Consider the following 72,089-nt stretch of genomic DNA (forward strand, 5'->3'; position numbering starts at 1 on the left):
GACTTAACATACCTAGAGTAGTAAAAAATCCATATTATATTATTGAGAAGGATTGCACCGTACTTTCTTAGAATTGCAAAATTCCGTTGTTATTACGTAGTGCAATTTCGTATGAATTTCATTGTAAATCTAAGAATTGTCGTCGGTTTCAAGTAACGCAAAGTCTTATATTAACTTCAAGAATTCCATCACCTTATTCCTTGTCTTTCCTCTCTTTATATTTCCTTGTAATAAATGAATTGGATAGCCTTTAAAGGCAAGTTAGAGATGACTAAAATCATCACTTTCTTACGTGTAAAAATGCTTTAAGATTTGTTGTCCATGCGCCCACTTGTTAGCTTTTCTAAAGATAAGTCATTTAAGTGTTACTCCATCTGCTGCCACGTGGGGGGATTTGTCCCCACCTTCAATTATCCACAAATCCTTAATTACATGGTTAATTTCCCATTAACCCAATAATTAACCAATTACCCACATAATTAAGAATTATCTTAAATTACTTAAAATACTACTCCTTTTTAATACACTTTATACATCATATTATCATGACCATGTGGTACTTTGTATGATACTAGTCCATAAATATTGGGTATTAACACTTGGCCCGTATTTTATCCCAACATGCCAAACTTGGACGAAAATTCATTTTCTTTGACTTGCTTCCCTCTCACCTTCACGAATTTACTCATCACTTGTTTGAAATAGCATAAAACTTATAATCTCCAAATAATATTTTCCTTGTACTGTTGTCAATTACCTTATGACAAATTCAACGTACAATATTACAGGGTGCAACATCGTCGTAATTTAATATTGCGAAGCGTAACATCATCGTAATGTAATACCGCAAGGCATAACATCATCGTAATAAAATACTGCGAGACGTAATATCGACGTAATATTGTGGGGCGTAACATCATTCCCCCCTTTGGAACATTCGTCCTCGAATGCTGATTGATGCTCTTATTATTTTCATAACTTATAGTTCTTGTGAATGCCTTAATAATCTCCTTGCCATTTAGGTAGTTGTTCTGTGAATAAATCCAAAGGCTAGGGCATTCACCCCTTTAGGCCTCTTCCCATGCCATGACTTGTGATCGAATTCCTTCCAATCTCATAACTTTTGCTACCTTCTATCATGCAGCCTCTACGATATTGACCTTGTAAGTATGCCTATGCGACTCTTCTTCTCCTTTTTCCTGCGGCTTTTAGCCAATCTCTAGGCCTTACTTTGTCAACATATACAAGGCTTAATAAGATGCCTCTCTGGGCATCTATAGGTGTACTGAAGTTCTTCACTCGGTACTTTGTAGATCTTGTGAATATGGCCATATCTTATTTCATAGATCTGGTTATCCATTCGTATGACTTTACTACATCTACGTAGGTCATACTATACCATAATTCTTACTTCGATTTATCATTACTGAGGTCTGCAACCAACTCCAGGTTACTCTCGTTGCTTATCCTTAAGACTGATGGTCTAATCTCATCTCATACTGTTGAACTTTTATCCATCTACTGTTGATTCATCATCTACCACTGATAACTTGATCTTTTATGTAACACTGCCGCTAGGGCTTGCGTCTCATCAGGGACATCTGGAGTGATTAGATTGATCCACCTATGGGTGATACTATACTTCCATAACCGTACTTTATTTATTACAGGTACACCCTCATTCTGCTACTTGGGCAGCATACCATCTCTTCTAAATGCTACTAGTCTTAGACTCCTTTGAGTTCATTCAGGCTAAATTTAGCTTTCTGTAACTTAGAGGAACCATCAGCTCCTTTGTTTTCACGGGCTTAGTCCCGAGGACTTATCCATTTTCATCACCTTCTCACTTGCCTTCTTTTTATCCTTACTCTTGTCTTTCTAAAACTTTGTCATTCTATCATACTTTAGCTTGCGATCGATTCCCTTATGCTTTTCTAGAACATCAAGCGAGACATCGCATCGTCTCTGACTCTTCTTTTACTCTCTAATTAGACCTTTCGGTACTTAGAAACCATAGGCTGGAAGGTATGCCACTAACGATGCTGCTATCATTCTTGGATACCGAATCTCAGCGCTTCTAGTCTTTTCCCTAAAGTACGGACCACTCTCATCCTTCTATACTTGAGTATTTCGTACATTGTTCACCTTTACCTTACTTACTTTAAAATATCACCTCACATTCTTCTATCTCTCTTTCATAACCTCCCCTCCACACAGGTATAAATCACATCCACCATTTGAAGCTCTATTATAATACTTGTACCTCTGGTGCCTATACAATCCAATGGGAGCTCCATACTGAATTCTTATGAGGATGGTATTTTTCTAACTGGCTTTATCGTAGAGCCGTTATAAAATATGGATGTTGTGCTATCTCTCTTGCACCTATAATATTAAGAGTGATTATGCTATATTCTCAATCATGATTCCTATAACTTCTGGGTCCAATAATCGGATTCTTGATTTACTTCGTTGATGTAACTCTTTAGTTTCCTCCTTCTTTCGATCGGCCTTTATGTTGGCTTAAGTTATCTCCCGATCTGTGGTTCATGGTATTAGTTATTCTGTTTAGCCTTTTATGGGCGCTGAGGAATATGCATGATATAATCCTTTAACAATTTAATCCTTCATTTATGACCTGTGCTCAATTCTTTCTTTTAACGTATACTTGAATCTTCTACGAATGTATATGCTACATGTATAAAACTTCGAACCCTTAAGTGCATTCATAACGTAACCAACTCTGGATCATTGGTCGAATAATTTCTTTCATTCTATCTTATCTTTCTTTTAACGTAAGCTATTACTTTTCCTAGTCTTTCTGTCCCCTTGTTGTGTTCATACTTAGCTTATCTTAGTGCCCACACATACCAGAGTTTTCATGCAACTCATATGATCTCGAATATTACTTTTAATTTTACTTCCCGTTCATTAGCCACGGTAGGTACCACTTTCCTTTGGAGTGCTTACAATGTCATTGTGAGACTGTTGTTACACGACCATTTCCTCTTTTGGTTGTTATGCTTAGGTTGAAACCTTCTTCCTTATTTTCTGAGCTAATCTTTCGTTGTAGTACTTAGGGAAAACCCTTGACTCTCGTAAATCTGTGAGCTTATTACTGACTTTTTGATGTGCTTCCTTGCCTATAATCATCCGTAGTTGCTTACCTCCGTGCCCTTGTGCTTGTAGGATTGCTTCTGAACTGATATTTTGACTGCCTTCCTAGTGACACTTTCTTTTATCCCTGTAACACTCATACGGTACCTTTAACTTCCCCGACTCCTATTTGAATATATCTCAAGTATTATAATGACATTATTGCGAGGCTAAATTCTCCATTTTGGGGTTTACTACATTTATCTTGCATGATCTGCTGATTTGTCTGTAACTTCTTGTCTAGTCATGACTATGCTCTTTTTGAGTCAACTACTAACTACTAATCGGCCTATTCTCATATCCATATTCTGCGTAATCTTTCTTGGGTTATTTCCTTATATTAACTTACCTCACGTACTGGCTTCTTATCTATCAATAACATCCCGTGTAGGAACCCTTGCTTCTTTTTTTTTGACGTCGTGCTTACATAATGTTCTGGAATCATACCATATCTATAACATTTGGATAAGTGCAATCTCATCCCTCTCTCATTTTTATCGCATTCTTCCTTTATCATTCCATATTTCCCCCTTTATGGGAGTACTAAGACTTGGAGCTATGACGACCTGCCTAAAGATGTTTTTCCTTTTCGTATTTGGCGTCCTTTCACATAATCCATGACCCTTACTCACCTTGCGGTAATCCTTCTGTACCAAGGATAACAAAATTCCTCACTCGCGATGGTGACACTTAGTGTAACAGGCACATACAGTCCCTTAAGCTTAACTTTGCTCATATTACTTGCTTTAGGGAAGCATCTCCCTGAATGACCATTCTCTGAATTAATCATGGATCTTCTTCTGTTGTCCATTCTACTATTGCCAGAATGCAATATGAAATCCTCATGATGTTGACTATTATCAAATCACTCAGTTCCTAATTCATGTTTAATTTATCTTGTTCACCAGTCCATACTAATTTCTATTACTTTGGGGTCTACCTTTTCCTTCTGTTAATCACGTTAGAGTCGCGAACTTATTTCTCGAAATGAGGATGTGACTGTATGGCCTATACCCTTTTGTTGTCTTAAGGCCCATCACATTTCGCCTCTTTCTTCATTTGATTATTGGTTCTGTAACACTCTACCGTTGTCATCCATGTATGACATCTCACTCATAATTCTTCCTTATCTCTCTTCTTCTTACTCTGCTAATATTTGTGCCTATCCCGTTCTTGTGAAAACTTCAACATGACATTCTTTTGCTTTTAGCTCTCCTTGCTTCATTCATCGGCTCTTCAGGTTGCTCAACGTCCTCTCTACTAGGGACGAGAGTCACACTAAGGTAATATTTATCACTTCCAGGCTTTCAGTGCCTATCTTATGAATTTTTTTTATCATGCTAGTATTCACATCTAATTGTAATATTCCAGAGTGCACCATCTGGGTATCTCACAAGGAGATCTATTATTACATTTGCAATATCCTTCGGCAATGTCAACTAACGAAAACAATTCATCCATCATTTTGTGTCACTCTAACCCCAACTAGATCGTGATATTATGTCCTCTTTTAAACCATATTTGTTAGCTCCCACAGAGCATAACTTAGATCGGTGTGGCCAATTATACATACCTCTGTTACTATTGAAGGTAACTCAAAATGCTTATATCTCTCTTCCTAAATGGTAAATAAGGATAATCTTCATTAGCTGGGTACCTCGTACCCTCTTTCACCTTGCTTCCTTTACTTCTTGAAACTTGTATTTATCTTCTGAATCTCTCATTGTATTTCACTATAAAGGTGGATAGATATTCTTGCCTTAAGGCTCATTTTCCAGAAGCTCACTGGGTTCTTCTGACTCAACTTTTTCACAACCACTCAATCCTTTACTAACCATCTTTTTAAATGTAGGCATCGCCGTATTATGAATAAGGTCGAGTTTAGGAAATTGTGTTCTTACAACTGAGCTCTACCACACGATCTAGAGTAAGAAGAAAGAGTCGCAATCCTAAATGCCCTGTAGCCTCCTGCTTATAAATGTGGTGCACGACACACCCATAAACAAGACTCTACTAGACACGGATTGTAGACTCCCTAGGAAAGAACTGCTCTGATAACACTTTTGTCACGACCCAAACCGATGGGCCGCGACGGGCACCCTGTACCTTACTCAACAAAGTACCAACATTACGTATCTTTTCATGTCATACTATCATAGATATCTGAGCTAGAAGGCTGCCGTGAGATAAGTAGAATACAACATATGATACCAACTTATACATAAGGCATACGGGCCTATAAGGCCAAAATAACCACTCGTACACTGAACATAGACCGACAAGACCATACAATATTTTACGTACATGACATTTGTCTACAAGCCTCTAAGAGTACATACTTATCATAAGGTCGGGACAGAGTCCCACCATACCAAATAATACACATCTAAATCATATTAACAAAACAAGCAACTCCAAAGCAAATGGAATGCACCAACATCTTCCGCTTAGCTAATAGACTACTTAGAGTGCTCTCAACTTATCTATCAGGACCTACGGGCATGAAATGCAGCGTCCCCAGGAAAAAAGGGACTTCAGTACAAATAATGTACCTAGTATGTAAGGAATGAAAATCAGTAAATAATAGACATGTGAGAAACATAGAGTAAAAGACTCCACATGTACGTTTGCATAGCTCTGTGATTCATTTCATTTTTATAATGTCATGCATATGCATATAAAATGTCTTTCCATGCATGGGTATATGTGTTCATAATATCATCAAGCCTCTGAGGGCATCCCATCATATCATCTCAGCCACTATGGGCAAACCGTCAACGTATACGAGTTGATCAAGGGGTGGTGCGTATATAACGCTGTAACCTTTTCCCATATACCATAAACATACACACTATGTGTGTGTGTGTATGGTATATTCATGCATATGCGTATAAATATCGTGACATGCATGGGTATATGTGTTCATAACATCATCAAGCCTCTGAGGGCATCCCATCATATCATCTCAGCCGCTGTGGGCAAATCGTTAACGTATACCAGTTGATCAAGTGGTGGTATGTATATAACGCTATAACCTTTTCCCATATCCCATACACATACCATGTTTGTATGTGTATGTGTATGGGATGTGGGAAAAGGTTATGGCGTTATATACACACCACCACTTGATCAACTGGTATACGTTGACGGTTTGCCCACAATAGACGAGATAATATGTTGGGATGCCCTCAGAGGCTTGATGATGTTATGACACATATACCCATGCATGACACGACATTTATACGTATATACATGACATTAAAAAAATGAAATGATTCACAAAGCTATGCAAACGTACATGTCGAGTCTTTTATTCCATGTTTCTCTCATGTCTATTATTTACTGATTTTCATTCCTTACATACTCGGTACATTATTTGTACTGACGTCCCTTTTGCCTGGGGACACTGTATTTCATGCCCGCAGGTCTCGATAGACAGGTCGAGAGCCCTCTAAGTAGGCTATCAACTCAGCGGAAGTTGTTGGTGCGCTCCATTTGCTTCGGAGTTGCTTTTTTGGTTAGTATGATTTAGATGTATATTGTTTAGTATGGCTGGACTCTGTCCCGACCTTATGATAAGTATGTACTCTTAGAGACTTTAGACAGATGTCATGTACGTAAAATATTGTATGGCCTTGTTGGCCTATGTTCAGTGTACGAGTGGTTATTTTGGCCCTATAGGTCCGTATGCCTTATGTATAAGTTGGTATTACATGTTGTATTCTACTTATCTCACGGCAGCCTTCCAGCTCAGTTATCTATAATAGTATGACATGAAAAGATATGTTATATTGGTACTCGGTTGAGTAAGGTACCGGGTGTCCATCGCGGCTCATCGGTTTGGGTCGTGACAAAGATATTGAGCCAGTGGCGGATCACTTGCTCTTCCTGGGGTGCAAATGCTTCTCTTCATCTGGATGCCAGAGATGCAGTAGCTTAGCTTTTTGCTTTCTTTTCTTTTCCATATTTTTGTACTCGTATTGCTTGGCACGTTTGTTGTAAATAGAAGTATTTTTTTTGATTAAACATTGCACAAATTTTACTTTTATACGTCGAGTTATGCGAGGCTTCAGGTGTATTTTCTCCCGACAACATTTGGATTCTGAGTATATGTTATTCCGGAATCAACCCTTTACTGTGAGGGTTTCATAAGAGATGGCCCTTTTATGTTTACGATGCTCTTAAAGAGGACATCTCCTATTCATTACGACACTAGCATTTGAAGTATTTGTTTAACTTTTAAATGATAAAATTAATTCACCGTTCAGACAAGAAACAAGATAAAAAATAAAAGGAATTTATTTTATTCCTTCCATTTTCGAAAATACATAAGCGTTCATTATGCTAAAAAGAAATTATCACTACTTGTGGCTAACTTGCACAACTTATTTCTACAGGAATGGCTGTATAGTCCTCGGTCCCAATGATACAACTTTCGTAGTTCAGGTCGATGTGCCAGTCATTTTTGCCACACTCTCATATCATTCCCCCTAGTGTTTGAATGTGGAGAATGCGAATTTGAACACTGGAAGTCTTGCTCCTTTGAAGATTCCACTAGTGAATGGTTTTATAATCTTTAGTTCGAGAGCAAAATTCACTTCTCCTTAGGAATTTTTCTATCAATCCAAATATTGTCTAACAATCCCCTAGTGGCTTGCATTCGTGAATGATCGGGTAACCTTTGGCTCGATAGAAAACTTTACTTCCAGTAGGAACTTTGCTACCGAAGAAAAGACTATTTAACCACTCCGTAGTGGCTTGTTGCATACATGTCTTGTCATTTAAAGTTTTAACTTTTGCTGACAAAGCTTCCTTCGTAGTATGCTTTCCATTGCTTCCTCGTTAAAAACCTTGCCGAAAAACCCAATTGGGACAAAACTGGATGAAGGGAAAAAGAGTGCAGTACATACTTTTAGTTGCTCGGCAACTTTACTCCATCTTGATTTTTCAATTCATATGACCCTTTCCCCATGACAATTGAAACTCGGTAGGGGCCTTCCCACTTCGGACCTAGCTTTTATGAATTGAGCTCTCGGGTGTTCTGAATTGCTTTCCTTAAAACCAAATCTCCTACTTTGAAATGAAGGAAGTTGACTCTTCGATTGTAACATCTTTCCATTCTATGTTTTTAGACTACCATCCTTATATGTGCAAAGTACCTACATTCATCGAGCATCTCCAATTTGATTAATAATGATTCGCTGGTTTTTTCTTCATCTGCCTGAAAGTATCTCAAAGTAGGTTCTCCTACTTCCAACTGGATCAAATCTTCTGCTCCGTACACGGGAGAAAAATAAGTTTCCCCGTGCTTGATTTAGCCGTTGTTCGATATGCCTATAGTACTCCTTGTAGCTCTTCGAGTCATTTTCCTTTGGCTGCTTCCAATCCTTTTTTGAGATTTTGGATAATCACCTTGTTTGTCGATTCCGGTTGACTGTTTGTGCTCGGGTGATGATGCGATTCGTTTAATTTTCAAGTCTTCAAGGAATTTTGGGACCTTAGCGACTATAAATTGTGGCTCGTTATCGCATGCTATCTCTTTTGGTATTCGAAATCTGCCAATTATATTCTCCCACAGGAAATCTACCACCCCGCACTCGCCGATTTTCTAGTAAGTACCACTTCAACCCACTTAGAGAATAGTCAGTCAAAATTCAAAGAAAGCTTACCTTACCGGGGGCCGGCGATAGTCGATCTACTATATCCATTCTCCATTTAATGAATAGACAAGGCGACAAAATCTAGTGCAGTAGCTCTGCCAGTTGATGTACCAACCGTGCATAGCGTTGACACTTATCACATTGCTGAACATAAGCCTTAGCATCTTGCCCTATCTGAGTCCGATAGTATCGTGCGCATGAGTGATTTTCGCAAATCTTTTTGTGGACTTCTCTCACGACATTATTATTTTTGGAAGCTCCCAAACATCGGGACAACGGACCTTGGAAAGATCTCCTATACAATTGACCTCCCTTGAAGCTGTATCGAGCTACTTTAGTGCGTAACGCCCGAGGTGCCTTGAGATTTTCGAGCAATTTTCCGTGCTCGAGATAGGCAATGATATGATTTCTCCAGTCCTAGAGTAAATTGGTCACGTTTACTTCGTAATAGTTGTCTGCATCCAATACTGAATGTATAAGCTGCACGACCGTACCAGAGTCCGATCCCCACATTTCCATGGACAATCCAAGATTGTCTAATGCATTTACCTCCACACTTTCTTCTCTCGAGATGTGGGTAATTGACCATTCCATGAACTGTACGAGCAGAGCCTGGAGTTTCACTAAATATTATTGCATGTGTTCCTCTTTGGATTCGAAGATCCCATAGACCTGATTTACTATCAATTAGGAGTCACATTTGATTTCTATGACCTTAGAGTCTAGTCCCTAGGCCAGCTCAAGTCCTACAATCGAAGCTTCATACTCTGCTTCATTGTTAGTCAGATTAAGGTTTCCCCCGAGGGCGTGATTAGCACTGCGTCAAGCCCAGACCCTTTCACATTGGAAGCTCCGTCCGTGAACAAAGTCCAAACCTCTAATGTTAATCCTAACACCAACATTTCTTCTTTGGTAGCCAAAGGTAACAGTCCCGGACTGAAATCTGCCACAAAATTGGCCAAACGTGTGACTTGATCGTAGTCCTAGGTTTATATTCTATGTCAAATTCACTCATTTAAATTGCCCATTTGGCTAGCCTACCTGGAAGTTCAAGTGTATGAAGAATATTCTATAAGGTAAAAGTCGTCATCAAGGCTATCAGATGACATTAAAAATACGGCCTAAGCTTTTGAGCGGCGACTACAAGAGCTAAGGCTAATTTTCCAGATGCGGGTAGCAAGTTTCTGCTCCCGTTAAAAGTTTACTAACATAATAGATAGGAGATTGCGTACCTTTATCCTCATGGACTAAAACAACATTTACCACTACCTTCGCGACCGCTAATTAGATCAGCACTTGTTCGCCTTTCTCCGATTTTGATAGTAATGGAGACTCGGTAAATACTTTTTCAAGTCCTTTAAATAAACCTACATAAAGTGGCCAGCCTTCTTGTCAACCTTTGAACCTCTTTTATTCTTGAGAACTGGTCAGGGATGTCTTCGATGACTTTAATTTTATCGGGATTAACTCCAATCCCCCTTTGTGACACCAGGAATCCCAAGAACCTACCAAAACTAACTCCAACTGCATATTTTTCGGAGTTAAGATTCATGTTGTGCTTCCTAGGATGTCAAAGGTTTCTTGTAAGTGTTTAAGATGATCACCCAGATTCAAAGGCTTACCCATCATATCATATATGTAGACTTTCATGGTTTTTCCTATTTGATTTTCAAATATTTGTTTCATTTTTTAGCTTGAAAGGCATCACATTATAGTAATATGTGCCGAAATTCATTATGAAAAAAAGTTTTTTCCTGATCCTCCAGGTTCACCGTGATTTGGTTGTAACCGGAGTATGTATCGAGGAAACTCATTATCTCGTGCCCGACCGTCACATCAAACATTCGACTAATGTTCGGCAATGAAAACGAGTCTTTTGGCATGCCTTATTTAGATCCTTATAGTCTACACACATGCGAAATTTACTATTCTTTAGAACTACTACTACGTTAGCTAGCCAGTCATGCTACTTTACCTCTCAGATTGAACCAATATCTTGCAAACGAGTTACATCATCTTTGATGAATTTGTTTTTGACCTTGGCAATAGGATGTTTTTTCTACCTTACTGGAAGGATGTTAGGATCCAATATTAGTTTGTGCACGGACACTTCTGGTGGGATACCTATCATATCCGCATGAGACCACGCAAAATAGGCAACGTTAAATTTAAGAAATTCGATAAATCTAGACTTGAGCTCAAGGTTTAGTATTGTCCCCCAATAGAACTTCCTTTCCAAGAACTTTTCGAATAATGCGACTTGCTCAAGTTCTTCCATTGTGGACTTTGTTGCATTCGTTTCTTCTAGTACATGAAAATATCGTGGTACTTTATAGGATTCCGGCGACTCCTCCACTAGTTGACTTCACTAGGTTTGGGAGCAGGTGTCAGTTCCTGTAATTGCTATGTTGCATGCTCCTTCCCTTTGCTATTGGAAACTAAGATTGCGTTCATCTACCTTGCTGCCAGTTGGTCACCTTTTATATTTTTTAATTTTTTGGGGAGTTGGGAATTTCAGTAATTGATGATATATTGAGGGCGCAACATTCATCTCTTGTGATCACGGCTTCCCCAAGATAATATTATGGCCCATATCGCCATCTACTAAGTTGAAAAGGTTCGTCTTCAACAACCCCTTAGCATTCATGGGCAACATGATCTCTCCTAGGGTTATAACGCTTGCTAGATTTAACCCGGTGAGGAGTTTTATGGCCGGAATAATACTTCCAATTAACTTGGCTTGCTACTGCACTCTCTACTGGATAATTTTGGTCAAACTTCCTGGGTCCACCAAAACACATTTAATTTTAAACTCTAAGACATTTACAGAAATTACCATGGCATCATTGTGCGGCACTAGTAGTCCATCCGTGTCTTCCTCCTTGAAATTAATGTCATCCTCAGTGACTTCCCGGGGTCTCTTAATGTGGGTTACTGACACCTTCATTTTTTTCGCAAAAGATGTCACACCATTAATCTCGTTCTCCTCGGAAATCATGTTGATAGTTAAATGTGGAGGATCGTCTCCTGCTTTCAAAGGTTCTGCGTTATCACGATTGCGGCCATAGTTGTTTTTAGCTCGGTTGCTTAAGAATTCTCTGAGATGGCTATTTTTCAGAATATCGCCACCTCCTTGCGCAAATACCGATAGTCCCCAGTCCGATGATTGTTGATCCCATGGTATTCTCACCACAAATTAGGATCCTACTAACTTGGATTGGATCTCATTAGTTTTGGGAACCATTCCTCCTTAATATGCCTCATAGCCTACACTAGTTCCACTATACTGATATTGATGTTGTATTCGGAAAGCCTGGGTAGGAGGAGTCCCAGGAACCTGATATCTCCTTGTTTCTGCAATAATCCATTATTCTAGACATGATCAGCTCTCCTATCGGTAGTGAATCTATCCGCCGACCAAAAACCTCTGCCACATCCCTCGACCCTTTCATAAGGCAAAAATCGACCTCTTGAAGACCGTCGATCTCTGTCGAAATCATCCTCTAATTTCTCCTTATTCTTCTCTCGATCCCGACCCATGGTTGATGCCAAAAAACTGAGCTGATCATCCTCAATTCTTATCTTTGACTCAACCCATTGTGAACTACACCCATGTTGTTCTCTGAAATTCTAACAAAACTATCGAAACTTCTCGAATTCAGCCCTTACTACATGCTTCAGCCGCCCATTCGTCCAGTACGACCAGTAACGACATCTTTTCTTTCTGGAATCTGGTTAGGAACTCCCGCAAAATTTCGAACTATCTTTGTGCAATCCTAAATATGTCGACCTTTCAGTTCTGTCGAAGCCAACTTTTCCCCTCGACCTATTGTTGTCGATCCTCTACATTGTTTGGTTTACGGGGACACCGGGAGGAACTTTAATTTGTCCATTTGCATTGATTGAAGAACCTAAAAATGCCTTTCTTAACTCCGTCATGACCTGATCATGTCGTGAGAGATGGCCCATAATAGCCTTTTGTTGCTCCCTCAGGATCTTAACTATTTCAGCGGCTTGCTATTTTTCAGTATTATCAGTAGTTGCCTTTATAACATGTCGTGGATATTTCCCATCGTAGACCAGCATAGCCCCATACCCCTTGTTACGGATATCACTGATGGAATTTTTGTGATGAGGCTGATTTCCTCGGGCCTCAATGTTGTGTGTGATGCTGACATTGTTGTCTGTCATTTTCTATGATTTTTGCTAAGAACAAAGAATCAAACATTTTAGTAATAGATGCAAGGATCAAATCAATTACACAAATGTCTAAGCTCCATGGTGGGGGCCAAACTGTTTACCCGTAAAATGGTACAGTTAAATTTATACGTGGTTTATAGACAAATAAATCAATTTAATCCCAAAATAATAAATAAATTAAACAAGAATGTAGACTTAGCGTTGAAATCGAGATATGATAGCAGAAATCCCAATTCTGGGAGTAGAGCTTTCAGAGGCAGTAGTAACGATATTAATAAGAAAAAAGATAAAATATTATTGAACTTTAAATAGTGTATATTATGATCTTGTTAGAAAGTCTTCCTCTACGATGGCTGTTGAGCTCACTATTTATAGTTGTTCCTAAGGAACAAGATCCAATGATCAAGCTCCTATTAAATGACAATTATTGGGGGCATTGAAGAATTTATAACAGTAGGCAATAAATGACATAATTTGTATAACGGATTATACACTAAATGCTATAAACTATTCTCCATTAAATGCTATCGGCAGACACCCATTTATTTTATCTTTATGAATATCATTCCCTTCGGGAACAAATGGGATTACTTCCTTCGGACCTGATCGCCATTTGCCTTGCTTTCCATCTGCCTTCGGCTCTACGTATCGCATTATTATGCGTGCATTTAATAAGAACATATTTTACCCTATACACAAAAACCACAATGGTCACTTTTAGATATTGTAACAAGCTTGTATCTCCGACCCTTTTTCTTCTTTTGAAATATTTTTCTTTTTCCTTATCCTATGTCAGATTTCTAAAAACTTAAAAGATTGATCGACATTAAGAGAAGAGGAATGAGAATCATTGATCTAAAGAACAAAGGGATGCCATTTTAATAGATATTTGACAATGATAGACAACTCTAAAGAGTATTTGGCAGCCATTTAGCCAATAATTGAAATTCGCATCTGTAGTCCAAAAATATTGGTAATGTTATAAAATAAAACTGTAAAGTAAAGACAAGTATATAGAGAAACTGTTATATTAGTTAAATTCAAACTGATGTACATAATGAATTGAAATTTCCTCTATTTATAAAAGAAAGGAAACTGTTGTGTAAGTTGCTTGTAAGCTACTACTGCAAGCTGCTCTGTAAGCTGTTGCTGTACCAAATATGGATAGTCTTTTTCCGGGGTAATATTTATCCATTAAGGAGTATGAAAATGATAAGCTTCTTTAGGAGGCTTATTTCTAATAGAGTACTAAATAGATAAACATAATACGACGGAATCCCATATGGATAAGCTTCTTCAGGAAGCTTATTTACAATGGAGTGCTAAATGAACATCCATAATATAATATATATATATTTAGAACCTTTCCCTTGGATGTTCATTAAAAGATAATATGCCTTATTAAAACCTTACTAGGAAAAACCCCGTGGGAAAAAATATCCTAGTGAAGGAAAAAGAGTACACATATTTAGTGATACACATTGCTAGGTGCCTCATTAAAAACCTTAGTAAGGAAAAAAAGAGTACATCACGTATTTTACTCCCTCTGATGTTTCAAATAATTGAGTCTCCGCATTCTATTCTTGTATACCATCTTCTCAAAAGTTGAAGTTGGCAAAGATTTAGTGAATAAATCTGTCGGGTTGTCACTTGAACAGATTTGTTGCACATTAACGTCACCATTTTTCTGAGCATCATGTGTGTAGAATAATTTTGGTGAAATGTGCTTCGTTCTATCTCCTTTTATAATCCTTCCTTCAATTGGGCTATACATGCAGCATTGTCTTCGTATAAAATTATGGGTCTTTTCTTACATTCCAAACCACATTTTTCTCGAATAAAATGAATTATTGATCTCAACCATACGCATTCCCTACTTGCTTCATGAATAGCTATTATCTCAGCATGATTTGAAGAAGTACCAACAATAGATTGCTTTGTGGAGCTCCATGACATGACAATACCTCCATATGTAAACACGTATCCGGTTTGGGATCAAGCTTAATGGGGATTAGATAAATAACCTGCATCTGTATAACCATTAACATCTGCACTATCTTTGTTAGCATAAAACAAACCCATATCAAGAGTTCCTTTTAAATACTGCAATATATGCTTAATATCATTCCAATGTCTCCATGTAGGATAAGAACTATATATTGCTAATAAATTAACAGAAAATGCTATATCAGGCCTTGTAGCATTAGCAAGATACATTAGTGCACCAATTGCACTGAGATAGGGTATTTCGGGACCAAAGAGTTCCTCATCCTCTTCTAGAGCTAGGAACAAATCCTTATTCACTTCAAGTGATCGAACAACCATTGGTGTACTCAATGGGTGCGCTTTGTCCATGTAAAAGTATTTTAAGACCCTTTCTGTATAGGCAAATTGATGGATAAAGATCTCGTCTTCTATATGTTCAATTTGCACACCAAGACTGATGTTTTAAACGTCAATACCACACAGGGGGGGGGTTGATTTGTGTGGTACCCAATTTTTGCTTAATTGAACTATAGAATAACCTGGTTCTTCTAAGTGTTCCAACTACTACTATTTGCATAATAATAAATACAAAAAATAAAGAACACAGAGATTTCTACGTGGAAAACACCTAGCTCAAAAGGTGAAAAAACCACGACCGACTACTCAGTAGGATTTTTCCAAACTTTCACTAAAATCACTGAGCCAAAATAGCATTTACAAAACTCTTGGTAAACCTAAGGATAACTCTAATCCCGTTGTGGCACACAACCTCAACTATTGCGACAACTTCAAGTTAACTCTAACTTGAACACTCTAGGTACCTAATACAATTGCTTCTATGAAAGCTGAAAGGTACAATGTAAAATCACCTACTACAATTGAACTAGAATAAAAGATAGACACATGGAACTGGTTCTTCTATCTTGTTCAAGTAACTTCAGGATTGCACACTCAAATCACACATAAATTGCTTGCAAAATCGCCTTGCTCTTTTGCTCTCAATTTAAGTTTAACTTCTTCTTATGTGTGTTGCCTGTAAAAGAGAACAATACTGACATTTAATAGGTTAGTAATCAGAGTTTGACTGGGATTCAATTGCTACTCTTCTATCGTAGAAGAGTTCATGGTGATCTCAAACTCTAACATTATCTTCTTCCTAAACTGTGTTCTCTTAATGTAAGAAGTCTTTCTCTCTTTATCCAATATGCAATCTTTTCGATCAGATCAGGAGATATTGCTTCTTGATCAGTTAGATTTATCTCCTTCACGTGCATCTCACATGTATAGGTTAAGCATGACTGTGCTTCACAAGATGGACCTGGTCCATGTCTGAGTTATTTGTCAGTCTTCAAAACTTCACCGGTTCTTGGGCCAACAAATTCCCTCTTTTTGATGATGGCAAACTCTGTGCTTTTTACTTACTTGGATCCTATAAGAACTCAGCTAAACCATCAATTCAAAGTTTAGAAAATTCACTTACCATCAAGGACCAAGTTAATTAGGTTATAAATATCACTTAATTCAGAATGTGTAAAACACAATATCTCTTTCTCCTTTTGGCATCAAAGTGTGATTCCTAGATTTTAATAAGTACTCATGGCCACTGGGGCAACTGCAAGTGCAATCATGGTTTAATCATCAGTAATCAAGCAAACATATTTAAACTATCAAGGAAAGATTAACATTGAATAAGAGCAAAAATAGTAGATATCAATGATAGAAGTTATGTTGCTACCACAATCCACAACCAGAAAGAAAAAACACTTAAAACATGAGCAAAAGGATAGAAAAATCCCTAATCCGGGTCACTGAAGGTACTAGACAGGTTCAGGAGACAAAAGCTAGAATTTCTAAGGCTTGGGGGAGCTATAGGGTTGGGTTTGGGCTTGGAGAAGATTCAACATATTATGAAGAATTCCATCATTCTTCTCATTTTCCTTGGCAAGCTCAGTTTTGAGAGCATCCCTCTCAGATTCCACCTCTGCTATATGAGCCTTGAGCCTAGCTATCTCAATATCCTTGGCTTCATATTCCTGAACAAGAGCCCTGACTTTACTATTGATAGGAGTCTTCTTGGATGACCAGGTTCATTTGGGATAGCATTGACCAAATAGTCACAAGCAATCAGAGTGTTAATGCCAAAGTGATCCTTACTTGAAGCCATTTCCCATTTATTCAAAGGAACATTGCACCTATCCAGAATCCTAGTCAGAATAAAGTCATAGGGGGTAGCATGAGCCATTGATGACCCTGTCCAACAACTTGATGATGAAGGCAGACCAATTAATTTGCCTTCCACTTTCCAGGCACTCCATAAGAACTAGGTCCATATAATTTGCAATATGCCTTCTCTCCTGTCTGGGCAATACGCACTTATTGACAAATTCAAACAAGACCTTGTGGTGAGGCCTCATTTCACTTTTCTAAACAACCCTAGCCTCATTCACATCTTCAGCATCACAGAACCTCCTGGTAATGTCAAGGGCAGCAGGAAGGGAGTCCAGACAAGGCCACCTTTGCCTTGTATAGTCATCAAACCCTTCAAAGGGTATATCAAGGATCTCTCCCAGTTTTTCTGCATCAAAGGACACTTGAACTCCTTTCACCAGGCTGCTAACCTTGCCATCCTTAACCTCTGCATTGGCCATGAACTCAATGATCTCATTCCGGCTATCCTACCATCCATCTGAAGGACCATGTCCTTCCACACCTGAGCAGCTAAGGCATCCACTAGTCTCATCATTCCTGGTTCCAACAGGTCTTTCAACAGTCTTCCCTTTAAAATATTTCTTTTGCCAAACATGGCAAGCTTGTCTTGTTCACCAAGACTCATCTTCTTCTTCTTCTTCTTCTCCACTCCATACTCATCTTCAGAAATTCTTGTTTACTTTTCACTGCAAACCTTGTCCTCTTGGCTAATGAAGGTTCAGCAGCCTCAGACACAGAGGAAGACTTATTGGAAGAAGTCTTGGACTTTTTGAGCTTGGGGGTCTAAACCTCCACTGTTTGAAATTCCTCCTAATGGACCTGTTCCATCTCCTCAACCTCTACAGTCTCTGAGGACTCTGCAACCTTCCCTTTTCCTTTAGCCATCTTTTTCTTCTTACTCTCAGCTAGAGCCTTTTGGAGATCACTCTCACTCTGCTTCACCCTGCTTCTTGTAGCTCTTCCCTTTGGCAATGACCTTTCAGTAGTTGTTAGGGATGAAGCCTTTCTTTTCTTGGAGGGTTTAGAAGCACTGAGGGCTTTTGGTGTGGGAGTTCTTCATTTCTTTGGATCATAACTTTCCCAACCTTTTTCAACAGGTTTCCTAGGGTCTCTTCAGTAGATGAACCAGGTTCATCTCCTTGTGTGCTTAGATGAACTAACCCTTCAACAGCTTTACCAGAACCACTTCCCCCTGACTTCTTGCCGCTCTCTTCTACCTTTTCTTGTTCAACCCCATAGATAGCAGACACAGAAAAATCAGCAGTGGGTGAATGATCAACCACTCTTTTCCCATTTCCCCTATCTTCACCACATGCACTCTCTCTCTTTTTCTTTTTCAGATTTCTTTTTACCTCAACTCCTTCGTAACTCAGGTAATTCTACATCCTTAATAGGCCAACCAGAACAAACCTAGTTTCTAGATTTTCAGACAAAGAAGAACTTACCTTAAAAAGGGATTCTTGAGTCTTTTCAGAGTCAGAAGACCCACGTCCTCCCTCTCACTAGCGGGTTTGTATGACTCAGAATTAGAGTTGGAGTCAGAGTCTTGGACCTGTCTTGCCTTTAATTTCTCATTTAATTTCTTTTTTAGAGCCCTGGACGCTACTGTTTTCCTAGCAAGCATTTTCACCCTTCTTAGCCTAAGTTTGGGAGATGTACTGGGTGGAGGAAAGGTAGATGAATTAGAGGGAGTGGGTGGTGGAGGAGTTCTAGGATTGTCTTGTGGGTTTGTCATGATTGTTGGTTTCTTGAGAGAATTGGTGAGTTAGAATTTTGGAGAAGAAAGCATATGAAAGTGAAGAGGGATTTTTAACGGTTTAGAATTATAGAGATGGTAGGAGGTAATGATGTGTATTTAAAGAGAAATACACATTTAATGTATAACAAAAACTTTAGCAGTGGTCAATTAGAGGTCTAATCAACCTGAAATTGCAGGTTTGAATGATCGGTTAAGCTTCCTTAGATTTTCGGCAATTTTTGTGGTTTAGAATTCTAAGGCTGACAGAACTGGTTCAAAGCTAACGAATAGAATTTTCTAAGGAATTGAAAAATTGTAGGACTTCTTCTCATGATTTAAATATTTAATTTTCTAATTGTGCAGAGCATAGAAAATATACCTTAGTTTTCAGATGAACCCATACTGATGAACTAGGTTCTTCATTTAGAATTCTCTTGAACATGCCTCAATTTGCCATAATAGAGAAAATTTTGTAAGACATCAGTGAGTCATAGTATCACATGTCACATGAGTATACTAATTACAGTATGAAGCTGAGTAAAACTTAATCTAGATATTTACACAAGTTCAGATTTCCTAGCCAATTGTTTTTTCATTTTTTTCATTTTGCATTCTGAGCTAGTCCTATTAGGTGATCTTAATCATCCCTAATTCCAACCTGTTCCTCTCAAAGTTTTCTCTACTCAGTGCTTTAGTGAAGATGTCAGCAATTTGTTTATCAGTAGCACAGAATTTTCTATGGAGATCAATCCTTTCTCATAGTTATCTCTTAAGAAGTGATATCTAACATCTATGTGCTTAGTCCTCTTATGATGAACATGGTTTTTTGTCATACTTATAGCACTAGTGTTATCACAGAAGATAGGAATGCAGCCAACTTCAATGCCAAAATCTACCAGTTGCTATTTGATCCATAGCAATTGAGCACAACAAGAGGCAACAACAACATTTCCAGCCTCAGCAGTGGATATGGTGACTGAATTTTGCTTTTTAGTGGCCCATGATACAAGACATGCACCAAGAAAATGAGCCATACTTGAGGTGCTTTTCCTATCCACAAGGAAACCTGCATAATCAACATCATCATACCCTACTAGATTGAAATTACTACCTTTAGTGTACCAAAGACACGGATCAGTAGTGCCTTTCAAATATCTCAGTATCCTCTTGACAACAGTCACGTGAGATTCCTTTGGATTATCCTGAAAGTGAGCACAAAGCCCTATACTAAAAATTATGTCAAGTCTGCTGGTAGTAAGATAAAAAAGTAAAGCAATCATACCCCTATACAACTTTTGATCAACAGATAAACCAGGTACATCTATGTTTAATTTAGTGGCAGTTGCAATGGGGGTGTCTATTTCCTTTGATTCATCCATTTTAAACTTTTTAATCAACTCCTTTGCATATTTCTGCTGATGGATCATGGTTCCATTTGGGCTTTGTTTGATATGTAAGCCTAAGAAAAAGTTAAGCTCACCCATCATACTCATTTCAAACTCACTCTCCATTAATTTGGCAAAATCCTTAGTTTGTCAGTGGTTGCCCCAAAAATTATGTCATCAACATCTATTTTTACCACACAAAGATCCTTACCTTTTTCCCTCAAGAATAGAGTACTGTCAATTTTACCTCTTTTGTAGCCATGCTCAAGCAGGAATTTGGACAATCATTCATACCATGCTCTAGAAGCTTGCTTGAGTCCATAGAGAGCCTTGTCTAATTTGTACACATGTTCAGAACATTCCTTGCTCTCAAACCCTGGAGGTTGTTTAGAAAACACTTCTTCTTTTAGGTAGCCATTTAGGAAGGCACTCTTGACATCCATCTGATGAAGAGTAAATTCCATGTGTGCTGCAAAAGCTATGAGAAGTCTTATTGCCTCCAGTCTTGCAACTGGAGCAAAAGTGTCATCATAATCTATACCCTCCTCTTGGCTGTAACCTTGGACCACCAGTATTGCCTTGTTTCTTGTAATTGTTCCATCTTCATCAAGCTTGTTTCTGAAGACCCATTTTGTGCCAATCGCTGCTCTATCCTTGGGTCTTGGAACTAGATGCCAAACTTGACTTCTCTCGAACTGATTGAGTTCATCTGGCATTGCATTTACCCAGTCTGCATCCTGCAAAGCCTCAACAACATTTTTAGGTTCAATAAGAGATAGAAAAGCATCAAAAGCACACAGATTCTTTAATTTTGATCTAGTTTTGACTCCAGAGGTTGGATTAGTAATTATGTTCTCAATACGATGAGAACTTTGATACTTGTGAGGTTTCACAACCAACTGATTTATGCTTGATGTTTCTCCCGTGTTCTGTTGTTGAGGAATAGGGTCATGAACATGTTCCTTTAGGGGATTGGTTTTAGTTCCTCTTTGATTAGTTCCCCCTGTCAGGTTGCCCTGGATGGAAGAACCTGTTCCATCACCTATTCCTTCTTTTGGAGCCACTTTATCTTGAGCTGAGACTTCACTCAAATCTTTTACTAGCCTAATAGCTTCATCTTCATGTTCCTATCTCTTAGAAACAATGTTAGTTTCATCAAACACTATATGTACACTTTTTTCTACACACAAAGTTCTTTTATTGAGCACTTTTTTATGATTTTCTATGTGAAGAATATCCCAAGAATACTCCCTCATCACTTCTGGGATCAAACTTACCTAGGGAGTCCTTTCCATTATTGTGCACAAAGCACTTGCATCCAAATGACCTAAGATAAGATATATTTGTTTCTGTCCCTTTAAGTAACTCATAGGGAGTCTTCTCTACAATAGGTCTAGTCATGCATCAATTTATAATATAACATGTAGTATTGACAACCACTGCCCAGAAGCTATGTGGCAGTTTACTAGAAAGAAGCATAGTCCTAGCCATATCTTCGAGAGTCTTGTTCATCCTTTCAACTACTCCATTTTGTTGAGGAGTCCTAGGGGAAGAGAAGTTATGATCTATACCATGCTCATCACAAAATTCAGCAAACTTAGCATTTTCAAATTCAGTTCCATGATCAGACCTGATGGATGCAAGTTTATTACCTAGTTGTTTTTGAGTTTTTCTAACAAAGGCAGTAAACATGTCAAATGCTTCTTCCTTAGATGTTAAGAATAGTACCCAAGTAAACCTAGAATAATCATCAACAAGTACCATCACATATTTCTTACCACTTCTGCTCAATGTTCTCATTGGACCATAGAGATCCATATGAACCAGTTCCAATGTCCTGGTCGTACTTACCATTTTCTTGCTTTTAAAGGATGATCTTACTTGTTTCCCCCTTGTATAGGCCTCAGAAACTTTGTATTCCTTGAACTTGATGTTAGGTAACCCTATCACCAAGTCCTTGGAAACTAATTTGTTGAGTTGATTCAGACTTGCATGACCAAGTCTTTTGTGCCACAGGAGGGGATCATTGTCCAACACACTCAAGCAAGTGAGTTCATTTTCTGAAAGAGTGGACAAATCTACAATGTAAATATTGTTAACTCTTTTTCCCTGCAAAACAATCTTGTCAGTGGTAAGGTTAATCACAAAGCATTTGGTGGAGGTAAATGCTATAAGATTACCTCTGTCACACAGTTGTGATACACTGATTAGGCTATATTTCAAGCCATCTATCAAGTAGACATTCTCAATGGATTATGAGTCTGTCTTACCTACCTTTCCAACCCCAATAATCTAACCTTTTTTCCTATTTTCAAAGGGGACATTACCTCCTTTTAAGTCCTCAAGTGAAAGGAACTGGTTCTTGCTTCCAGTCATATGTTTTGAGCAGCCACTATCTATGTACCATATTTGGCTACTTCCCTTCACTTGGACCTGCAGAAAGAAATCAGGGGTTAGTCTTAAGAACCCAAACTAGTTTGGGTCCTTTTCTATAGGCAAAGAGGTAAATCAAATTCCTTTTATCCCACCCAGGCAGCCTATTTTTTTCTTGAACAAAAGCTTTGCTCTTTTGAACGGACTTTTCTTTCGCATTACATTCATTTTTGTAATGACTAGTCTTGCCACAGTATGTGCAGATTTTGTTTTCAGGAAGAGTGAGGTGCTTGCTTTTGGGGTCCCACTTAGGTGCTTGTACCATATAGACAAGTCCTCTCTTGTTGCTATTGTGATATTCTTGTAACCAGAATAGTGCATCAGAAGCCTTATTCCATTTGCAAGTTCTGTCTAGTTCATGCTTTACCTTCCCTAGGTCTTCTTTTAAAACTCTTATCTGCTCATCTTTCTTGTACAACTCATCCTTCATTTTTCCTAGGTTTTCTTCTAAGGTGAGATGTGTGTGATTAGCTTTCTTCTTACATGTTCCTAATTTTAGTTTTAAATTTTCAGACCTAAGTTCCAGGACACTGGTGTCAAGTTCAAGAACCTGGTTCTTCAACTCAGCATTTTTACTGTCACTCTCATTAGCCCTGTGAGCACGTGATTTTTGCCCTATATGAGAATCACTCCCAAAAATTCAAAATAAAACAATTTTCCTTTGTGTGCAATTTTTGTATTTTTGTATAATTATTTGTATTTTTGTCTGTGCATGTTTATTTGTTTAAATTAATAAAAATATAAAATATGTCATGTTTGCATTTTATATTTAATCAAATTTATTTTACAAAATGAAAAAAATCATAAAAAATAATGTACGTTGCAGTTTTAGCATTTAACGTCTAAATTGGGCGATTTTATCGTTAATTGCTATTTAAATGTGCGATAATTATTTTTAGAGTTAATTAGTATTTCTTTTATAAGATAATTTAATTTATAATTTAATTTAGAATTTTAGTTTTATTAATTAGGAAGTAAAAGAAAAAAAATAAAGAAAATCGGAATTAGGGCTCTTCTTCAATTTTGAACCACAGGCCCAAATATACCCAACCTTTCCCTACGACCCGGTCCATTTCAAACCGGGTCGACCCAGTCCATAACCCCAAAGACCCAACACCCCTATTTCCCTATCTTTCATTTCAAAAACAAAACCCTAAAAAAAATTTCACTGTTGAAAAATCCCACCCGCCCCCTCTCTTACCTTCTTCTTCTTCAAACTTCCAAGTCCCCTCCCATGGCTGCCCTTCCACCTCGCCCAACGACCACCCCCTCCAGCCCTTCCCCCTCACCCCGTCACACTCTCACACACACACACATCAACACATACACACACATGCACAATGGACGACCTCACGCAGCAGCCGTTCATGACTGCTGCTTCTTCTTCGTCTTCGTCCCAAACGACCTCTGCATTTTCTTCTTCTTCATCTCAGCTGCATCGAGCTCGAGCTCAAGCTTCCATGGCTCCCCCTCTCGCTGCTGCGTCTTCTTCCTCACCTTCACGTCAGTCCGTCGACGTAGCAACTTCACGGCTGCCAACCTCGACCACGGCTGCCCAGCCCTCCATCGTCGCCCACCCTTGCATCCAAACGACCACCTGAAGCAGCGTTGCTGCTGCTGCTTTGCCCTTCATCGTCGTCAGCTTTCTTCGAGCTCGAGCATTCATGGCTGCTTCCTCGTCGTTCATCAGTTTCAATCCGTCGAGGTCGTCGTTTGTCGTTTTGAGATCGTCGAGTTTAAAAGGAAGGTGGGTTTCGTTGAAGTCGAGATCCGTTAGGTCATTGGCAGACTTGGCTCGAGTCCATCGTCGTTCCGATCCGGTTAGTTGGTTTAATTAATTCGTGTTTATCGTTTTTTTTTATTTTTCTTCAGTTTGTTTCATTTTTCTTATTTATTTTTAGATAGAAATTGTTAGTTTAATTATAATGTTTTTAGATTTAAGTTGAAGTTCAATTAATTATTTCTTTAGTTTGTTTTATTAATTTAAAAGAATTTAATTTTAATATAGAAGAGGTTAGTTTAAATCGTTTGAATCTGACATATTTGTTGTTTACTTAAGAGATGATAATTCATTTTTTTGTTTGAAGTTCATGTTAATTCAATGATTTAATGTGAGTTTATGTTCTAGTTTTTTAATTTTTTATTTTAGTTTGAATCATGTATCTTTGCTGTAATTTTGTTGGATTTAATTTGAAGATCAATTGATTGTTTGAGTTTAGTGATTTGAATCTGTTTATTTTTGTTTAAGTTTAATTTGAATTTGAGCTCATGATTTGAATATACTTGTTTGTTATTATTGGTGAATCTTAAAATAGATTTGTTGTTTAAAAAGATTGTTCAATCAAAATAATCCAGTTGTTTCTTGTTGTTCATCATATAGTTTGAGTTTGTTCATAAATTCTGATTAGGAATTGGTTATGACTGCTATATTTTGGTTAGAATTGATTAGTTGAACTTGTTATAGCTGACGGGGTAGATTGGTAAATTACAATGTTTTCATGGTCAAAATAAAATTTCAGTAAGGTCAGAGGGGTATTTTTGGAATTAAAATTCTGAACAATTATTTATTTTGAGTGCTCTGTCAATTAGGACTAAAATAATATTAAAATAATCAATAATGGGGGACAAGATATAATGGTAGGGAATAATGAATTTGTTTAATATAAGCATGGGGGACAAGATATAATGTGGTATTTGTTTAATATAGTGGGAGACAAAACATTAAGTAGTGGGATTAAAAGGGGGGTTGAGTGGGAAGATAGTGGGTTTTATGTTTAAAAAATGCTGAAAGATGGGGATAAATAGAGGGACTTGATTAGATTTTAGAGAGGAGAGAGGGAGAAAATAAAAAGGGCTAAAGATTGAAGAGAGAGAAAGAAAAATTCCGAAAAAATATTAAAACTTTCAAAAAAAGAAAAAAAGAAAAAGAAAAAAAAAATACAAATAAAAAAGGAGCTGGAAATTAAAAGAGAGAGTAGTATACACCTGATAAATATTCTGATATGCGGGTTTATAAATTAAGGGTTAAACATTAATTAGTCTTTCAAATCTGAAAAGATTCCCTTGGCTTCTGTCCGTTGTTTGTTGTCGGTGTTTCTGGATTTTATCTTAATTTTCAAATCTGTCACTGAGATTTCTGTTGACTGGATTGCTGGTTATTATTGTTGTTGTTGTGTTACGTACTACGTTGTTGACTTTCTTCTTCTTATATTGGCAATACCAGGTACACAACTGTAATTTTGGCATTTTGTAAGCTGAAATGAAGAATGGAATTTAAAATTTTTAATTTAGCCTTTTCTTTTTTTATTAATTGTATTTAGGTTATTTCATGTATTATTATTCTGTAAATCGCCGTAGTTTTGCATAATTAGACATATTGTAGCGATGTATTAAAAAATGCTTTGCTTTAACCTGATTATTAGGTCGTATATATTCAAGCATGTTCATTACTGATTAAACTGTCTAATAATTAGAATGAGAAGAAAATAACGAAAAAATAACTTTATTAAATCAGTTTGGCAAAATTGATTAAGTTCACTATTTATAAGGGTTTTAGTATCGCCAACATTAAGTTAATCGAAATCATGTAGCTAAATTTAGTTAAAACATGAATTTAAATTAATTTTGTGAATCAAGTATTAGGACATGATTTGAATTAAAACAAGGTTAGTTAAGGTTAAATTAATTAAATTTTAGAAATACGCATTACTAATCAAGATTGTTTCTAATTTTCAGTAGTTGTAAATAATTAATTTCAATAGCTCAAGTCATCTAACAATATGATTTTAATCCGGTTATGAGATAATTAGTTTCTTTTAAAAAATTATTTGACAATTCCATATTGTATTTATAATTATAATTTTAGTAATATTTCTTTCCACTAATATTTGTTTTAAACTTGTATTTAATATGTTATTATTAAGTATGTAAAGATTGATTTTATATTTATAGACAAAAATAAAAAAAATGTAGTCATTTTAGGATATTCATAAAATAAAGGAGGATTTCGCTAAAAAAAAGTAATATAAACAATAAAAAAAAAATTGCAGGGTCCTCCAATCTTATTTATTTTTTTAAAATGCTTAGATTCTGGGATGGGTCGTTTAGTAAATTTCACGGTCCTACCAAAAAGTATAACAACGCGTAGTCTTTAGGCGCGTATTTAATAAGGGTATTTTCTTAAACATGAGTGTGCATTTATGTAACCCAAATCACAATCTTGGCGGAGTCAAAATGCGTCAACAAATCACGTGTACACTGGTTATGACGTGGTTCGAGATGCGTTTTCACGACGTTGCAATTCTTGTATAAAATAATAATAATAATAATAAAAGCGGGTCAAAGTTAAATTTGCATATAAGTTCTTAATTGTTAAAAAAAATTAGATGAATAAGCCAAATATAATAGTTGAGCGACCGTGCTAGAACCACGGAATCCGGGAATGCCTAACACCTTCTCTCGGGTTAACAGAATTCCTTATCCGGATTTCTGATTCGCGGACTGTTAAACAGAGTCATTCTTTCCTCGATTCGGGATTCAACCGGTGACTTGGGACACCAAAAATCTCCCCAGTGGCGACTCTGAAATAAATAAACAAATCCCGTTTCGATTGTCCTTTAATTGAAAAAAACTCCTTCACCCCTCGCGGGGGCGGAAAAATGAGGTGTGACAGCTCTGGCGACTCTGCTGGGGACCGAACCCAGAATCTCTGGTTTTTCAGGGTTCAGAATTCGAGCTTGGAATAATTGTTGTATTTGGCTTTGTTTGATTTTGTGACATGATCTGTGCTTAATATGCTAATTGACTGCTTTTACCGCTTTGATATAATGTGAACTGTATATAAACTGTGTCGAAACCCATCTCCTCTCTGAGTCTTCTAAATCATGAAGAAGGGTGCACTTCGTGTGACTTCTTTTCTGTATAGTGTCTAATTCCCAATTTAGAACGAGGTTGGATAAGTTGCAAAGCCGGTGAAGCTTCTGTATTCACGGTACGCTGCCTCCCCCTCGGCTCGAGCTGTCCGCTCGGGTAAGCCAAGTCTAGAACAAACACCCAGGTTTTGAACATAGAATAACTCAGCCTCATGCCGGATCCCTAATAGGAATGCTTATTTGCATCATGTGCATTTTGACTTAGGGGACTCAACACAGGGGTTGGGTCCGTCTAGAGCTAGCAACCTGAAATAAAGACCATCCTGATGCATCTTATTTGTTTTATGTGTATTTATTTGCTCGGTCTTGCATGTTGACTGGCTTCTGAATCTCGGGAATGTTAAAAAAAATAAAAAAAAGAAGTAATAATAAAATAAAATAAAATAAAAAAAAGAGAAAAGGAGAAAAATAGCAAGTGGAGAGTTAGATGATTAATTTAGAAAAAAACCAGTGTCCAAGTAATGTCGGAACACTACCGAAATTTTGAAAAGATATATATTTTTATAGATATATATATATATATATTTACTTTTAAAATTGTTTGTTTGCCTAAAAAGCAGAAATGGTGTAGGAATGAGTCTTTTATTTTAATTTGCTTTGTTTTCAAAAAAGAAAAAAAATGAAAAAGAAAAATAGTTTTTTTTTGCTATAAAAGAAAAGGAAAAAATATGTTTGTTTTCAAAAATTAGTTAGTTTATAGCCCGAACTACGCGGGTCTGATTCTCACCGGATGTGAGATACGTAGGCAAACCTCTTTGGTTTCGGCCCACCATATTCAAAAAAAAAATCCAAAAATATTTAACATTACTCGCTTCTTTAGAAAGTCTTTCTTTTAGACCTCAATTTTTTTTAAAAAAAAAATATATAATACAAAAATATTTCCTTTTATTCTCTCTCAAAATCCAAATTATTTGTTCAAAAATTCAAAAGAAAATTCAAAAATATTTTTTTTTCTTTTGTAGTATTTCTTTCATTAATTCAGAATAATAGTCCAAAAATATTTCCTTTCTTCTTTAAAAGTTTTTTCGAAATTTCAAAAAAGAAAAAAAGAAAAAGAAGTTAAAATTCAAAAATATTTCTTTAGACGTCTTACTTTTCAAAAAAAAAAAAAAATCTTCGTCCTCAAAGGCCGTATTTGAAAGCCGATTCATTTGGAATATAGATAGTTTTTGAGTCAAATAAAAGTTTTTCCTTCTTTAATCACCATAATAAATGTGCAGGATGAGCACAAGTCAAAATGAACCGTTCTCAGTCTGTAGTGAGGTCCCTTTGCAACTCCACATGTGGTGGAATGATATGGGAAATGATAGTAAAAAGATAGTGGAAAGAGTTTTGGGAGGTTTTGTCGATCTGTTGAATATCAAGCCAAGGACAGATATCATCGAGGCTCTAATACCGTTCAGGGACCCAACCCGCAATGTATTCCATTTTATCGACTTTGAACTTTCACCTACGCTAGAAGAAATCGCAGGATATGCGGGAATGAATGGAAAATTAAGGGGGCAATATTTGCTTTCACCAAGACCGGTATCTCCGCATGGGTTTTTGGATTTGCTAAATATTAGTCGGAAGGTGCAAAATGATGACTTGTCGAAAGGGTGTTGTGCTCTCCAATTCTTATATCAACGGTATGGTGTTCCTCGAGGTTTTAAAGAGCCGAATCTCGGATTAACTCATGCTGGAAACAGGAACAAGTGGGAGGCGAGACGTACTTTGGCATTCATAACAACATTTCTGGGGGTCGTGGTTTGTCCACGCAAAGATAAGAAAATAGAGATAGGCCTTGTAGGGATGGCTGATGTTGCAATCAAGAAAACTAACAGTACTGTGGTCCCTTTGGTTTTGTCCGAAGTCTACCGAGCCTTAACTATATGCCGAGAAGGAGGCAATTTCTTCCAAGGATGCAATCTGTTACTCCAGCTGTGGATGCAAGAACACCTTTGTCACCGAGTAGGACACATGAATCACGGGCTGACCGAACAAAATTGTATTAGTGGTTTTGAGAAAGGAATGACAGGCGTTGTATTCCCTGAAGGTGTCGAAGCGTGGCTTGCACGATTAAGGACAACAACAGCTGACCAAATTGAATGGGCATTTGGGTGGTTGCCTGATACTGAGGTAATATACATGGCGGCCGAGGAATGTCATATTCTTTTGATGGGAGTTCGCAGTATCCAACCATATGCTCCTCATCGGGTACTGCGCCAACTAGGAAGATTTCAGGTAATTCCCACTGATGAGGATCTAAGCAAGCACGCCATTGAGTTGAGTCCAGGAGTCGTGTTCCCCGAAGGAAAAATTAGAAAGCTGTGGCACGAATGTAGATTCCTTGAACCCAAGACTATGGTTCGAGAGCTGGCTAAGGGTGAGGTAGACCCAAAATACGATGTTTGGTTCGGGAAAAGGTTCCAGATTCGTCAGAGGCCTGCCAAAAGAGCTCACGTCCAACAATTTACGGATGATTCGCAGGAACAGTGGGGCTGGTTAGTGAGAGAGGAAGGCTACCGGGTTGAAATCGGGAAGCTGAAGCGACAAATTGAAAGGCTTATGTTTGAAAACAACGTTCAAGTAGCCTCAGAGCAGGGTGAGAAGAACAAATTAGCCAAAGAAAACCAGGCACTGAAAGCCCGAATTCGCCAAGTCAGTAAGAGTGATAGCGACCGACAGAAACGTCGCTCTGATGAAAGGTTGATAGCGGAATTGAGAAATCAAGTCAGCCAAAGCCGAGAAGACTTGGAGAGATCCCAGGCTTGTATAACAAGAATGCGGGTCAGGTGGGCTACAGTTACAACATCACGGAGAGAGCACCTATGGCAAGTAAAAAGGGACTACGAAATGAGTGTTGCGACATTGAGAGAGATAAACTCCATTCTCAATAATCGGGTCCTCAAACAAGCCCAGGATGCTAGAACAGATAGAGAACGCTGCTATGAGTCGATAGCCCGGATGGAAGAACAAATGGAGAGGTTCCAAGAGCAGCTCATTGACAATACTCGAATATTGGGACTAAAGAATCAACGGATAGAACAGCTGTGCATAGAAAGGGATAGAATCAGGGGTAGGATCAATGAGATTGGGCGCTACATCACCACGAAGTGCCTAACATGTGAAGAAATGCCCCGTGATATCCTTTTTGCCTTAGTCATGGGTTATGTCCACCGGATCATGGAGGAATTAAAAAGCTTGCAAAGAGGCCTGGCACCAAAGCCCGCGGAAAGGCCGAACGATGCCTCGCGGGCACCAAAATTCAAGGCTTTAATGTATCCCTAGTTCAATCTTGCACTTGTTTGTTTTTCAGAGTCTGTTGTCTACCCTTATGTTCATTGCTAATAGTATGGAGTCTGTATTTCGTTTTTTTTAAAAATAATAGCTTGTAATAGCATATTGGGGTAATAAAAAGTAAAATTGGGTCTTTATTTTACTTATGGCACGAACTACGCTTGGTCTGATTCGTGCAGGGTCACGATACGTAGGCAATCTCTATAAGATTCGACCGTAATTAATTAAAAAAAACGGAAAAAGAGAAAAAAAGAGAGGTCCCTGAAACGCTCGAAAGAGGCACAAATAAAATAAGCCGGGATGATGCATGCGGTCAGAGCAAAAGCACGTTAGAAATGATTAACTGCCTAAGAACATTGCATCCCCCCCAACGTACAAATACAATATCTGTTAAGACTCTAACACTGACAAGTTTGTTGTTTTTCCAGTCAATACCAGTTAGTTTGTTAAAGCGTATTGGCACCGTACCATTATCAAACAATATCAAAAGGGCCCATACCAGAAAGCATGACTGGTTCAGACAACAGTGTTGAGTCGGAAAAGACGGCAAATCAGATGCTGAAGGAAGCCATGGAAAAAATGGAAAAGATGAGGCTGGAAATGAATGAAATGCAGATAGCCTTAGCTAAAGCCCAAAAGGGGCAGGAACTACCTGTTACTCCTACTCCCCAACCAGGACACACGTCAGAATACCCCTCTCTCGGTCCTTCAACGAGTTTCCCAAGCCATCACTACTATCAGGGAAGAGAGGCCTATGATCCCCAAGCTCCACCACCCAGTCAAAACCCTCCTCCACCAAATGTTCCCGTCTTTGTGGCACCTCCCCCAGCCCCATTGCACAGATCATCAAGTGAGCCGTTGTTTCAGGCTCATGACACACAATATTACCCCCCTGAACTCACATTCAAAGCACCCGAGCCAAATACCTATAATCCCCACTTTGAGGTCCCGGCGGAGATTGAAAAGCCGGCTAAGAGCCCAAAGCAGGATGAGGTAATGTGGAAATTTAAAATACTAGAGCAGTCCTTCAGGAACATACACGGGTTAGGCAACCAGGTCAGCGTGGCCTATAAGGATCTATGCCCTTTCCCTGACGTTCAATTACCAGCAGGGTTCAAGATGCCCAAGTTCGATTTGTACGAAGGGCATGGCGATCCTTTGGCACATATACGGGGCTTTTGTAGCAAAATGAGGGGAGCAAGGGGAAAAGATGAGCTACTGATAGCTTACTTTGGCCAGAGTTTGAGCGGGTCGGCACTGGAGTGGTATACAAGACAAGATCTGAGCAGGTGGTACACCTGGGATGACTTGGCACAGGCTTTCGCAGGACACTTCCAATACAACCTTGAGATAGTCCTAGACCGTCTCACATTGCTAAAGCTTGAGAAGAAACCCGGAGAGAGCTTCAGGGAATTTGGGTTCCGATGGAGAGAACATGCAGCCAGAGTTGATCCTCCAATGAGAGAGGGAGAAATGGTAGATTACTTTCTACAAACTCTAGAGCCGACTTACTTCGGTCACTTGGTGACGTCAGTTGGAAAATCCTTCAATGAAGTGGTGAAGATGGGAGGTATGATAGAAGAGGGACTTAAGTCCAATAAGATCCTGAGTTACTCGGCAATTAAGGCAACAACTCAAGCCATTCAGAGCGGCACAGGAGGTGCGCTCGGAAAGAAAAGGAGAGAGGAGGTCACAACAATAGAGGCAGGCAATTGGTCCAGATATAAAGGTCCTTCCCCTCATTACCAACACAGACCCCATCATCTAAACTACCCACCCAATCCATACAACCCCCCACAACCCTACTACCCACCACAAGAACAACATTTTTCCGTCCATCACGCCCAAACATACACCCAGCCTCCGGATCGTCCGCAATAGCGTGTACCGGATCCCCAACATACATATCTACCTCCACAAAACACATATCCACCTCCACAAAACACATATCCACCACCGAGGGCCTACAGGAATCCTTCAGGGCCAAACTTCCACGGAAATCAGGCTTTCAGGAATGAAAGAATGCAGAATCCAAGAACATTCACTCCGTTGGGAGAAACCTATACTACTCTATTTCACAAGTTGAAGCAGATAGGCGTACTAAGTCCTGTTTAAACCAAATTGCCAAATCCCCTTCCCAGATATCTGGACCATTCAGTAAGCTGCGAATATTGTTCAGCTGCTCCCGGGCACGATACTGAAAAATGTTGGAAGTTGAAGACTGCCATACAAGATCTTATTGACACAAATAGGATCGAGGTTCAAGCACCAGAGATACCCAACATCAATGAAAATCCGTTACCGGTGCACCATGAAACCCATATGATCGAACTAGTGCACGAAGGAGGGAAACCAAAAACACCCTCACAAACGGTAATGATGATTCACGCCAGTGCTAATGAAGAGTCGACCAGTGGAAAGGCAGTGGTACAGTCAGGAAAGGTATATGACAAGCCATTTGTGGTAGTAGGGAAAAGATCGTCTGTTGCTGCGAAGAAGCCAGAGTCAGTCAGAGCAGTGTTGCACGGAGTAGCAAACAAACCAATGTTGGTAGTAAAAGGGGTCCACGTGGAACCAGTTGTTATCAAACCGGTCATACAATTGCCGATAACAAGTGAGAAAGCCGTGCCGTGGAGCTACAATCAAGTGACAGTGACGCATAAGGGGAAAGAGGTTGTGGAAGACGTATGCGAGGCACAATGGTTAACTCGATCGGGAAGATGTTTTGCTCCCGCAGAATTGAGAAGGGTCAATCCTGAAACAATAAAGAAACCAGTGACAGAGGAAGAAGCAGAGGAATTTTTGAAGAAGATGAAGGCGCAGGATTACTCAATTATAGATCAATTGAGAAAGACCCCAGCCCAGATTTCATTGCTATCTTTGTTAATCCATTCGAACGATCATTGTCAGGCCTTAATGAAGATTCTGAATGAAGCCTATGTCCCTGACAAGCTCTCAGTGAACCATTTGGAGAAAGTAGCGCACAAGATCTTCGAAGTAAACCGAGTGACATTTTCTGACGATGAGTTACCAGTAGAGGGTACTGAACACAACAGAGCACTCTACCTGACGGTAAAATGCGAAGAATCGGTGGTCACTCGAGCATTAATTGATAATGGGTCAAGTGCCAATATCTGTCCTTTGGCCACTCTAAACAAGCTAAAGGTTGCTGATGATAGGATCCACAAGAACAGTGTCTGCGTCCGAGGTTTTGATGGGGGTGGCACTGACACAGTCGGTGATATCGTACTGGAATTAACCATTGGTCTAGTTGAGTTCACCATGGAATTTCAAGTAATAGATGTGGCGGTGTCGTACAATCTTTTATTAGGACGACCCTGGATCCATGCAGCTAAAGCAGTGCCTTCTACACTACATCAAGTGGTCAAATTTGAATGGGATAGACAAGAGATTGTGGTACACGGGGATGACGGCACACACGTCGTCAGTGATGCTATTGTGCCCTTATAGAAACCGACGATGATAAGGGCCCATGGGTTTATCAGGTTTTCGATGCAGTCTCAGTAGACAAAATTCTTGAGGGCGGGGGCCTTCCACTTCCCTGAATCATAGCTGCAACCTTCATGATAGCATAAAAAATGTTGAATAATGGGTTTGTACCAGGAAAAGGTCTGGGGGTTGATCTGCAGGGAATGATCCAGCCAGTTTCTTTGCCCAAGAACCTGGAAAATTATGGGTTGGGATTCAAGCCTACTGCAGCGGACGTGAAGCGAGCCTGCAAATTGAAGAAAAGAGTTTGGGTCCTTCCTAAACCAGTCTCACGCCTTTCCAGATCATTTGTCAAAGCAGGGTGCAGAAAGTTGCCGGTCCCGGAAGTTCTTGGACCTCTGATGGGGCCAAACGGAGATTTGAATGAAAGCATTGGAAGAGTGTTTGCCGACGTCAACATGATAGAAGCTGGAGAGGGTTCCAGTAAGGCAGACATACAGTTTGTGGGTCCTAAGGTCAAGGTCAACAATTGGATAACTACTCCTCTTCCTACTTGGAGGAGTCCTGGTAGTTGGCTCTGATTTTCCTTTTCTGTTTTCTGGATTATTCCAGGGTTGTAATCCAGATTTTTTTATTGTGTTCAATAAAGTGTGAAACCTTGTTATCCCATAATTCAATAAAACGAAAAGTTTCTTCTTTATTTATTATTTTTAATTTTGTTTCTTTCGTTTCTTTTTCTAAACAGTTCTTTTCATACTGGTTCTAATGACATGGCATGCACAACAGATTTTCAACCTAGTCTAAAAGATCAATCTGATTCCGAGCTAACCATACAAGAGGTCGATTATGATAATGAATCAGAATACGACGAGGATGAAGCATTTGAGGAGATAAATAGGGAGTTAAGCCAGTTTGAAGAAAAATACAAACCCAACTTAAATGACACAGAAGCCATCAATTTAGGGGATGTTGGCGATATCAGAGAAACTAAAATAAGCATCCACATTGCACCAAATATCAGGGAGGAATTGATCAAAACACTTATTGAGTTCAAAGATGTTTTTGCATGGTCGTATGATGACATGCCGGGGTTAAGCACAAATTTAGTGGTTCATAAATTGCCCACTGACCCGGCATGCCCTCCCGTCAAGCAAAGATTGAGGAAGTTCAAAACGGATATGAGTGTGAAGATTAAAGAAGAAGTAACCAAGCAGCTGCAAGTAAAGGTTATTCGTGTCACTCGATATCCTGATTGGTTGGCTAATGTGGTGCCGGTACCAAAGAAAGATGGAAAGATCAGGGTGTGTGTCGATTACTGCAATCTGAATAGGGCAAGCCCTAAAGACAACTTTCCTTTACCCAACATCCATATCTTGATTGAAAATTGTGCCAGACGTGAGATCGGATCTTTTGTGGATTGCTATGCTGGGTATCATCGGATTCTAATGGATGAGGAAGATGCGGAAAAGACAGCCTTCATTACGCCGTGGGGAACTTATTGCTACCGGGTAATGCCATTTGGTTTGAAGAATGCTAGGGCAACGTACATGAGAGCAATGACTACTATGTTTCATGACATGATCCACAAAGAAATTGAAGTGTACGTAGACGATGTAATCATAAAGTCCAAGCATCATGAAGACCACGTAGCAGACCTAATGAAGTTCTTTCAAAGACTTCGAAGGTATGATATTAAGCTCAACCCGGCCAAATGCGCATTTGGTGTTCCATATGGGAAGCTTTTAGGATTCATTGTCAGTCGGCGAGGTATTGAACTAGATCCATCAAAAATCAAATCTATCCAAGAGTTGCCACCGCCGAAGAACAAGACAGAAGTAATGAGTCTGTTGTGAAGGTTGAATTACATCAGCAGATTTATTGCTCAACTTACAGCAACCTGTGAACCCATTTTTCGGCTGTTGAAGAAGGATGCTACAATAGGATGGACGGCGGAATGCCAGGAGGAATTCGACCAGATCAAAGAATATTTATCAAATCCACCTGTATTGGTTCCCCCTGAGCTTGGAAGACCATTAATTCTTTATCTAACGGTCTTGGAGAATTCGTTTGGTTGCGTGTTGGGGCAACACGACATTACAGGAAGAAAAGAGCAAGCCATCTATTATCTCAACAAGAAGTTTACAGTATATGAGGTTAAGTACACTCAACTCGAGAAGACATGTTGCGCCCTAACCTGGGTGGCCCAGAAATTAAAACATTATTTATCCTCATATACTACTTATCTCATTTCTCGTTTGGATCCATTAAAGTATATTTTCCAAAAACCTATGCCCACAGAAAGGTTAGCAAAATGGAAAATATTACTCACGGAGTTTGACATCGTCTATGTGACGAGGACAACCATGAAGGCCCAAGCGTTGGCAGATCACTTGGCTGAGAATCCTGTTGATGAAGAATACGAGCCGTTGAGGACATATTTTCCTGACGAGGAAGTAATGCATATAGATGAGTTGGAGTTACCCGAGGAACCCGGTTGAAAGCTTTTCTTTGATGGAGCCGCAAATGCGAAGGGAGTTGGAATAGGAGCAGTGCTTATTTCTGAAACAGGACATCATTATCCCGTTACAGCTCAACTGCATTTCTATTGTACCAACAACATGGATGAGTATGAGGCATGCATTTTGGGTTTACGATTAGATGCAGACATGGATGTCCAGGACGTCTTGGTCTTGGGGGACTCGGACCTCCTAGTGCATCAAATTCAAGGTGAATGGGAAACACGGGATTTGAAGCTCATACCATATCGACAATGTTTGCACGATCTGAGCAACGATTTTGATCAGTGGAGTTCAGACACATCCCAAGAATTCACAATGAGGTTGTCGATGCATTGGCCACTTTAGCATCAATGTTGAACCACCCAGACAAAATTCATGTTGACCCGTTGCACATCCAGGTTCGTGATCAGCATGCCTATTGCAACATGATAGAGGAAGAAGTGGATGGCGAGCAATGGTTTTATGACGTCAAAGAGTACCTCAGGATGGGGATATACCTGGAGCAGGCCACCGGAGATCAAAAAAGATCCATTCGGCGATTGTCAAATGGTTTCTTCCTCAGTGGAGGAGTGTTATACAAAAGAACCCCAGATTTGGGATTGCTGAGATGTATAGACGCCAGTCAAGCCACGACAGTTATGACAGAGGTACATGCTGGAGTTTGTGGGCCACATATGAGCGGATATGTATTGACGAAGAAGATTCTTCGAGCAGGATATTATTGGCTCACTATGGAGCATGATTTTATCAGTTTCGTACGAAAATGCCATCAGTGTCAAATACACGGAGATTTGATTCATTCTCCACCAACGGAATTGCACACAATGTCAGCACCATGGTCATTTGTGGCATGGGGCATGGATGTCATTGGGCCTGTTGAGCCGGCGGCTTCGAACGGTCACAGGTTCATTCTGGTGGCCATCGACTATTTTACTAAGTGGGTTGAAGCCAAAACTTTCAAGTCAGTAACCAAGAAGGCAGTGGTGGATTTTGTCCATTCCCATATCATTTGTAGATTTGGGATCCCGAAAGTGATAATCACGGACAATGGTGCTAATCTTAACAACAATTTGATGAGGGAAGTATGTGAACAATTTAAGATTACACACCGTAACTCCACACCATATCGTCCCAAGGCAAATGGAGCTGTTGAAGCAGCCAACAAGAACATTAATAAGATACTAAGGAAAATGGTAGAAGGATCCAAGCAATGGAATAAAAAATTACCATTTGCATTGTTGGGTTATCGCACTACCGTCTGGACTTCAGTAGGTGCAACCCCTTATTTGTTGGTATATGGAACTAAAGCAGTAATACCGGCGGAAATTGAAATTCCATCCCTTCAGATTATCGTTGAGGCTAAGATTGATGATGACGAGTGGGTCAAAACCCGTTTGGAGCAGTTGAACTTGATTGATGAAAAGAGATTGGCAGCTATGTGTCATGGCCAGTTATATCAAAGGAGAATGGCAAGAGCCTACAACAAGAGGGTGCGCCCCAGAAAATTTGAAGTGGGGCAACAAGTATTTAAACGAATCCTGCCACACCAAGCAGAAGAAAAGGGCAAGTTCGCCCCAAATTGGCAAGGACCATTCATTGTAACTAGAGTGTTGTCCAATGGTGCTTTATGTTTAACAGATATCGAAGGGAAATGCGTCGACATGGCTATCAATTCCGACGCAGTTAAAAGATATTATATATGATCTCTTTTGATTGTAATTGTCATTTGTTTGTGGTTGGCATTTATCGAAGAATAAAATGACGGAGGCAATTCTTTCTTCTATCAAAACACTTTAACCTTTGCTTACCCTTTTGAGCCTTATTTATTCTTTCATATCCCTCTTTTGGAGTCAGTAATTAAAAATAAAGATAAAAAGAGAGAAAAATAATAATAAAGACAAAAGCAAAATCATAAGAAAAACAAAGGAAGTGGGAACTACGTTTGACCTGATTCCTCAAAGAAGGATACGTAGGCGCCTCACGGCTCGGTCGTAGTGTAACCAAAAAATAAAAATCCCCAAGAAAGAAGAACTGGGGCAGAAGTTGTGAAAAGAAAGTTTGATTCCAAGAGTTGTACTGTTTCGCCCCTCCAAATTATTTTAAACTTTTGATACTCCTTTTCTTTTTAGCCATACACAAAAAAAAACCATATTGATGTCCAAAAAAGTCCTCCCGATCAGTATTCGAGAAGTGCCAAGTTCATGCACGTGGAAGTCGGGAACAACACTCTGATTCCCAGCAGAGAAGAGGATCATAAACTGGAAATGAATTGATAGCTGAAAGAATCCCCAACAAAGAGCGCCATATCGACAACACTCCAATCCCCAACTGAAAAATAAAATAAAATGAGAGAGTCTTATCGGTGAAAACCTTCACAGGCACCATGAGGCGACGGGAGTTGAGAGAAATGAGAGAGTCTTATTAGTGAAAACCCCTCGAAGGGCACTATGAGGCGACAAGGCGAGATTGGCGGAGAAGGTCCACCGTTGGCAGAAGTTGAGTATTTATTTATCCCCAGCGAGATGAGGCCATCCGAAAGATTGATTGATACAAATAGACTGGGTTGATCAATCCGGAATGCACGACATGATCGTTGGGATTGGTTATATCATTCAGATAAGTTCTTTTCTTTTCTTTTTCCCCAGCGTTTGTTCAGAAAAACTTCTTTTTCTATCTTTAAAATTATCACTCTTTCATTTCTTGGTTTAAAAGATTTTATTTCCCCCAACAGTTTATTTTTGAAAAGGATTTTCAGAGCTTACTACCAGTTGCCAAAATGGTGCAAGGCAAAATGCGAAAAGGACAAGCCAAAGATAAGGCGACAAAGCGAAAAGAAGTTTGTCGCAAGACCAAATAATGAATGGGTCTAGATCCTAAGAGACCCAAAATTCCAAGGAAAGTTATGGATCAAATTCCAAGAGGATCCCCAGCAGATTTGCGAGATACAAGAACAACTCCGACAGATTCTCGACCAAGCTCCACAATGGTCGGACAACACGGAGCGGGGAAGGAAGAAAAACGAAAACCATCCCCAGCAGGAATATCAGCCCCAACAATCAATATTCTCCCCAGCAAGTTTTATAGCAAAACAGGGAAAAGAAAAGGGAAAAGTCATCCCCAGCAGAAGTGGCACGACCACTCGCCCCATTTTAAACTAACAAATTTTTCTTTGATTTGAAGCAGGGAAAGGAAATATTATTGACCGCAGGAAGACAGAGTCACAAAGAAGATTATCAAACTGGGCAGAAAATTTTCTCTCATTACGAAAATTTTCTTAAAATCAGACAGTCATTTGGGAAAGAGAGAAGATAACACAAGTGTTGAAGGAAGAAAAATCCCCAGCAGTATACAAGAAGGGAGATACAAGTTTTAAGAAAAAAGCAATCGTGGAAAAAGCAAGATAATCAGTATCATCCCCACCATTGTTAAAAGGACAAAGATAATTCCCCAGCAGTGTTATTCCCGGCAGGTTTCAGGGAAGTGAAAGCGTCAGCTTTAAAGGAAATAGTCTTTGAAGAAAGAAAATGACATATTAATGAAATAAAATATCGATGTTATCCCCAGCAATTTTCAGAGGAATAAAACACCAATTTTAAGAAGTTATTGAAGTCAGGAGCCCGCCTGGAGAATGTAGGTGTTAGAATTTAAGAAGTTATTAAAGTCAGGAGCGGGCGCCTGGAGAATGGAGGCTGGATTATTTTGGGAAGTTGAAGTCAGGAGCCCGCCTGGAGAATGGAGGCTGAATTATTTTGAGAAAGTTGTTGAAGTCAGGAGCCCGCCTGGAGAATGGAGGCTGAATTATTTTGAGAAAGTTGTTGAAGTTAGGAGCCCGCCTGGAGAATGGAGGCTGAATCATTTTGAAAGATGGAGAAGTCAGGAGCCCTCCTGGAGAATGGAGGCTGATTTATTTTTCAAAGTTAGAGAAGTCAGGAGCCCCCCTGTAGAATGGAGGCTCAATTATTTTGAAAGTTGTTAAAGTCAGGAGCCCGCCTGGAGAATGGAGGCTGATTTATTTTTCGAAGTTGAAGAAGTTAGGAGCCCGCCTGGAGAATGGAGGCTAAATTATTTTAAGTTGTTGTTGAAGTCAGGAAGCCCGCCTGGAGAATGGAGGTGTTAAAATTTAAGAAGTTATTGAAGTCAGGAGCCCACCTGTAGAACGGAGGTCGTTATATTTTTAAGTTGAAGAAGTAAGGAGCCCGCCTGGAGAATGGAGGTGTTAAAATTTTGAGGAAGTTGTTGAAGTCAGGAGCCCGCCTGCAGAACAGAGGAGTACATTTCAAGATCAAACAGAAGTCAGTAATGAAGGGGAGTACAACAAAGATCCCCAGTATAACAAGCTTTAATGTTGGAAGCATTGTCCCCAGCAGACAGAACGAAATAATAAAACTTATGTTCAAAAAGGCAAAAGGCCAGTGTCATCCCCAGCAGTTTTCGAAAGAAAGGCACCAGAGGAAACACAAGCCGACAAGAAAGCAAGGCAACCAGAGCAAGGGGAAGACATATAAGATTTTGTAATTCCTAGCTTAGTCTAGCTTCTTATTTTCTTTTGGCACGGTGTAATAAGGAGATCGAAAAGCAGTAGCAACATCATGTAGCAGCAGTAACATTGCAGTCCCATGGTAGTCCCAACTATCAAAACTTCCCAAACTACATTGATCTGATTCCCTTTTAGCCAGGGATATGTAGGAAATCTTTGAAGCAGAGGTTCGGTCAGATCTTTCAAAAAATGCTTCACACAGAGTACTCGAACGGGCAAAAATCGCTCGTATCTGCTCACTTTATCTTTGCACGAAAACCTTGCATGTTTCCGAACAAAGAGGGGCAGCTGTGAGCACGTGATTTTTTCCCTATATGAGAATCACTCCCAAAAATTCAAAATAAAATAATTTTCCTTTGTGTGCAATTTTTGTATTTTTGTGGTATTTTTGTATAATTATTTGTATTTTTGTCTGTGCATGTTTATTTGTTTAAATTAATAAAAATATAAAATATGTCATGTTTGCATTTTATATTTAATCAAATTTGTTTTACAAAATGAAAAAATCATAAAAAAATAATGTACGTTGCGGTTTTAGCATTTAACGTCTAAATTGTGCGATTTTATCGTTAATTGCTATTTAAATGTGCGATAATTATTTTTAGAGTTAATTAGTATTTTTTTTATAAGATAATTTAGTTTATAATTTAATTTAGAATTTTAGTTTTATTAATTAGGAAGTAAAAGAAAAAAATAAAGAAAATCGGAATTAGGCCTCTTCTTCAATTTTGAACCACAGGCCCAAATATACCCAACCTTTCCCTACGACCCGGTCCATTTCAAACCGGTTCGACCCAGTCTATAACCCCAAAGACCCAACACCCCTATTTCCCTATCTTTCATTTCAAAAACAAAACCCTAAAAAAAAATTCACTGTTGAAAAATCCCACCCGCCCCCTCTCTTACCTTCTTATTCTTCAAACTTCCAAGTCCCCTCCCATGGCTGCCCTTCCCCCTCGCCCAACGACCACCCCCTCCAGCCCTTCCCCCTCACCCCGTCACACTCACACACACACACACACACACGTCAACACATACACACATATGCACAGTGGACGACCTTACGCAGCAACCGTTCATGGCTGCTGTTTCTTCTTCGTCTTCGTCCCAAACGACCTCTGTGTTTTCTTCTTCTTCATCTCAGCTACATCGAGCTCGAGCTCAAGCTACCATGGCTCCCCCTCTCACTGCTGCGTCTTCTTCCTCACCTTCACGTCAGTCCGTCGATGTAGCAACTTCACGGCTACCAACCTCGACCACGGCTGCCCAGCCCTCCATCGTCGCCCACCCTTGCGTCCAAACGACCACCTGAAGCAGCGTTGTTGCTGCTGCTTCGCCCTTCATCGTCGTCAGCTTTCTTCGAGCTCGAGCTCTCATGGCTGCTGCCTCGTCGTTCTTCAGTTTCAATCCATCTAGGTCGTCGTTTGTTGTTTTGAGTTCGTCGAGTTTAAAAGGAAGGTGGGTTTCATTGAAGTCGAGATCCGTTAGGTCATTGGCAGACTTGGCTCGAGTTCATCGTCGTTCCGATCCAGTTAGTTGGTTTAATCAATTCGTGTTTATCGTTTTTTTTATTTTTCTTCAGTTTGTTTCATTTTTCTTATTTATTTTTAGATAGAAATTGTTAGTTTCATTATAATATTTTTAGATTTAAGTTGAAGTTCAATTAATTATTTCTTCAGTTTGTTTTATTAATTTAAAAGGATTTAATTTTAATATAGAAGAGGTTAGTTTAAATTGTTTGAATCTGACATATTTGTTATTTAATTAAGAGATGATAATTCATTTTTTTGTTTGAAGTTCATGTTAATTCAGTGATTTAATGTGAGTTTATATTCTAGTTTTTTAATTTTTGATTTTAGTTTGAATCATGTTTCTTTGCTGTAATTTTGTTGGATTTAATTTGAAGATCAATTGATTGTTTGAGTTTAGTGATTTGAATCTGTTTATTTTTGTTTAAGTTTAATTTGAATTTGAGCTCATGATTTGAATATACTTGTTTGTTATTATTGGTGAATCTGAAGATAGATTTGTTGTTTAAAAAGATTGTTCAATCAAAATAATCCAGTTGTTTCTTGTTGTTCATTATATAGTTTGAGTTTGTTCATAAATTCTGATTAGGAATTGGTTATGGCTGCTATATTTTGGTTAGAATTGATTAGTTGAACTTGTTATAGCTGACGGGGTAGATTGGTAAATTACAATGTTTTCAGGGTCAAAATGTAATTTCAGTAAGGTCAGAGGGGTATTTTTGGAATTAAAATTCTGAACAATTATTTATTTTGAGTGCTCTGTCAATTAGGATTAAAATAATATTAAAATAATCAATAATGGGGGACAAGATATAATGGTGGGGAATAATGAAATTGTTTAATATAAGCATGTGAGACAAGATATAATGAGGTATTTGTTTAATATAGTGGGGGACAAAACATTTAGTAGTGAGATTAAAAGGGGGGTTGAGTGGGAAGATAGTGAGTTTTATGTTTAAAAAATGCTGAAAGATGGGGATAAATAGAGGGACTTGATCAGATTTTAGGGAGGAGAGAGGGAGAAAAAAAAGGGCTGAAGATTGAAGAGAGAGAAAGAAAAATTCCGAAAAAATATTAAAACTTTCAAAAAAAGAAAAAAAGAAAAGGAAAAAAAATACAAATAAAAAAGTAGCTGGAAATTAAAAGAGAGAGTAGTATACACCTGATAAATATTCTGATATGTGAGTTTAGAAATTAAGGGTTAAACATTAATTAGTCTTTCAAATCTGAAAAGATTCCCTTGGCTTCTGTCCGTTGTTTGTTGTCGGTGTTTCTGGATTTTATCTTGATTTTCAAATCTGTCACTGAGATTTCTGTTGATTGGATTGCTGGTTATTATTGTTGTTGTTGTGTTACGTACTACGTTGCTGACTTTCTTCTTCTTCTTATATTGGCAATACCAGGTACACAACTGTAATTTTGGCATTTTGTAAGCTGAAATGAAAAATGAAATTTAAAATTTTTAATTTAGCTTTTTCTTTTTTTTATTAATTGTATTTAGGTTATTTCATGTATTATTATTCTGTAAATCGCCGTCGTTTTGCATAATTAGACATATTGTAGCGATCTATTAAATATTGCTTCACTTTAACCTGATTATTATGTCGTATATATTCAAGCATGTTCATTACTAATTAAACTGTCTAATAATTAGAATGAGAAGAAAATAACAAAAAAATAACTTTATTAAATCATTTTGGCAAAATTGATTAAGTTCACTATTTATAAGGGTTTTAGTATCGCCAACATTAAGTTAATCGAAATCATGTAGCTAAATTTAGTTAAAACATGAATTTAAATTAATTCTGCGAATCAAGTATTAGGACATGATTTGAATTAAAACAAGGTTAGTTAAGGTTAAATTAATTAAATTTTAGAAATACGCATTAGTAATCAAGATTGTTTCTAATTTTCAGTAGTTGTAAATAATTAATTTCAATACCTCAAGTCATCTAACAATATGATTTTAATCCGGTTATGGGATAATTAGTTTCTTTTAAAAACTTATTTGACAATTTCATATTGTATTTATAATTATAATTTTAGTAATATTTCTTTTCACTAATATTTGTTTTAAACTAGTATTTAATATGTTATTTTTAAGTATGTAAAGATTGATTTTATATTTATAGACAAAAATAAAAAAAGTAGTCATTTTAGGATATTCATAAAATAAGGGAGGATTTAGCTAAAAAAATAAATAATATAAACAATAAAAAAAAAATTGCAGGGTCCTCCAATCTTATTTTTTTTTTAAAATGCTTAGATTCTAGAATGAGTCGTTTAGTAAATTTCACGGTCCTACCAAAAAGTATAACAACGCGTAGTCTTTAGGCGCGTATTTAATAAGAGTATTTTCTTAAACATGGGTGTGCATTTATGTAACCCAAATCCCAATCTTGGCGGAGTCAAAATGCGTCAACAAATCACGTGTACACTGTTATGACGTGGTTCGAGATGCGTTTTCACGACGTTGCAATTCTTGTATAAAATAATAATAATAATAATAAAAGCGGGTCAAAGTTAAATTTGCATATAAGTTCTTAATTGTTAAAAAAAATTAGATGAATAAGCCAAATATAATAGTTGAGCGACCGTGCTAGAACCACGGAATCCGGGAATGCCTAACACCTTCTCTCGGGTTAACAGAATTCCTTATCCGGATTTCTGATTCGCGGACTGTTAAACAGAGTCATTCTTTCCTCGATTCGGGATTCAACCGGTGACTTGGGACACCATAAATCTCCCCAGTGGCGACTCTGAAATAAATAAACAAATCCCGTTTCGATTGTCCTTTAATTGGAAAAAAACTCCTTCACCCCTTGCGGGGGCGGAAAAAGGAGGTGTGACAAGCCCTAGATTATAAATTTTTGCACTTGGCTTTTAAGATCATACACTCCCTAGACAACTCTTCCTTCTCACTGTTAATTATTTCAGACTCAATGATGAAGTCCAGCAATAGTTCAGACAACCTTTCTTTAGACAGAAATTTAATCTTGTGTTTGAGATGAAGGACACCTACATCTTGTTCATCATCTGATTCTCCAATGGCCATAAGTGCTTGTTCATCTCCAGCTTCATCTTCTTAATCCTCATCTGATGTTTCTCCCCAAGCAGCAACCATAACCTTTGTTGATCCTTTGTTCCTTTTGAGTTGAACATGTTCCTGCTTCCTGTTCCTTCATTTAGCCCTTTCTTTCTTCCATTCAATTTTCCACTGAGGACAGTTCTTGATCATGTGATCAGTTTTTCCACATTTGTAGCAACCCTCGTTGGTCTGTTTCTTAGGAGCTCTTGGTTTGTTGAAGGTTGTACCTCTTGAAGATCCTTTTTCCTCTCATTAGGTACTTTTTGAAATCCTTTGTGATCATGGCCATTTCATCATCCTCCACATCTGCACCTTCAGCTATTCTGAGAGCCAGACTCCTCTCCTTCTTGGGTGAATCCATTTTCATGGTTTGTCTTCTCAGTTCATAGGTAGTGAGGTTTCCAATCAGTTCATCCAACTTGAGAGTAGCAATGTTCTTTGATTCCTGAATAGCAATGATTTTGCTTTCCCAAGTCACTAGTGAGACCCTTGTCAAGATTTTCTCAACCTTGTCTTCTTCAAGGATAATTCTCCCAAGAGATTTAAGTTCATTTGTTAGTGTTGTGAACCTTGTGTACATCTCCTGGATAGTTTCTCCTTCCTTCATAGTGAAATTATCATATTGAGAGTATAGCAGTGTTCCTCTTGATCTCTTTACTTGAGGAGTTCGTTCATGAGTCACTTGTAAAGTGTCCCATATATCCTTAGCAGTGGTACAACTTTGAATTCTGTTGTACTCGTCTGGACCCAGTCCACACACAAGCCATTTCTTGGCCTTGGTATTCTTCTTCCATTTCTTCAAGTCTTCAGCAGTGCAGTCAGCTCTTGTCTTTGGCACATCCACTCCTTCAGCATTCTTCTTTGTGGTCACTAGGGGGCCATCAGTGACTATAGAGTTCATAGCCTTCTCGTATGATATAATTTCTCATCCTATTCTTCCACCAAGAATAATACTGACCATTAAAGAGTGGCTAACAGTGGATTTCCCTTTCCAATTTTCAGGTGGTGCACTCATCTTGATCTTTTCCTAAGGTGTTAACCTCTTCAAAGATAACCCGCTCTGATACCAATTGATGTTTTAAATGTCAATACCACACAAGAGGGGAGGGGGGTGATTTGTGTGGTACCCAATTTTCGCTTAACTGAACTATAGAAGAACCTAGTTCTTCTAAGTTTTCCAACTACTATTGTTTGCGGATAATAAATATAGAAAATAAAGAACACAAAGATTTTTACGTGGAAAACACCTGGCTCAAAAAGTGAAAAAATCATGACCTACTACTCAGTAGGATTTTCCCAAACTTCCACTAAAATCACTAAGCCAAAACAGCATTTACAAAACTCTTTTTAAACCTATGGATTAACTCTAATCCCATTGTGGCACACAGCCTCAACTGTTGCGACAACTTCAAGTTAACTCTAACTTGAACACTCTAGGTACCTAATACAATTTCTTCTATGAAAGCTGAAAGGTACAATGTAAAATCACCTACTACAATTGAACTAGAATAAAAGATAGACACATGGAACTGGTTCTTCTATCTCGTTCAAGTAGCTTCATGATTGCACACTCAAATCACACATAAATTGCTTGCAAAATCGCCTTGCTCTTTTGCTCTCAATTTAAGTTTAACTTCTGCTTATGTGCATTGCATGTAAAAGAGAACAACACTAACATTTAATAGGTTAGTAATCAGAGTTTGACTGGGATTCAATTGCTACTCTTCTATCGTAGAAGAGTTCATGCTGATCTCAAACTCTTACACTATCTTCTTTCTAAACTGTGTTCTCTTCATGTAAGGAGTCTTTCTCTCCTTATCTAATATGCAATCTTTTTTATCAGATTGGGAGATATTGCTTCTTGATCAGTTAGATTTACCTCCTTCACATACATCTCACATGTATATGATGAGCATGACTGTGCTTCACAAGATGGACCTGATCTATGTCTGAGTTCTTTTGTCAATCTTCAAAACTTCACCTGTTCTTGGGCCAACAAAGACAATGTTTTGTCTTTCCAAGATCTTTCATCTCAAATTCTTTCTTAAGATATACAATTTCGTTTTGGAGCTCTTCTGTAGTTCCAACAATGTCACGACCCAAATCGCTAGGCCGTGACGAGCACCGGGTACTTTCTTCAACTGAGTACCAACACAATGTATCTTTTAATATCATACTATCATAGATAACTGAGCCGGAGAGGCTTCCATGAAATAGATAAAATCTGACATTTAATACCAACTTATACATAAGACATATGGGCCTTTAAGACCAAAATAATCACTCGTACACTGAACATAGGCCGACAAGGCCATATAATCTTTTACATACATGACATTTGTCTACAATCCTATAAGGATACATAATTGTCATAAAGGTCAGGACAGAGCCCCGCCATACCAAACAATACACATCTAAATCATACTTACCAAACAAGCAACTCCAGAGAAAATGGAGTGCACCAACATCTTCCGCTGAGCTGGTCGACTACTTGGAGGACTCTCGACCTGTCTATCGGGACCTGTGGGCATGAAACGCAGCGTCCCTAGAAAAAAGGGACGCCAGTACAAATAATTTACCAAGTATGTAAGGAATGAAAATCAGTAAACAATAGACATGAGAGAAACATGGAGTAAAAGACTCAACATGTATATCTGAATAGCTCGGTGAATCATTTATATTATAATGTCATGCATATGCGTATAAATATCGTACCATGCATAGGTAAATGCGTTCATAACATCATCAATCCTCTAAGGGCATCCCATCATATCATCTTGGCCACTATGGGCAAACCGTCAACGTATACCGGTTGATCAGGTGGTGGTGCGTATAATGCCGTAACCTCTTCCCATATCCCATATACATATAATAGACATATGTAATGTGATTTTCTCATGGGTCAATGTACATGAATGCAATGTATGCGAAGTACGTCAATAAAATCTTTCAGAGTGTCATGAGACCATTATGTCTCTGATTAATATCATAAAATAAACTTTATCAACTTACATATTTTTTTGAGACCCATAACAGATGATAGAATAAATGGACACATGGGGAATCAAGAATATAAACATCTCTAGTATTTCTATGAATAGAGTCGTTTATGGAAATTGTGCATTTGCTCATTTCGTTTGTGTCGTATAGATCATGCCAAAAATAAAGAAGGGATATCCTTAACATGCCTGAATCGATTCTCTTGACAATCCTTCTAATACACGTCAATCGCGACGAAACATGTAATGGCGAGATCGAAATAGGGAACAATCCATATGATATTCTTGAGAAACATTGCACTGCACTCCCTTAGATCAGAAATTCCCACGTTGCTATTATGGGATAATTTCATTTGAATTTCCTGCTGAACTCCATCCGTTACATAGTAGATATAAAACATTTCCATTCCATTTTGTGGCTTAAATAAAGGTCTTCTAATATAAATCTCCAACAAGAATGAGATAAGGTGCCCAAATCTTTAAAGTTTTGCCACCACCTCCTTAAGTACTTAATTAGGTAGCAATTTGCTAACATAATTCTACAATCCCACGTGGAAGTAGTGTCCTCTAGTGATTATCCAAAATGTCACATAATTAATTATCCACAAAATTCAATTTACAAGTTAATCTCTCACTTAAAAATCCCTAATTACCCAATTATCCATATAATTAAAAATTATCTCAAATTATTTAAAATACTACTCACTTTAAACACACCTTATTCACCTTACTATCGTAGCCATGTGGTACCTTGCATGGTACTAGTCCATAGATATCAGGTATTTTAGCTTGGGCCGTATTTATTCCAAATCGTCGAACTTCAATGAAATTCATTTTCTTCGATTCACTTACCCTCTCACATTCACGAATTTACTTATCACTTATTTGAAATAGCATGATGCTTATAATCCCAAAATAAATTTCATTCCCAAACTTATGTTGATAAACTTACGACAAAGCTTTAACGTACGAAAACGTGGGGTGTAATATCATTCCCCCCTTTGGAACATTTGTCCCTGAATGTTGATTGATGCACTTATCATTCTTATAACCCATATCTCTTGTGAATAATTTAATACTCTTCTTTCCATTTAGGCAACTGTTCTTTGGATGAATCCAAAGGCCAAGGCATTCCCCCTATATGCCCCTTTCTCACACCACAGTCTGTAGTCAGAATTCTTTCAATTTCGTAAATCTTGCTACCTTCTGCCATGCAGCCTGTAGGACTTTTTCCTTGCATGTGCTCCTATGCGACTCTTCCTTTCAGCTTTTAGCCAATATTTAGGCCTTACTTTGGAAACATATACAGAACTTGATAAGATGTCCCTATGGGCATCTATAGGTATATTGAAGTTCTTCGGTCGGTACTTTGTCGAACTTACGAATATTTCCATATCTCATTTCGTCCTTTGTAACTTCTATCCATCCATTGTTGATTTACCTCAATGTTGATCTATAATCTACCACTGATATCTTGAAACTTCTTATGTAAAACATTGCCACTAGGGCTTACGTTGCATCGATGAATATTCGAAGTGATTTTCTTAATCCACTTAGCGACGATATTGTACTTCAATAACAGTACTTTATAGCATCCCAATGTGACTCACTTACGTGGGTATTTTAATCATGTACAATTCATGAAATCCCTTCAAATCATCACTCAATCAAAGTCCCAAACGTCATCCTTCATATAACATAAGTATACCCTCATTTTACTACCAGGGCAACATTCCATCTCTTTTAAGTGCTATTAGTCTTAGACTCCTTTGAGTTTATTCAGGCTATACTGAGCTTTGTATAACTTAGAGAAACTATCAGCTCTCTTGTTTTCATGGTTTTAATCTTAAGGACTTATCCATTCTCATCACCTTCTCACTCGGTCTTTCTTATCCTTACTCCTGTCTTCCTAAAACTTTGTCGCTTTATCATACTTTAGCTTGTGACCTACACATATCTGGTTATACTACTCGCAACCTTCCTTCAACTTGCTTGCACCATAGATTTCCTTTTGTCATTCTGGAACATCAAGCGAGACATCGTATTATTTCTAACTCTTCTTTACTCTTTTTACTAGACTTCTCGATACCTAGAAACCATAGGTTGGAAGATATGCTACTGACGATGCTGCTATCTTTCCTGTATATTGAATCTCAGTGCTTCTATCCTTCTATCTAAAGTATGGACTAGTTCACAACCCCCTGCACTTGAGTATCTCGTACGTTGTTCACCCTTACCTTACTTACCTTAATGGTCATCGTACGTTGTTCACCCTTACCTTACTTACCTTACTTACCATAAAATCTCTTCTTGTATCTCTTTCATGGCCTCCCTTCTATAGAGGTACAATTCACATCGACAACTTGAAGCTCTATTGTAATACTTGTACCTCTGGTGTATACATAATCCAGTGAGAGCTTCATACTGACTTCTTATGAGGCTGGTACTCTTTTAACTGGCATTATCGTAGAGCCATTATAGAATATGCCTACTTTACTATCTCTCTTGTATTTAAGAGTGATCCTACAATATTCTCAATCACGAGGTCTATAATTTTCTTGGTCCAATAATTAGACTCCTGATTTACTTCGTTGATGTAACTCTTTACTTTTTTCTTCCTTATGATCAACCTTTAGGGTTAAGCTATCTTCCAATCTGCGGCTCCTGGTATTGGTCATTACCTTAGCCTCTCATGGGCGTTAGGGAATATTCATGATATAATCTTCTAATAACTCAATCCTTTGTCTATGCCCTGGGCTCAATTCTTTCTTTTAACTTATACCGGAGTCTTTTATGGTTGTATGATTGCCAACATATATGCTGCTTGGATAATACTCCAAAATATTAAGTGCGTTCATAATGTAACTAACTCTGGATTATTGATTGAATAGTTCCTTTCGTTCCTTGTCAACTTTCTTTAAACGTAAGCTATTACTTTTCCTGGTCTGCTTCCTTGTTGTGTGTATACTTAGCTTACCTTAGTGCTCACACACATTGGAATTCCATACAACTCATATGACCTTGAATAGCACTTCTGATTTTTACTTCCCGTTCATTAGCCACGGTAGGTGCCATTTTCTTATGGAGTGCATACAATGTAGTTGTGAGACAGTTGTTATAAGACCATTTCCTCCTTAGGTTACTGAGCTTAGGTTGGAGCCTTCTTTCTAACTTCCTCAACTAGTTTTTATTTGTAGTACTTAGGGAGGATCATCTTACTCTTGTAAGGCTGTGAGCTTATTACGGACCTTTTGATATCCTTCCTTGCTTATAATTATTCGTAGTTACTTAACTCCATGCCCTTGTGCTTGTAGGGTTGCCTCTGAACTAATATTTTGACTGTCTTTCTAGTGGCACTCCCTTTTATTCTCATAATACTCATACGGTACCTTTAACTACCCCAACTCCTATTTGAATATTTCTCAAGTATTACAATGACATTGTTGCGAGGCTGAATTTACTATATTGGGTTTTACTATGTTTATCTTACACAATCTACTGATTCGTCTGTATCCTCTTATCTATCCATAGCTAGGTTCTTCCTAAATCAACTACTAACTACTCATTGGCCCCTTCTCATATCAATATTCGGCGTAATCTTTCTTGGGTTATTTCCTTTATCTTAACATACGTCTCGCACTGACTCCTTATCTATCAATAACATCTCGGGCAGGGACCGTTACTTCCTTTCCTTGACGTCGTGTTTGCATAATGTTCTGGAATCATAACATATATATAAGCTTTGGATAATTGTAATCTCATCCCTTTTTCATTTTTTTCACATTCTTCCTTTACCATTTCATAATTACTAGAATCACTTAATTCTGGCTTAATGCCACATTATTCCATATTCCCCCTTTTACGGAGTACTAAGAGTTGGAGCTACGATAACCTACCTATAGATGTTTTACCTCTTCATATTTGGTATCCTTTAACATCATTGATGACCCTTACTCGCCTTGCAGTAATCCTTCTGTACCAAGGATAACAAAATTCCTTACCTGCGAGGGCGACACTTAGTGTAGCTGGCACACATAGTCCATTAAGCTTAACTTTGCTCACATTTTTTGCTTTAGGAAAGCGTTTTCCCGAATGACCTTTAAGGGTTATTCTTCTGTCGTCCATTCTTTTATTGCCGGAATGCGATATGAAATTCTCATGATGCAAACTATTATCAAATCATTCAGTCCCTAATTTATGTTTAGTTATCTTTTTCACCAGTCCATATTGATTTCTATTACTCTGGGGGTCTAACTTTTTCTTCTGGTAATCACGTTAGCGTCACAAACATATTTCTCGAAATGAGGATATAACTTTAGGGCCTATACTCCTTTGTTCTCTCAAGGCCTATCACCTCTCTTCTTTTCCTTCGCTTGACTATAGATTCTGTAATACTGTCGTCTTTTTGATCTGACGTTGTCATCCATGTATCACATTTTACTCATAATTCTTCATTAACTTTCTTCTTTTTTCCCTACTAACATTTCTATCTGTCGCTTTATTCTAAAAACATTTACAAGATGTTCTTTTGCTTTTTGCTCCCTTTGCTCCATCCACTGGCTCTTTGGATTGCTTAATATTCTCGCTCTACTAGGGACGAGAGCCACACTTAGGTAATATTTATCCTTTCATGGCTTCTAGTGCCCATCATTGTAGTACTCATATCTAGCTGTACTATTTTAAAATGCACCATCTGGATGTCTCATAATGAGATTTATTAGCACTTTTGCAATATCCTTCGGAAATATCACCTTACGCAAGCAATCCATTCACCAATTTGGGTTACCCTAACCCCAACCAGATCTTGATATCCAGTTTTTCTCTTAACTACACCTGTTAGCCCCCATAGTGCATAACTGAAATGGGTGTAACCAATTGAACATACCTCTGTTACTGTTGAAGATAACTCAAAATGCTTATATTTCTCTACCTGATTTGAAAATATTGATAATCTTCATTAACTGGGCGCCTCATACCCTTCTTCATCTTGCTTCTTTTACTTGTTGAAACTTGTATTTGTCTTATGAATCTCTCATTGTGTTTCTCCATAAAGGTGCATAGATATTTTTGCCTTAAGGCTCCTTATCAAGAGGCTTATACGTCTTAGTACACATATGATCTATTAAAGACCTTACATTTGCTTATCATAAGCATCATGAAAAATCAAGTTCCTCTGACTCAAATCTTCCACAGCTATATCTTTTACCAACCGACTTTCTGGATATAGACATCATCGTATTATGAATAAGATGGAGGTTAGGAAATTGAGTTCTTATAACTGAGCTCAACCACACAATCTAGAGTAACAAGAAATAGTGACAGTCCTAAATGCACTGTAGCCTCCTGCTTATAAGTGTGGTGCACAACACACCCATTAATAAGATGCTACTAGACACGGCTTGTAGACTCTCTAGGACAGAACTGTTCTGCTATCACTTTTGTCACGACCCAAACCGATAGGCTACAACGGGCACCCGGTATCTTCTTCAACCGAGTACCAACACAATGTATCTTTTCGTATCATACTATCATAGATAACTAAGCTGGAGAGGCTGCCGTGAAATAAGTAGAATATAATATTTAATACCAACTTATACATAAGACATATGTGCCTTAAAGACTAAAATAATCACTCGTACACTAAACATAGGCCAACAAGGCCATACAATCTTTTACGTACATGACATTTGTCTACAAGCCTCTAAGGATACATTATTGTCATAAAGGATAGAACAGAGCCCTGCCATTCCAAACAATACACATCTAAATCATACTGACCAAACAAGCAACTCAGGAGCAAATAGAGTGCACCAACATCTTCCGCTGAGCTGGTCGCCTACTTGAAGGTCTCTCGACCTGTCTATCGGGACCTACAGGTATGAAACGCAGTATCCCCAGGCAAATGGGACATGGTTACAAATAATGTACTAAGTATGTAAGGAATGAAAATCAGTAAATAATAGACATGTGAAAAACATGGTGTAAAAGACTCAACACGTATATCTGAATACCTCTGTGAATCATTTAATATTATAATGTCATGCATATGTATATAAATGTCATACCATGCAAGGGTAAATGCATTCATAACATCATCAAGCCTCTAAGGGCATCCCACCCATATCATCTCGGCCACTATGGGCAAATCATCAATGTAACGCATATATAACACCATCTGGTCATGTGTCAATGTACATGAATGCAATGCATGAGAAGTACGTCAATAAAATCTTTCGGAGTGTCATAAGACCATTATGTCTCTAATTAATATCATGAAATAAACTTTATTAACTTACGTATTTTTTTGAGACCCATGAACAGATGATAGAATAAATAGACACATGGGGAATCAAGAACATATGCATCTCTAGTATTTCTATGAATAGACTCGTTTATGGAAATTGTTCATTTGCTTGTTTTGTTTGTGTCGTATAAATCAACCTTAATATGCCTGAGTCGATTCTCTTGAAAATCCTTCTAACACACGTCAATCGCGACGAAATACGTAATGGCGAGATCGAAATAGGGAACAATCCGTATGATATCATTGAGAAAAATTGCACTGTACTCCCTTAGATCCGAAATTCCCACGTTGCTATTACGCGATAGTTTCATTTGACTTTCTTGCTGAAACTCCATCTGTCACATAGTAGATATAAAACATTTCCATTCCATTTTGTGGCTTAAAGAAAGGTCTTTTAATATAATTCTCCAACAAGAATGAGATAAGGTGCCCAAATCTTCAAAGTTTTGCCACCACCTTCTTAAGTACTTAATTAGGTGGCAATTTGCTGCCATAATTCTACAATCCCACGTGGAAGTACTGTCCCCTAGTGATTATCCAAAATGTTACATAATTAATTATCCACAAAATTTAATTTACAAGTTAATCTCCCACTTAAAAATCCATAATTACCCAATTATCCACATAATTAAAAATTATCTCAAATTATTTAAAATACTACTCACTTTAAATACACCTTATTCACCTTACTATCGTAGTCATATGGTATCTTGTATGTTACTAGTCCATAGATACCAAAAATTTTAGCTCGGGCCGTATTTTATCCCAAATTGTCGAACTTCGATGAAAATCATTTTTTTCGATTCACTTACCCTCTCACCTTCACGAATTTACTTATCACTTGTTTAAAATAACATGATGCTTTTATCCCAAAATAAATCTCATCCCCAAACTTATGTCGATTAATTTATGACGAAGTTCTAACGTATGAAAACGTAGGGTGTAATAAAGAAGATTTATGTCATCAACATAAACAAAAAGTATAAGAGATTCTGAAACTATTTTATTTATAAAAATACATGGACTAATAACATCATTTATGTAACCCTCTTTCAGCAAATATTCACTGAGGCGATTATACCACATGCGCCCAAATTGCTTTAAATAATACAAAGATCTTTGTAATCTTATTGAATACATTTCCCGAGATTTTGAATATGCTTCAGCCATTTTAAATCCTTTCGGGATTTTCATGTATATTTTATTATCAAATGACCCGTACAGATAAGATGTAACCACATCCATTAGATATATTTCAATACTTTCACGTAAGGCTAAACTGATGAGATATCGAAATGTATTGGAATCCATAACGGGTGAATATGTTTCTTCATAATGGACTCCAGGTCGTTGTGAGAATCTGTTTGCGATAAGGAGATCCTTGTATCTTTCAACTTCATTTTTATCATTTCTTTTTCGCAAAAAAAACCCATTTGTGACCAATTGGTTTTAAACCAGTAGGCGTTTGGACTACTTGTCCAAAAACATCTCTTTTTGCAAGTGACTTCAATTCTGATTGAATTGACTCTTGCCATTTTGGCCAATCAGATCTTTGTCGACATTCTTCGATAGATCGAGTTTCAGGATTCTCACTATCTTTCATAACGTTAAGTGCAACATTATATGCAAAATTATTATCCACCACTATTTCAGATCGATTTTATTTAATCCCATCACCAGTAGAACTTATTAAAAGTTCCTTACTCACTTGTGTCTCGGGTTCATTGATTTTTTCAGGAATCTCAGAACTAATCAGATTTTGAGTCTCTTCAGGAGATCCCTTCATAGTATCATTTTGATCATTTGTCGATTTTCTTTTTCTAGGATTTTAATCCTTCGAACCCAAAGGCCTACCACGCTTCAGGCGTGCTTTAGTTTCACTAGCTCTCATGCTAGTAGATGGTCCTGTTGGGACATCAATTCGGATAGGCAATTCTCTGCATGGATATGTGATTTAGTTATCCTTTTCAAATCAGTAAATGCATTTGGCATTTTATTTGCTTTATTCTGTAATGAATGATCTTCTGGACCTCCTAATTATATATATGGGTACGTGGATCAAAGTGATATAATGATGAAACTTTCTACACAATTTCTTTTATGATTTCCTTTTCTCTCACCTTAATTGTAGGATTTTTTTGTATCAAATCGACAATCTGCAAATCGAGTAGTAAATAAATATCCCGTCAATGGTTCAAGATAGCAAATAATAAAGGGTAATTCAAACCCAATATATATTCCTAACCTTTTTTGGGGGCTCATCTTACTGCACTGTGGTGGTGCTACTGGCACATATACAACACATCCAAATATTCGTAGATGGGAAATATTTGGTTCATGATCAAATATTAATTGTGACTGAAAATATTTATTATAATATATCGGTATGAGACGAATAAGTTATGTTGCATGCAAGATAGCATGGACCCAAACAATAGTGGATAATTTTGTTTACATAAGTTGTGGTCTTGCTATCAATTGTAGGCATTTAATAAATGACTCTACAAGGATGCCCACTCAAATGTTCAGTAACTCGTCTCATCATTATTGGTCCAGGATGGAACAAACGTCCATGCCAAAGCACAATAGTATGTGAATCAGTAAACTTCTGGTTTATGATAGAGTGTACTTCAATTATACTGATTTGTGAATAGGACAAGCTAGAAGATAAAGTTGGTAACATTTCTACAATGCATACAATGCACTTCCAGCCAGAAATATTCTTTGTAATACAAAGATATTCTACGTTCATTTCATCTATTGTCTCAATATGATACCCATTTCGGCGGATATCTATAAAACTAAACAAGTTTCTTTGGGACTTGGAGGAGAATAATGCATTATCTATAATAAGTTTTGTTCCCTTAGACAGGAATATAATAGCTCTTCCGGAGCCTTCAATTAAACTTATATTACCAGAAATTGTTGAAATATTTGCTTTTTCCTTATGCAAATAAGAAAAGTATTTCTGATCCTTGAATATGGCATGAGTTGTTCCACTATCAATTACACAAATATCTTCATGATTGGTCATCGATCCAAACATAATTTGAGGATTATCCATATTATTCAAAATGAAATAAATAAAATATATTATAGTAAACATCATTATCAAAACATAACTTTTATTTATGTACAACAATTACATAACCATACTATCTATTACAAACAATAGAAATTAAAATATTTACATTTCTATAGATTCACCACCGATCACATAACTTATTTCTCCTTCTGGGAGTGCAAAGTAATCAGCTACATCCAAATGCATAAAGTCTAAATTATCTTCAGAAATAAAATTAGCTTAAACATTTTTTCTGTCTTCTTTAGGGATGCTTGATAAAGCTCAACCAGGTGCTTTGACATACGACAAGTACGTAACTAGTGCCCTTTTCCTCCACATCTATATCATGCATTTTCTGCATTTGTTGATTGCACCATTTCATGCTTTTATTCCTTATTTTTCCACCGCTGGTGGTGAGGAGGGTTCTTTGGTGCACTATTATTACTATGATTAGAGTTTCTTCCCCGACCACGACCATGACCACTACTGGGGCCATGACCTCTTATACGTTTAGCTTGGTGAAAGTTTGTCTCATTCACTTTAGGGAATGGACAAGCACCAGTAAATCGACTTTCATGTTTTTTCACTAATAGCCTATTATGTTGCTCGACTACAAAAAGATATAAGATAAGTTTAGAATACTTTTTGAATCCTATCTCTGGATACTGCTGTTGCAGGTGCATATTCGAGGCATGCAAAGTGGTGAAATTTTTCTCCAATATATCATGATTAGTAATATTATCACCATATAATTTCAATTAGGAAATAATTTTGAACATAGAAGAATTATAATCATTGATAGATTTAAAATTTTGTAGCCTTAGATGAGTCCAATCATAACGTGCATGTGGAAGAACGACCATCTTCAAGTAGTCATATATATATATATATATATATATATATATATATATATATATATATATATATATATATCTTTCAAATGATTCCACATTATGACTGATCTTTAACAATAAGATATTCCATTTTTAGGCCCTCATCAAGGTAGCATAGGAATATCATTGCTTTTGCACAGTCTTGGTTTGATGCCTGATTTTTGTCCTTGATGGTGTGTGCCAGACCCATCGCATCAAGATGAATTTCATCATATAGCACCTAAGACATATAGCTTTTGCCCGATATATCAAGGGCTACAAATTTATGTTTAGAAAGATTTGACATTATTTAGATAAAGAAAGTTCATAGCTCTGATACTTTTAAAGTATTTGCTCGAGATGACAGATTCTCGTGCTGATAACGTGTTATAAAATAAAAACTGTAAAGTAAAGACAAGTATAGAGAGAAACTGTTATATTATTCAACTTCAAACTGATGTACATAATGAACTCAAATTTCCTCTATTTATAGAAGAAAGAAAGTTGTTGTGTAAGCTTCTTGTAAGTTACTTGTAAGGTGTTGCGGTACCAGATATAGATAATCTACTTTCTGGGTAATAGTTATCCATAACGGAGTACCGAAATTATAGGCTACTTTAGTATTAAATAGATAAACATATTTACGGTGGAGTCCCATATGGATAAGCTTCTTCATGAAGCTTATTTACAACAGAGTACTAAATGAACATCCATAATATAATATATATTTATAACAGGTAATAGGTAACTCTTAGTTATTACCCTTAAAATCGGATAACAATTAAACTTATAAGTGATTTTAAGGATATGTGACTTCACTTAGCACAATTGATAATGTAAGAATTAATGATTGAAATTACAGTAAAATAAAGCAAACCAATGTGAAGATAATTATGGCCCTTGATCTAATTGCCCTCGAACCAACCGAACGAACTATTAAAAGTATGAACTGAACAACAAAGCTTGCAAGAGATAAACATGCGATATATTGATTTGATATGTGTGAATATAAGATGGTTACAAATGATTAGAACCCTCTTTATATAGTAGAGAGTTTCCACTTATGGTACAATTCTAATTACAGAAGTAAATCCCATGATTATCTAAACAACCATACTTGATTTGATCCATTCCGAGATTTTCGCCATGATCCTCTACCAGTTACGGATATCTTGCCTTTCCGTTATTATGCTATCTTCAATCTTGCTCGATGCCTACCCCATTTGGTCTTGATCATTCCTGGTCTCGATTTTGACAGGTACTTCGATTCCCGAACTCAATACCTGTTGATACCCAATTTTTTACTATATATTTTTAATATGCAAAATACTTTCAAAATAGCATATATATATATATATATATATATATATATATAAGTATGTTCAAATGTTTTATCATTTTCCTTAATTTTTAAAGATTTTTAAACAAATTTATTATCCTATTTTATTCATAAAAACCCAATAATAATTCCCAAAGTTATCATTTTGGAGATTCATTTATTGGATTCTCATATTTATACTAAAAATAGCTAATATATTTTTTGATTATTTTTATAAATTGATTTAATATTTTTAAAGCTCAATTGCATATAATGGCAATATTAGCCTATTTTAGATTTAATTGCGTTTATATCTATAAAAATTAAGTCCAATATTTTTAATTTGATAATTATGTAATATAAATCATTTTAACACCTTTAATTTATTTACAGAAATTATTTTATTATTTTTTATAAATCAAATAGGGAAAATTGGCTATTTAAATGTTAGCCCCGTTTTATTTCAATTATAGCCTGATTTGAACACAATTTGAAGCCCAATTACCCCGACCCAATTGAAATCTGAACCGACCCAAATCCTATCCTATTAAACCGCCCCACTTACTCGTTTTAATCTAGGACGTTGATCCTTCAAGATCAACGACCAATAAATTACCCTTTCCTTTTTTAACCCAAACGACCCCTTCACCCCAACTCATTCCTCACAACACGCCACCTCTGAAACCCCTCCTCTCCCAAATCCTTTCTACAACACCCTCAAACCCTAGCTGCCGCCACCCTAATCTGCCCTAATCCATGGCCTTCCAAGGTCATCGGAGACCTGTATCAGCCTCACATGGCTTCTACGTGTTCGTTTCTGTGGTCTTATGACCAGATCATGAAGGGCTTTGGTCCAGACTTTGCTTGATGATTGTTCTCCAGTCGTCTCTGATCTTTCTCCGGCCATCCATGGCCATTCGAGTCGGACCTTTGACTCTCATGCTTAGATCAATGGCTTTCAAGGCCTTTCTCGTCACTTGGGGTTCTTCTGAAACCCTAATCTCTAAGGTTCTTTCGATTTCTTTCAGATCTGCTTCAGATCTATGTTTGGTTTGAACTTCTAAGCATTTTTCTCAAAGTTTCTTTTAAAACATTGCTTTCAAAACTCTTTACCTTTTCTGATTAGGGTTTTCTTGTTAAGTTATTTCAATATTTTTCTCTGATTTTGACATGTTTTGCTATGTTTGCTCGTATTGTCCTTGTATCTGAGTTTGCATGTTAAAAGTCCTGATTTCTTTTGGGGTTTCTGAGTCTATTTGCTAGTATTTCTTTGATTTACTTGTTTATCATCTCTAGACTCGATTGGTTTGAAAACCCTAATTGTTTGGGTTCGTTCAAGTTTCTGAGACTATTTGTTGTTTGATTTACTTGTTTATCATCTCTAGACTCGATTGGTATTGAAAACCCTAATTTATTTTGTGTTCATTCGAGTCTCTGAAGTAGTCTGCTAAGTATTTGTGTAATATATTTGTTCATCATTTTTAAACTCAATTGGTTTCGAAAATCCTAATTTCTTTGGGGTCTATTCGAGTTTCTGAAACTACTTGTGCAATTCATTTGTGTGAAATTGCTCGGCCTGATTTGAAATTCCTTTGTTTCAACATCTCTTTTCTTTAAGTGATTCCTTTGGTTTTTGGTTCTTACTATCTTTGAAACTCGACTATGCTTTTCAAAAGGGTTTTCACTTGACCCTTTGCATGCTTCTGATACTCTATCTTTTTCTGTACAACTAAGTCAATGAAACTTGACCTACGTGACTATCATGTTTGGAATGTTTGTTGTCTACTAAATTTGTGCTATTATTGCATGCTGTTTCCTTTTGCCAATAGTTTGGCCTCCCATGCCTAGTGTTTGTGCACTCTATTTATATGTTGAGTTTCCTTCTTTTATTGACCTTCAATTGTATGACTGATTTCAAACTTTTCTTTTGTGAAAATATGATTTTACTCGTCTGTTAAGGTTAATTGATTTCTTTCCTTATTTTGCCTTACTGAATCCTTTCCAAAACAAGTATATTCATGTAATTAGACTTAATCACTTACTCAATTGTTTTACTACTTCTTTTATGGCAATAATCAGTCTGCCTATAAATTGATTTCTTTCCTTATTTTGAACCTGTCACTGCCCGTTAAGCAAGTGATCCTTAATTAAAGGCAATCACTTGTGTAATTGATTCTGAATAGTGATTGTCTCCATGTTTGTGGCTTATTACTTCTCTTTCACTCGTTTTCAAAAAGATATAAATACCCGGTACTTCTCTTCTTTCAAAGATATGAACACAAGGCATAAAATACTTGAGTTCAGACACACACTGCACTAAAATCTCTCTTTTCTCTGTTGCTACTTGTATTGCTGCCTTACCTAGCCGGCTGAAAGCCAAGGCTAGGCTGTGGGAAACCTGTTTGTTTTTCTTTGCATTTGCATTTTACTGGTATGTTCTAATTAAACTTCTGCACCAACAACAACAACATGTTTCTTTACTGTCTCTTTCATCCTTGTTTGTCCCCTATTTGTATTTAACCTAGTACCATTATTAAACATACTTTAATCTGCCCTTTCCCGTTCTGAATTAATATTTTGTCCACCACTTACTATAACTTGTGGATCCTAAATTCCCACCCCAATGTGTTTAATACTTGTGTTTGGTTTGGGGCATGACAACATTGGACATTGATGTGCATGACCCAAACCTGATTCCCCTGGGATCATAACCTTCATGTTTCCTCTAGATGTTATGTGTTCTGATTGGTTTATAAGCATGTCAACACCTTCTATTGCTTTGCATGCCCAAATACGATCCATGCCTAAGTACATGGGCTCCTTGCAATGGATTCCTAACCCTTGACCCCCCTTTGTATGAATTTATTAACTCTATGTGTTATTGATTATTGTTTCCATATCACCCTTTACCCATCTTCTTTATCCCCTCAGTTTTCAAACTCTGTTCCTGCACTTTCACTATCCTCTTAGAACTTAAGTTCTGCCCTCCTTGTGTGAGCCTTGATTTGGGACCCACGAGCTCCCTCTAAAATTGGAAACATAAGGGCTGGCACTTCCACACTGCACTCATCTCTATTCTGGTTATGTAACTTGGGTGTGAGCACTGCTTGGGGTCTTATTGAGACCTTTAGGGAACTTTGACATACTCAAGTCTGAGAAAGGCTTTGAATCAATGACATTTGAGGTGGTTTATTCCATAACTCAAAGAGGAAGTCAAGAATCAGGCTTCTTCTGGTTGTAACTTTTCTTTGAACTTTTATGGTGTAATTCATTATTTGTGGTCTGTAATAATTTGTAATAAACACTTGGGGCTGGCTAGTGAAAAGGGTTGAGTAATAATGTATGCTCAAGGGTAGAAAGCATGCATATTGGACTTTTTCTTTTTATTCTGCGTGTTCAATTCTACATTTTAGACACCATGTCCATAGGGTTTATCTTAATTTCTTCATGATCAATTTCACATCTAGATAACCTACCTATAGGACTTATTTATAATTCTGCCTGTTTGTTGTCACTTTGATATCATATTTTAGGTTCTAAACGGCTATAAGCAAGTATCATGTTCATAAGGTTAAAATCAGTATAATGTTAAATATCACGCCTATAGGGATAAAAATCAACAAGTATTAGATACCATCGCCTACAGAATCTGAAACTAGTTCAATTTCAAATCAGTTCGATTTCGAACCAGTTTTAAAAAACTTTCCTTCTTTATTTAACGAGGTTTAGCAAGCATGCCTATAGGATCCCAGACCATTCGTTTTAAGTTGTTACAACAATAAAATTTGAATCCGCTTTTGTTAGTTGCTACAACTAGCAGGCAGGCCTGATTCGGACTTCTTATCTGAGTTATGTAATAAACTGATCTGCCTTAATAATTAAACTCACCTTGTCTTTAGTATTTTAATCAAACCTAAAAAGTATGTGCAAGTCATGCTATTTATGTGTTTTTTGTTTGAGGAGGAATACATGGGCCTTTATCTGTTTATATGCTTCCCCAACATGCAGTATTATGTGTTTTGTATGTTGCCTTAGATTTTTTTCCTTTTGAAACCAAAATTAGCCTAATATCCCTCCCTTTTAGGAATAGTAGTCCTAAGCTCCTCCGGGACTGATAGAAATGGGACAAGTAATACCATGCAATAGTGATTGAGACAATCCGGGCTTTAAATAATGGGGCGGGAAGGGTAGATATGGATATGATTACCGGTGCGCTAATACCACTTGTATCCCCTCTTTTGAGGAGTGTCATACCGGGTATCGCATTGATGTGATCCATATTAAATACAAACCTAGGACCCCTTTACATTCATCAACATGCTTAGTTATAACTCTTTCAAAACTTTGCTTTATTTTATCATTTCTAAACACCTGTGTATTTAAAATCCCCTATTATGTGAGCCTTGTTTGTTTACTTGTTAATTGCACAAATTCACAATCAACTGTCTGGTCGGGAACCATACTAGTGGATCCTGAGGGGTGCCTAACACCTTCCCCTTAGGATAATTTCAAGTCCTTACCCTATCTCTGGTTATTCAAGTGAAGTTAGAATTAAACCCTATTGGTGTCCTAATGCACCTTAAATCATTAGGTGGCGACTCTTCAAATTGCAAAATCCATATCCCAAAAGGAACGAGTTGTCCTAATACTAAATGTCATAAACCCGATTTCGCGAGAAAAAGGGGGCGCGACAGCATGGCGACTCCGCTGGGGATATTTAGGATTTTACCATTTCAAACTATTATTGTGGATTTATACCTCTCTATGTGCAATTACTTGTTTAATTCTTTTAAGCATTCAATTCCATTTTCAACTGCAAAACTGACATGTCTTCTTTGTTTCTTTCCTTACTATTGCTTTAAACTATGAAACTGTTGTATTTACTGCTTTCTTAACATGAAAATACGTGCCAACATGCTTTTGATTATTGCATAATCATGCTCAACATCATACTCCACTCGTGGCAAATGAATACCATAGCATTGCTTATAATGAGTGGTTACGCTCTTCTTATATTATTACCTCCTAAATTCAGAAAAGGAATATTTGCGGTAAAACCAGTCGATCAACGATGTAGTCGACAGTTCCGTGCCTTTCCCCCTTGAGTTGTCCGCTCAAGGGCACCAGTCTAAAACCCCATAAAAACCTTACTCTATTTAAATTACGCATGCATCATGGTCAAACCTAGTTGGGTCAGTTATGTTGTCCACATAATGATCCTTTAAGATAAGCCTTGTCCAAAGTCCATTGGGTTTCCCTAAACCCAAATGGACATCGCCACGTTCTGTGCATTTATTTGGAGAACTAAATGCTTTATGTCGATTGTTGATATTGAATAGTCGAGTCTGGTGGGGGTAAGGTCTAACCTTATTTGTCTTGCAGAAATATAAGGCACGAAGTCTCTAGATTTGGCATGGTCACCAATATCTACCCAAGACTATTAAGTTGGTGGGATGATCTTCCCTCTAGTGATCAAGCTCTTGTCCGGAAATATCTGGGGATCTACCTTCTCTCCTAGAGATCCAACCCAACAACAAGATCATAGAAGCTGCTACTTTGTTCTGGGATTGTGAAAGCGTCGTATTCCACTTCGGGGACATTGAAATGACACCCTTGCTAGAAGAAATAGGAGGATTGTCCGGTATAGCATGGGAAACTCCGGGTTTGTTAATGCCTGAGAACCGCAAGGTCAAGGGCTTTTTCAAAATGATGGGTCTGAAGAAGAATCCAAAGCTGACATGTTTGAAAAAATCCTACATCCCTTATGACTATTTGTATGAGAGGTACGGTCATAGTAAATTCTACCGTACCTATCCTGACCAGTTCGCTGTCACATCATTAGGGCATATTCACCGAAGGGTCTTTGTATTCATGTTTTGTTTCCTTAGGTTGATCGTATTTCCTATGAAGAAATCAAGAATCCATACCAGGTTGGCTATGGTAACTAAGACCTTAATGGAATGAATTGGCGGGCAACTCTTCAGCATTGTGCCCATGATCATTGCGGTAATATCCCGAGCCTTGGAGAAATGCCAACAAGGAGCCAAATACTTCGAAGGCTGCAATTTGCTACTTCAGCTTTGGCTCATGGAGCATCTCCAAAGGGGTGAATACCGACAAGAGATTCAGCGAAGAGACTGGGATGATCATATTGCTTTCCATCATCCGAAGCAAATGAATTATATTCCCAATATGTTCGCCCAGCCAAAAGATGCCAAAAGATGGGTAGAATTATTTGATAATCTAACTGAGGACCAGGTACATCGGATGTTCGAGTGGTTTCCGACCGAGGAATTCATCGCCCGGTCCAGAGATGCACCTTTCTTGATATTGATCGGTCTGCGAGGAACATACCCTTACGTCCCTCTCTGGGTTATGAGGCAAGCTGGTAGGAAGCAAGTTATACCCAGGGTCGACAAGATGAGTCATTTTCGAGCTGACTTCCAGGTTGATGATAGTCCTTATAAGTGCCAAGCTCAGCATATGTGGCACTACAAAATCGTCATGGGAGAGATACCATCGATCCAGATAGATACCACGCTAGTTGCGCTCCCTACTATTCAGGCTAGTTTGAAGATAATCACGATGGTTTGAGCCAGCTAGGGTTTGCTAGGGGTTGCAGGATCATAGATGAAAGGGCCGAGGCACAAGTCAAATACAACCAACTGCGCAAGAGGATCCGGGAGTGCGAAAGCGAGCACTGTGAGATACAAGAAGCCAACCAGAAACTGATTGAGGAATGGAAGGACATGGCTGTCAGTGCCAACAAGCGACTGGGATACTTGGAGCGAGGCATAGTGGAATTGGAAAGAAAGTTTCTCAAAAGGGTTGAAGACTGCCAAAATGCTAAAGGAAACAAAGACAGACATCTAGCCAGAGCCTACCTATTGCTGGGACTTCACGAGTTGGGAAAGCTATTCGACGGAGCCAAGGATGCCGAATCTGGGGAAGGTCTTTCTGGGACCAAATAGATAGGAGTTTGTCTTTTCGCTTTATAAAATGCAATGAGGCCAATGGCCATTAGTGACATTTATTTCCTGTTTGTATAGTGTCGATTTGGGATTCGTCTTATTTTCTATCAATAAAATGAGGCATTTAGCATTCTAAGTTCTCTAAATTAAATTATTGCTAGGCCTATCTCGGGCACAAATAGATTCCCAAATTAGGACACATTTTACATTCCGCACTACGTGTTTAAATATTACAACATTTTTTATGATCCTCACTAACTTGTTACCTTCTTGTTTTTACTTTTGTTTTATTATTCCCCTCCCCAAAGGTTAGTTTGTGTACTCTAGCAACATCATCCTATTCCACGAGATCCAGGGGCCCTCCACCCACTCCTCTTCTTAGTCCTTTCAAAAATAAGAACAAAGAGAAGATGGAAGATTTGAATAGCGTCAGGAAAGAGAACTCAACTGAATAGGTAGAGGTCACTCATGGTCATGGTACTTAGGTTCCTAAGTAAAATGCATCCCAACTCGAACAAAAGCTGCTGAAATTCCAAGAAAAACTTGATAAGGTTCGAAATCTGGCAAATATGTCATTTTCCCTCACCACCCCGGATATTAATTTCCCAAATGCTCAGAACACTACACCTCCACAGAATATCCCAAAGCAACAGAACCATCCCACTCCTCACCACCACTGTAACACCTGCCATACCTCAAACAACACCCCGTTACTCATTCCAGAACCCTAAAACTCAACAAATGACCACTTCTACACCCACCATAACACTCCCATCTACGTGGAGACCATGCCACACTCCGCCCAACCCATATCAAGCACACCTGAGTCTGATAATAAAGACCTGCTCATCAGGAACCTGACTGAAGAACTTAAGAAATTGACTAGCCGAATTCAAGGCATTGAGGGAAGCAAGAGAATTGAAGGGCTGAACTATAAAGATCTTGCATACAGCCCGATGTCGAGCTGCCCGAGGGGTACAAACCTCCGAAATTCAAAATGTTTGATGGTACAGGGGATCCAAGGGTCCATTTGAGAACGTACTATGACAAGCTGGTTGGAGTAGGGAAAGACGAGAGAATCCGCATGAAGCTTTTCATGAGGAGCTTGAAAGGAAATGCCTTGTCTTGGTACATTAGCCAAGATCCAAAGAAATGGTCAAACTGGGTAGGCATGGCGTCCGACTATATGGACAGGTTCAGGTTCAACACACAGAATGTGCCAGATGTGCTCTATTTTCAGAATCTAAAGAAGAAACCTACGGAAACATTCCGTGAGTATGCTACTCGCTGGAGGTCCGAAGCTGCTAAGGTCAGACCTGCCTTAGAGGAGGAACAAATGAACAAGTTCTTTGTCCGGGTTCAGGACCCGCACTATTATGAAAAGCTAATGATGATTGAGAATCACAAATTTTCCGACATTATCAAGCTAGGTGAAAGGATCTAAGAAGGCATCAAAAGCGGTATAGTTACAAACTTCGAGGCCTTGCAAGCTACAAATAATGCCTTGTAGTTAGGTGGTATGTCCAAGAAAAGGGACGTAGGAGCCGTAATGGTTGCACAGAGGACAAAATCTCCTATCAAATACCAAATTTACCCAACACCTCCACTCACATATCAACCAACTCCAAACTACCAAGCGTCATCACCCTCCTATCAAGCTCCACCACCCACTTATCAATCACCTCCACCTCCCACATATCAGCCTACTTTGCCAGATATTCCCAACCCGCACATGTATACCAAACCTAAAATGCTCAACTATCCCACTATCAATCACCTCCTACAAGCCAAAACTTCCCTAGACCTTGGCCGAATTTTGACCGCAGACCTCCGAAACAACATACACCCAATGCTGAACCTATTGACCAGTTATACGAGAGACTCAAAGCTGTTGGTTATGTCACCCCTATCCCTGCTGCAACTCCTGAGAACCCTTCTTAGTGGGTTAACCCAAAAAAATCCTGTGCATACCACTCCAGCATAAAAGGACACACCATCGACAAATGTCGTTCTCTGAAAGACAAGATCCAAACTTTAATTGATAACAAGATTATTGCGGAAAAAGAACCTACTCCAAATGTCCGCAATAATCCTCTGCCAGACCATAAGGGTAGAGGTATCCACATGATTGAAATAGAGGATGATTGGGATCCCGAGGGATCAATCGGGTTGATCGCAGAGGGTAATGACCCAAAGAAGCCAATAGTTACTCTTAATCCCATCATAGTCCAGATTCAGCCATCTGGGGATGCTGAGGTAAATATGCATGTGCCACTTGAGTTCGAAGCGACGTCATCTGCAAAGACACCAGCGCCGATTGAAGTTGAATTCGTGTCTCCAGCAAATGCACCCACACCGTTTGAAGTTGCAATTTTACCGCCCAAGGCACATGCTCCGTTCGGAGTAAGGACAATCATGCCAATCCCAGTGACGATGTTGACCATGACGCCATCCCATACAAAGGCTATACCATGGGATTATATAGCCGAGGCGATGAGGAAAGGCAAGGTCAGGCTCGCAGAGACTATTGCAACACAAGGTATGACAAGAATTGGTAGAGTTTATACCACCTGAACATTTAGCTGAGTCAAATAAGTAGACCTCCAATCGGTCACCCAGCATTGAGACAGGGTCGGACGATCTTTGGAGAAAGATGCAGGCCAAGAAATACTCGGTCATCGACCAATTGAACAAAACACCGGCGCAAATCTCCATTCTTGCATTGCTACAAAATTCTGAGGTGCACAAGAACGCTCTGTTGAGGGTGCTGAGTGAAGCATACGTGCCAAGAAACATCACTGGAGGGGAAATGGCCAACATGGTAGGACAGGTATTGGAAAGTCATAAAATTACATTTCATGAGGAGTTGGGTCAGAACAAGGCACTAAACATCACCGTGCAATGCGAGGACTATTTTATCGCCAGAATCCTGATCGATGGAGGTTTCAGTCTCAATATTTGTCCACTGGTAACACTCAAGAAGTTTGGTAAAGGACTGCACAAGATAAAGGACGGAGCTATCAATTTGAAAGTCTTCGACGGCTCCTAGAGGTCCACTATTGGGGAAATTAGTCTATGCTTGAAAATGGGGCCAACCTGGTTCGATGTTGATTTCCAGGCAATAGATGTTCCAGCATCTTACAATCTGCTGTTGGGAAGGCCATGGATCCATGTCGTTGGGGTCGTAGCATCAACACTGCATCAGGAAATAAAATTCGAATGGAATAATCAAGAGGTGATCATTCACGACGACAGGAGCAACCCTATATACAATCGCCAGACCATTCCGACAATCGAAGGGAGAAGGAAGCTAGGCGGAGAAACTTACTATCACATTGAACGGGTAAATGATGTTGACAAAGATAAATGGTGGGATAACAAGATCGAGAGTATATTGAATTGGAGTGGGTACGAACCTGGCAAGGGACTCGGAAAGAACCTTCAAGGAATCGCTAAACCCATAAAGCTCAAGAAACATGGCACTACTTTCGGTCTAGGATACGAGTACACCTGGGAAGAATTCAATAACTGGTCGCCACCATGGCGCAATCCTTACTATCCACTGGAGAAGCCGATACCACATCTGGAGCAGACCTTCCAACCGGTCGATATTATTTATGGGTGAGATAAAGAAGAAGTACTGGCAGCGGTGAAAAACTTGTTCTTAGAAGATAATGACATGGACTGTTGTGGTATTCTCGAGGAGGAGGGGGAGAAAGTCCCTTCCATACAGGCTGTAAGCAAAGGGGCATGCCTCAATAACTGGACCATCAGGACAACCAGAGCCCGATGAGCCTCGGGGTAGCAAGGCTAAAACAAGCACTGTTTCCTTTACTAAAGGATTTTATTTTTTACATATTTTCAATTCCCGCAATAAGATCTCCAATGTTCAAAATGATTATGTAATTTATCAAAGCATTTTTTTCTTATGAATCGATGCTCATTATTATTTTTCTCTCATTACTTTACTTATACAGCATTACTATTGTGAGCACGTGATTTTTGCTTCACGAAAACTACTCCAAAAGAAATCGGAAAAGAAATAAAACAGGTTAACTTCGGGAACAATTTTGAGGATTTATGTGACAGTTTGATAATTGTTCTGTCCGCAATGCTCGCTTCACTATAGTGAGAAAAAAAACAATACATGCTGCAGGCATTTAGGAATGATTGGTACATTTAGGAATTAGTTAAATTATGATTTGGGTTGCTTAAAAGCGAAAATCACAAAATACACATTTTTTGTTGTCATCATAATTGTATTAAAATGTTTTAATTCGTGTGATATTTGTTGTTAGGTATTAATTAATATTTGTGTGTTTAATTTTTGTTTTTAGGAATTTTTGTCTAAATTATAAGAGGAAAATATCGGATTTGGGCCAAAAAGAATTCAACTAAAATCAGGCCCAAACCAATTAAATTTGACCCAGTCCAAACCAAGACTTCTAGAGACGCCCAAAAC

This window comes from Nicotiana sylvestris, chromosome 8 (assembly GCF_000393655.2).
Source record: "Nicotiana sylvestris chromosome 8, ASM39365v2, whole genome shotgun sequence".
Lineage (NCBI taxonomy): Eukaryota > Viridiplantae > Streptophyta > Magnoliopsida > Solanales > Solanaceae > Nicotiana > Nicotiana sylvestris.